Genomic DNA, 72,089 nt, shown 5'->3' with positions numbered 1-72,089 from the left:
ATACTATGCCAGAGTTGTGTCTTTACAACCCTATCGGTACTGCCATTCGATCACCATGTTAATTTGGATAACACCCTACTGCACTTTTCTTGTTCCCTAGTTATTTTCCTGGGTGAGGATAATAGCATAAAGCTGAAGGACAATGAAGTAGCTATTTAGGTGAAAGAAAACAGGCTAGAGGGAAGAGTGTCAGGTAGACTAGGCCTGATGTAGTGCATTCTCACAAGTTTGCTATATTGGCAAATTAGTTCATCCTCTGAAAGCCATAGAAGTGCCTGCTCCAATAGTGTAGGAATGGTAGAACAGCAGTCCAGACAGATGTAAATAGTGGGGATTCAATTAAAAGGGGGAAAGGGTACAGTAATCTGTCCAAAGAATGGGCTCATCGAACAGTGTGTTGTTTTCTTGGTGCTCAAGTTCTACCCATCACTGTTCACGTTGACAGATACTGTAACTAGAAGGGACTAATGGGGACCCAGCCATCATGGTGCATATTGGCATTAATGACAAACTGAGTGATAGGTAGAAGGTCCTTAAAGATGATTTCAGGGTTTTAGATCAAAAGGTTAAGGTTAGGTCCTCAAATGCAGCATTCTCTGAAACATAACCTGCACCATGTGCCACACAAGAGATACGTTGGAAGATTAAGTAGGTAAGTAAATGGCCCAATAAGGTGGTCCAGGAAGGAGGATTTTAGGTTCCTGAAAAATTTGTCTGAATTCTTTGTTAGCTACTAGTTTCATGGTAGGGATTGATTGCATCTCAGTGGAAAGTGGGCAGCTCTGCTAGCAGAAAGAATACTAAGGAAGATGGAGGCATGTTTAAATTAGAGATTAAGGTGAGGGCTATTACTGAACAGGAGGAAGAAAATTTATATAGTGGCCTACGCCAAAAAAATGAACATGGGGGTCTAATGGATTTGAACAGATAAAACAGAACATGTATGTGCACTAATACTAGATACCTCACCAACATAATTAACTCTATCAGTTTTTAACACACAAGGAGAAAACCATTGAAGATTGTCTTAATTCAATGTTAGAGGAACATTATAGAATAAGCATCACATATTTAAAATACCTATCCTTTTTGTTTTAAATGATTTTATAAAACTATTTAGCACTAGGGTTGAGCGAAACGGGTCGATCATTTTCAAAAGTCGCCGACTTTTGGCTAAGTCGGCGTCTCATGAAACCCGATCCGACCCCTGTGCTTGTCGGCCATGCGGTACGCGACTTTCGCGCCAAAGTCGCGTTTCAATGACGCGAAAAGCGCCATTTCTCAGCCAATGAAGGTGAACGCAGAGTGTGGGCAGCGTGATGACATAGATCCTGGTCCCCACCATCTTAGAGAAGGGCATTGCAGTGATTGGCTTGCTGTCTGCGGCGTCACAGGGGCTATAAAGGGGCGTTCCCGCCGACCGCCATCTTACTGCTGCTGATCTGAGCTTAGGGACAGGTTGCTGCCGCTTCGTCAGAAGCAGGGAGAGCGTTAGGCAGGGTCCACTAACCACCAAACCGCTTGTGCTGCAGCGATTTCCACTGTCCAACACCACCTTCGGTGTGCAGGGACTGTGGAAGCTATTTTTTTTTTTTTTCCCCTCAGCGCTGTAGCTCATTGGGCTGCCCTAGAAGGCTCCGTGATAGCTGTATTGCTGTGTGTACGCCACTGTGGAAACCAACTGCTTTTTTCAAAGCACATATCCTCTTGTTCCTTCCTTTCTGCACAGCTATCTTTTTTGTTTGTCCACACTTTTTATTTAATTTGTGCATCAGTCCACTCCTATTGCTGCCTGCCATACCTGGCTTAGATTACTGCAGGGAGATAGTAATTGTAGGACAGTCCCTGTTTTTTTTTTGTTTTTTTTTTGTGGGAGATTAAGATTTGCATTTCTGCTACAGTGCCATCCCTGTGTGTGCCATCTCTCACTGAGTGGGCCATAGAAAGCCTATTTATTTTTTCCGTGATTTGTGTTCTAAATTCTACCTCAACACAAAAACACTACATCAATCAGTGGGAGAAAAATATTGGCCTCAGTCAGGGCCTGTGTGCCACTGCTGTGTGTGCTATCTCTCATTCAGTGGGCTATAGAAAGCCTATTTTTTTTTTTTTTAAAATATTATTGGGTTTCTAAAGTCTCCCTTAAAAAACAAAAAATACATAAAAAAACAGTGGGAGAGTAATATTGCCCTTTCAGCTTGTGTGCCAGTCTTGACTCCTGGGTGTGCCACCTCTCTCCCTCTCATTCAGTGGGCCATAGAAAGCCTATTTATTTTTTTTAAAAAATATTATTGGGTTTCTAAAGTCTCCCTTAAAAAACAAAAAATACATAAAAAAACAGTGGGAGAGTAATATTGCCCTTTCAGCTTGTGTGCCAGGCTTGACTCCTGGGTGTGCCACCTCTCTCCCTCTCATTCAGTGGGCCATAGAAAGCCTATTTATTTTTTTTTTAAATATTATTGGGTTTCTAAAGTCTCCCTTAAAAAACAAAAACTACATAAAAAAACAGTGGGAGAGTAATATTGCCCTTTCAGCTTGTGTGCCAGTCTTGACTCCTGGGTGTGCCACCTCTCTCTCTCATTCAGTGGGCTATAGAAAGCCTATTTTTATTTTTATTTTTTTTAATATTATTTGGTTTCTAAAGTCTCCCTGAAATAAAAAAAAAAACTTAAAAAAACAGTGGGAGAGTAATATTGCCCTTTCAGCTTGTGCGCCAGTCTTGACTCCTGGGTGTGCCACCTCTCTCTCTCTAATTGTGGGCCATAGAAAGCCTTTTTTTTTTTTTTTTTTTTTAATATTATTTGGTTTCTAAAGTCTCCCTGAGAAAAAAAAATAAATAAATTAGGTGGGAGATTAATATTGACATTAGTGCTTGAGTGACAGTCCTGCGTGTGTGTCATCTCTGTGATTTTGTGCCACAGAAAACAGAGTGTGTAACATTGTGCCTGATTTTCCTTGTGGTCTCACCAACCTGTTAAGGGATATTGAAATCATACTGAAGTTATAGCTCACCGTGTAAGTTGTTTGACAGCAACAAATAAAGTTACTTTGGTTAAGATTTTAAAACAATGAGGAAGTCTGGTGCAAGAGGTCGTCGTGGGCGTTCATTGTCAGCTGGTAATGATGGTAGTGGTAGTGGAGCATCAGGTGGTCGTGGGGATAAAAATATTCCACCTAAGTCTGGAGCTGTGGAGCCAGTTTCGTCGTCAGGCTACACAAGGCCTCGAACGCTCTCTTTTCTGGGAGTAGGAAAACCGCTTTTAAAGGTGGAGCAGCAACAGCAAGTTTTGGCTTACATTGCAGACTCAGCCTCTAGCTCTTTTGCCTCCTCTTCCGAAACTGGTAAATGTAAAAGCAGCGCGTCGCTTGTGGATGTTCACGGTCAGGGACAAGTCGCTTCCTTGTCCTCCTCAGCAAAAACTACAACAAGAGAGAAGGATGCAGCAGGCGACACAACGGGTCACTCCATGGAGCTCTTTACACATACCGTCCCTGGCTTAGAAAGTGAAACATTTAACAGGCCATGCCCATTACAAGTATATTCTGACATGGAGTGCACTGATGCACAGCCACAGCCAGAGTACTATGCTGCTCCTTTGACTCAGACCACCACATTGCCCTCTCAGGGTACAGATCCACAATCAGACCCTGATGAGACTATGTTGCCCCGCCACGAACGCTATACCACCGACCGACACAGTGACACAGACGAAGTTGCACACGAGCTCGAAGAGGAGGTAATAGATGACCCAGTTATTGACCCCGATTGGCAGCCATTGGGGGAACAGGGTGCAGGCGGCAGTAGTTCAGAAGCGGAGGTGGAGGAGGGGCCGCAGCAGGCATCAACATCGCAACAGGTTCCATCTGCCGGGCCCGTATCTGGCCCAAAACGCGTGTCAAAGCCAAAACCTGTTGGAGCACAGCGTTGCCATCCGGTTAAAGCTCAGTCTGCAATCCCTGAAAAGGGATCCGAGTCTAGGAAGAGTGCAGTCTGGCATTTTTTTAAACAACATCCAACTGATCAGCGCAAAGTCATCTGTCAAAAATGTTCAACTAGCTTAAGCAGAGGTCAGAATCTGAAAAGTCTAAATACTAGTTGCATGCATAGACACTTAACCACCATGCATTTTCAAGCCTGGACTAACTACCAAACGTCCCTCAAGGTTGTAGCACCCTCGGCCAATAAAGCTAGTCAGCAACGCAACATCCCTTCCGTCACTGTAAGGCCACCATTTTCCGCACCACCGGCAGTATCTGTGCAGGTTTCTTTGCCAGCCAAAAGCAGTCAGGGTCAGGGAATCACCAGTTTTGTAGGAGGAAATATTGCATCTAGGGCACCGGCGGAAACAATACCGTCTCCAACCGTCTCTCAGTCTGCCATGTACACCGGCACACCCGAAAGTTCCACGATCTCCAGCTCTCCAGTCCAGCTCACCCTACATGAGACTCTGGTTAGAAAAAGGAAGTACTTATCCTCGCATCCGCGTACACAGTGTTTTAACGCCCACATAGCTAGACTAATCTCGTTAGAGATGATGCCCTACCGGTTAGTTGAAAGCGAAGCTTTCAAAGCCCTGATGGAGTACGCTGAACCACGATACGAGCTACCCAGTCGACACTTTTTTTCCAGAAAAGCCATCCCAGCCCTGCACCAGCATGTTAAACAGCGCATCGTCCATGCACTCAGGCAATCTGTGAGTACAAAGGTGCACCTGACTACAGATGCATGGACCAGTAGGCATGGCCAGGGACGTTATGTGTCCATCACGGCACACTGGGTGAATGTGGTGGATGCAGGGTCCACAGGCGACATCAATTTAGGGACAGTTGTGCCTAGCCCACGGTCTAGGAAACAGTTGGCTGTAGGCGTTCGCACCCCCTCCTCCTCCTCCTCCTCGTCCTCCTGCAGAAGCTACAGCTCTTCCACAGAACGCAGTCTGCCAACCACTCCATCGGCAGATGACACTGTTGCACACCAGTTGTCCCATTATGGGCCAGCTACTGCCAAGCGTCAGCAGGCTGTATTGGCTATGAAGTGCTTGGGCGACAACAGACACACCGCGGAAGTTCTGTCCGAGTTCTTGCAACAAGAAACGCAGTCGTGGCTGGGCACAGTAGATCTTGAGGCAGGCAAGGTAGTGAGTGATAACGGAAGGAATTTCATGGCTGCCATCTCCCTTTCCCAACTGAAACACATTCCTTGCCTGGCTCACACCTTAAACCTGGTGGTGCAGTGCTTATTGAAAACTTATCCTGGGTTCTCCGACCTGCTCCTCAAAGTGCGTGCACTTTGCTCACATATCCGACGTTCGCCTGTACACGCCAGCCGTATGCAGACCTATCAGCGGTCTTTGAACCTTCCCCAGCATCGCCTAATCATAGACGTTGCAACAAGGTGGAACTCAACACTGCACATGCTTCAGAGACTGTGCGAACAGAGGCGTGCTGTTATTTATTTGTGGGAGGATACACGGGCAGGCAGTAGGATGGCAGACATGGAGTTGTCAGGTGTGCAGTGGTCTAAGATACAAGACATGTGTCAAGTCCTTCAGTGTTTTGAGGAATGCACACGGCTGGTTAGTGCAGACAACGCCGTAATAAGCATGAGCATCCCCCTAATGCGTCTGCTGATGCAAAGTTTGACGCACATAAAGGAGCAGGCGTCTGCACCAGAGGAAGAGGAAAGCCTTGATGACAGTCAGCCATTGTCTGGTCAGGGCAGTGTACAGGACGAGGTAGCGGGCGAAGAGGAGGTGGAGGACGAGGAGGATGATGGGGATGAGTATATTTTTAATGCCGAACCTTAACCGGGGGCACAGGAAATTGGTTGCGTGTCACGGCCGGGTTCTGGTTTTTTGAGGGACACAAGTGACGTAGATTTGCCTGCAACTGCCCCTCAACCAATCACAACCGGAGATTTGACAACTGGAACTTTGGCCCACATGGCGGATTATGCCTTACGTATCCTAAAAAGGGACACACGCATTACGAAAATGATGAACGATGACGATTACTGGTTGGCCTGCCTCCTTGATCCACGCTATAAAGGCAAATTGCAAAATATTATGCCACATGAGAACTTGGAACTAATATTAGCAACCAAACAATCAACTCTTGTTGACCGTTTGCTTCAGGCATTCCCAGCACACAGCGCACGTGATCGTTCTCACACGAGCTCCAGGGGGCAGCAGACTAGGAGTGTTAGGGGTGCACACATCAGAAGTGGCGTTGGACAGAGGGGTTTTCTGACCAGGTTGTGGAGTGATTTTGCTATGACCGCAGACAGGACAGGTACTGCTGCATCAATTGAAAGTGACAGGAGACAACATTTGTCCAGTATGGTTACTAACTATTTTTCATCCCTTATCGATGTTCTCCCTCAACCGTCATTCCCATTTGATTACTGGGCCTCCAAATTAGACACCTGGCCAGAATTGGCAGAATATGCATTGCAGGAGCTTGCTTGCCCGGCAGCAAGTGTCCTATCAGAAAGAGTATTCAGTGCTGCAGGTTCAATATTAACCGAAAAAAGGACTCGTCTGGCTACCCAAAATGTTGACGATCTAACATTCATTAAAATGAACCACAACTGGATTTCGAAATCTTTTGCCCCACCTTGCCCGGCCGACACCTAGCTTTCCTATGAAAGGCTCTTGCCTGTGAATTACTTTTCTAATGTCTAATTTGCTGCAGCTGATTGTACAGCATACGACATGTTTACACCTCCCTAAATGGCCAAACTCCCCACACGGGGCCGTGGTATCGCGACTTGGCGCAAGCACCCGTGAGACTGCTGTTTGTCTGAAGAGGTGGGTGTGCTCGCTTTTGGTTGACGGCATTGCTACTGGGTCCCTCATAGTACAATGTAGTGTCTCTGGCGGTGGTGGTGCGCACCCAACGTCAGACACACCGTTGTAACATGAGGGGCCCTGGGGCGGTCCCGCCGGCCTCTAGAGAGTTCCCCCCGTACCCCAGCTCAAAATGTGCTCTACCACATGCAAAATTATGTCGCACAGCTCCACCAATCTTTAGTCTATTCGCTGACATCATTCAATGTCTGGCACTGACAATACAAATTTGTAGACATCTATGATGCAACTTAAAGTAGTCTGTGTCTGTGTCCTATATTGGCACCATTAAATAGTTACTGCCAAATTACTATGTCAGAAACTCAGCAGATGAGCCCACCCCTGTACCTAAGTATGCCACCTTTTTTTTTGTTTTGGTTGTTTTGCGAGACATTAACATCTATTTATATTTTGGGAGTACTGGGACAGACACTCCTTGCACTACTCCTCCACTCACCACCAAGCTGCCCGTGTATCCATGTAACCGCTGTAAAACTGCCATGAGCCTATTGTTTGTTATTTTAGGCCTTTGAAGCCTGTCTGCGGTCCCTCCTTCCACTAGTCCTCCACTGACCAGACCACTGCTGCCCGTGTACCCCTGGAACCAATTATAAAGTGCCTACAGCCAGCCCATTTTTTTATGTTAGGCCTTTGAAGCCTGTCTGCGGTCCCTCCTTCCACTAGTCCTCCACTGACCAGACCACTGCTGCCCGTGTACCCCTGGAACCAATTATAAAGTGCCTACAGCCAGCCCATTTTTTATGTTAGGCCTTTGAAGCCTGTCTGCGGTCCCTCCTTCCACTAGTCCTCCACTGGCCAGACCACTGCTGCCCGTGTACCCCTGGAACCAATTATAAAGTGCCTACAGCCAGCCCATTTTTTTATGTTAGGCCTTTGAAGCCTGTCTGCGGTCCCTCCTTCCACTAGTCCTCCACTGGCCAGACCACTGCTGCCCGTGTACCCCTGGAACCAATTATAAAGTGCCTACAGCCAGCCCATTTTTTTATGTTAGGCCTTTGAAGCCTGTCTGCGGTCCCTCCTTCCACTAGTCCTCCACTGACCAGACCACTGCTGCCCGTGTACCCCTGGAACCAATTATAAAGTGCCTACAGCCAGCCCATTTTTTTATGTTAGGCCTTTGAAGCCTGTCTGCGGTCCCTCCTTCCACTAGTCCTCCACTGGCCAGACCACTGCTGCCCGTGTACCCCTGGAACCAATTATAAAGTGCCTACAGCCAGCCCATTTTTTTATGTTAGGCCTTTGAAGCCTGTCTGCGGTCCCTCCTTCCACTAGTCCTCCACTGGCCAGACCACTGCTGCCCGTGTACCCCTGGAACCAATTATAAACTGCCTACAGCCAGACCATTTTTTTATGTTAGGCCTTTGAAGCCTGTCTGCGGTCCCTCCTTCCACTAGTCCTCCACTGACCAGACCACTGCTGCCCGTGTACCCCTGGAACCAATTATAAAGTGCCTACAGCCAGCCCATTTTTTTATGTTAGGCCTTTGAAGCCTGTCTGCGGTCCCTCCTTCCACTAGTCCTCCACTGGCCAGACCACTGCTGCCCGTGTACCCCTGGAACCAATTATAAAGTGCCTACAGCCAGCCCATTTTTTTATGTTAGGCCTTTGAAGCCTGTCTGCGGTCCCTCCTTCCACTAGTCCTCCACTGGCCAGACCACTGCTGCCCGTGTACCCCTGGAACCAATTATAAAGTGCCTACAGCCAGCCCATTTTCTTATGTTAGGCCTTTGAAGCCTGTCTGCGGTCCCTACTTTAAATACTCCTCCACTGACCACCAAGCTGCCTGCCCGTGTATCCATGTAACCGCTGTAAAACTGCCATGAGCCTATTGTTTGTTATGTTAGGCCTTTGATAGCCTGTCTGCGGTCCCTACTTTAAATACTCCTCCACTCACCACCAAGCTGCCTGCCCGTCTATCCATGTAACCGCTGTAAAACTGCAATGAGCCTATTGTTTGTTATTTTAGGCCTTTGATAGCCTGTCTGCGGCCCCTACTTGCAATACTCCTCCACTGACCACAATGCTGCCTGGAGTGCCTGCCTGTGTATCCACGTAACCGATGTAAAACTGCCATGACTGCCTACTGTTTGTTATTTTAGGCCTTTGATAGCCTGTCTGCAGCCCCTACTTGCAATACTCCTCCACTGACCACACCAATGCTGCCCGTGTACCCCTGGAACCTATTTAAAAGTTCATAGAGCCTAGTTATATATTTTATTTACTATTAATAAGGCCATGATGGACTACGCTGTACCACGCTACAAGCTAACCAGTCGACACTTCTTTTGCGAGAAAAGCCATCCCAACCCTCCACCAGCATGTAGAAGACCGCATTGTCCATGCACTCTGGCAATCTGTGAGTACAAAGGTGCACCTGACAACAGACGCATGGACCTGTAGGCATGGCCACGGAAGATTACGTGTCCATTACGGCGCAATGGGTTAATGTGGTGGATGCATGGTCCACAGGGGACAGCCTACTAAGTCTGTCTGCAGTCCCTAATTCAAATTGTCCTCCACTGTCTAAATCGGAGCTTCCACCTTCTGGCTTTCGGCCTATAGTATCAGAAATTAAACTGCATTTGGCCTTCAACTTTGGTTAGGGCCTACTAACGGCTTCTGCCCCTCCCTGGTGTTGTCCTCAACTAAATAAAGCTGAGCTTCAACCTTCTGCTCCAAATTACCATTTTAAAAAATGCAATAGGCTTTTCCGGCCTACTAAAGGTGTCTGTCTGTGTGCCCCTGCCTGGTGTTGTCCTCAACTAAATAAAGCTGAGCTTCAACCTTCCGGCTCTCATTAAGTGGTTTTAAAAAAAAAAAATGGTGGTTAGGGCCTACTAACGGCTTCTGCCCCTCCCTGGTGTTGTCCTCAACTAAATAAAGCTGAGCTTCAACCTTCCGGCTCTCATTAAGTGGTTTTAAAAAAAAAAATGGTGGTTAGGGCCTACTAACGGCTTCTGCCCCTCCCTGGTGTTGTCCTCAACTAAATAAAGCTGAGCTTCAACCTTCTGCTCCAAATTACCATTTTAAAAAATGCAATAGGCTTTTCCGGCCTACTAAAGGTGTCTGTCTGTGTGCCCCTGCCTGGTGTTGTCCTCAACTAAATAAAGCTGAGCTTCAACCTTCCGGCTCTCATTAAGTGGTTTTAAAAAAAAAAAATGGTGGTTAGGGCCTACTAACGGCTTCTGCCCCTCCCTGGTGTTGTCCTCAACTAAATAAAGCTGAGCTTCAACCTTCCGGCTCTCATTAAGTGGTTTTAAAAAAAAAAATGGTGGTTAGGGCCTACTAACGGCTTCTGCCCCTCCCTGGTGTTGTCCTCAACTAAATAAAGCTGAGCTTCAACCTTCTGCTCCAAATTACCATTTTAAAAAATGCAATAGGCTTTTCCGGCCTACTAAAGGTGTCTGTCTGTGTGCCCCTGCCTGGTGTTGTCCTCAACTAAATAAAGCTGAGCTTCAACCTTCTGCTCCAAATTACCATTTTAAAAAATGCAATAGGCTTTTCCGGCCTACTAAAGGTGTCTGTCTGTGTGCCCCTGCCTGGTGTTGTCCTCAACTAAATAAAGCTGAGCTTCAACCTTCCGGCTCTCATTAAGTGGTTTTAAAAAAAAAAAATGGTGGTTAGGGCCTACTAACGGCTTCTGCCCCTCCCTGGTGTTGTCCTCAACTAAATAAAGCTGAGCTTCAACCTTCCGGCTCTCATTAAGTGGTTTTAAAAAAAAAAAATGGTGGTTAGGGCCTACTAACGGCTTCTGCCCCTCCCTGGTGTTGTCCTCAACTAAATAAAGCTGAGCTTCAACCTTCTGCTCCAAATTACCATTTTAAAAAATGCAATAGGCTTTTCCGGCCTACTAAATGTGTCTGTCTGTGTGCCCCTGCCTGGTGTTGTCCTCAACTAAATAAAGCTGAGCTTCAACCTTCTGCTCCAAATTACCATTTTAAAAAATGCAATAGGCTTTTCCGGCCTACTAAAGGTGTCTGTCTGTGTGCCCCTGCCTGGTGTTGTCCTCAACTAAATAAAGCTGAGCTTCAACCTTCCGGCTCTCATTAAGTGGTTTTAAAAAAAAAAAATGGTGGTTAGGGCCTACTAACGGCTTCTGCCCCTCCCTGGTGTTGTCCTCAACTAAATAAAGCTGAGCTTCAACCTTCTGCTCCAAATTACCATTTTAAAAAATGCAATAGGCTTTTCCGGCCTACTAAAGGTGTCTGTCTGTGTGCCCCTGCCTGGTGTTGTCCTCAACTAAATAAAGCTGAGCTTCAACCTTCCGGCTCTCATTAAGTGGTTTTAAAAAAAGAAAATGGTGGTTAGGGCCTACTAACGGCTTCTGCCCCTCCCTGGTGTTGTCCTCAACTAAATAAAGCTGAGCTTCAACCTTCCGGCTCTCATTAAGTGGTTTTAAAAAAAAAAAATGGTGGTTAGGGCCTACTAACGGCTTCTGCCCCTCCCTGGTGTTGTCCTCAACTAAATAAAGCTGAGCTTCAACCTTCCGGCTCTCATTAAGTGGTTTTAAAAAAAAAAAATGGTGGTTAGGGCCTACTAACGGCTTCTGCCCCTCCCTGGTGTTGTCCTCAACTAAATAAAGCTGAGCTTCAACCTTCCGGCTCTCATTAAGTGGTTTTAAAAAAAAAAAAATGGTGGTTAGGGCCTACTAACGGCTTCTGCCCCTCCCTGGTGTTGTCCTCAACTAAATAAAGCTGAGCTTCAACCTTCTGCTCCAAATTACCATTTTAAAAAATGCAATAGGCTTTTCCGGCCTACTAAAGGTGTCTGTCTGTGTGCCCCTGCCTGGTGTTGTCCTCAACTAAATAAAGCTGAGCTTCAACCTTCCGGCTCTCATTAAGTGGTTTTAAAAAAAAAAAATGGTGGTTAGGGCCTACTAACGGCTTCTGCCCCTCCCTGGTGTTGTCCTCAACTAAATAAAGCTGAGCTTCAACCTTCTGCTCCAAATTACCATTTTAAAAAATGCAATAGGCTTTTCCGGCCTACTAAAGGTGTCTGTCTGTGTGCCCCTGCCTGGTGTTGTCCTCAACTAAATAAAGCTGAGCTTCAACCTTCTGCTCCAAATTACCATTTTAAAAAATGCAATAGGCTTTTCCGGCCTACTAAAGGTGTCTGCCCCTCCCTGGTGTTGTCCTCAACTGAACAAAGCTGAGCTTCCACATTCTGGCTTTCGCCCTATACTATCAGATATTAAACTGCATTTGGCCTACTAGTGTGGTTAGGCCCTTGAAACAGTGTCTGCTGCTCTTGGGTTTGCTACTCCACTGAACAAAGCAATGCCGCCTGTTTAGTCCTGTTACCAATTTTGAACTGCATGTAGCCTACTTTATTCTTTGGCCCTATATCTGTTTCCTCCTCATCCTGCCCATTGCCCAGCCACTGCTAAATGAGTCTGCTGGTACATTGACCTAGACCACTACATTCCCCTTGTACTCTACACAGCCAGAATCTGACCCTGCTGAAAGTAAGGTTCCCCTTCCCGCATGTTATACCACCTTACACAGGGACAAAGAGGAAGGTGCAGATGAAAGTGCAGGTTCCTTCATCAGGTGGGGGGGCATACTCGTTGGCGACGTCACTGGCACAGGGCCCCTCAGAGTACGCAAAAGTGTCGCTGCTGGTGGGAGGCGCCTCCGCCATGCAAACACACCGCCGTACTTTGAGGGGCCCTGTGCCAGTGGCAATGCGAACGAGTGGGCCCCCCCCTGCTTGCTCAGGATCACAGCACTTGCAACGTTTAAATACTTACCTTTCCCTGCAACACCGCCGTGACGTAGTCCGCATTTCCTGGGCCCACGAAAAACTTGAGCCAGCCCTACTCCCCCCACAACTTTCCCCCAATTCCCTATGCCCAACTATTATTATACAGTTAATTAAGATTGGCAAGCTTCAGAAACAAGAATGGATGTTTTTGGCATTAAAATGGGCACTGTAGGTGTTTTCCTGGCCTCCACTCACTGCCGACTATGCTTCCCCATTGACTTGCATTGGGTTTCGTGTTTCGGTCGATCCCCGACTTTTAGCGATAATCGGCCGACTGCACTCGACTCGACTCTGGACAAAATCGGGTTTCCCAAAACCCTACTCGATCTTAAAAAAATGAAAGTCGCTCAACCCTATTTAGCACTAAAAAAACAATAATTACCAACTGCAGAATCGGAGCAAAACCTCATCTATTACTCTTTTTTTTGTCATGAGAAGATGAATCAATAGTGATGTACACAAGGGTGAGGCTGTTAAAAAGTAATGTTTGAAGACTTTATCTGACACGTGGCATTGTTAGGACATAGAGTTCAATAGGTAGATACACCTTCGACGAGAGCAAGAAGACAAAACTTCAGTTGGGCAAGTATGCAATGTACATTTCTTGGAGCAAGAGAGTAAAATCGTATTTGGAATCTTGTGAATACAGTAAACTAGAAATAGGCCCGATGCTATTGCATCGGGAGTGCGGTGAAATGAACATCTGTGTATCCTTAGTGGTGCTAACAGGAGCAGTGGATGTGTGTCACACCATTATTGACTTTGGCGGGGGATTTGAATCCCGCACGGCACCGCTCATTGGCTCAGCCAGCGGGCGGCTCAGCCAGTGAGCAATGCCGCGTGGCTTTGGCAGGGGATTCAAATCTCGTGAGGCACTGCTCATTGGCTCAGCCGGCGGGATGAGGAATTTGAATCCCGTGCTGCTCATTGGCTCAGCCGGCGGGCGGCTCAGCCAATGAGCGGTTCCGAGTAGCTTTGGTGGGGGATTTGAATAACGAGCCACTCACTGGCTCAGTTGGCGGCAGCTCAGCCAATGAACGGTGCCGCGCAGCTTTGAGCGGCGTGGGATTCAAATCTCTCGCCAAAGCCTTGCGGCAACCCTCATTGGCTGAGTGCCCCTGGCGCTCAGCCAATGAGCGGCACGGGATTCAAATCCCCCGCCCCACCGGCTGAGCCAGTGAGCGGCACGGGATTCAAATTCCCCACCCCGCAGGCTGAGCCAATGAGTGGTGCCGTGAGGGATTTCAAACCTCTGCCAAAGCCACGTGGCCAGAGGTGGCTCAGCCAATGTGGGGTGCGGGATTCAAATCCTCGCCCCGCTGGCTGAGCCAATGAGCAGTGCCGCACGGTATTTGAATCTCACGCCAAAGCCACACAGCATTGCTTATTGACAGAGCCCCCTGCGGGCTGAACCAATGAGCAGTGCAGGATTCAAATCCCCTTCCAAAGCTGTGTGGCACCACTTAACCAATGAATCCTGCGCCGCTCATTGGCTCAGCCAGCGGGGGCCCAGGCAATGAGTGGTGTCGCACCGCTTTGGCGGAGGATTTGAATCCCACACAGCTCATTGGCTCAGCCAGCAGCAGCTCAGTCAGTGAGCCGTGCCATATGGCTTTGAGTGGCGCAAGATTCAAATCCCCTGCCGGCTGAGCCAATGAGCGATGCCATGTGGGATTTGAATCCCCCACCAAAGCCATATGGCCATGGGATGCTCAGCCAATGACCGGTGCTGCACGGCTTTGGTGGATCTGAATCCTGCACCAAAGCCTTGTGGCACCACTCTTTGGCTTAGCCACCTGCCGGCTGAGCCAATGAGCAGTGCCGCATGGGATTTGAATCCCCCGCCAAACCTCAGCTGGTGGGTGGCTCTGCCAATGAGCAGAGCTGTATAGCTTTGGCAGAAGATTTGAATCCCGCCCCACTCATTGGCTGAGGCCAGGGGTGCTCAGCTAATGATTGGTGCCGTGCAGCTTGGTGGGGGTTTCAAATCCCATGCGGCAATGCTCATTGTCTCAGCCGGCGGGGGATTTGAATCCTGCGCCGCTCATTGGTTGGTGCCCTGGTGCCTTTGGTTGGTTGATGCCGTGCGGCTTGGCTGGGGATATGAATCCTGGCCACCCTATCGGAATACCCATAACTTGGGTGTTCCAATATGGCGGCCGGCGTAGTTCCGATGCGAGCAGCAGGGTGATGAGTGGCTGGCGCTGCTCATCTACCCGTTGCATCACCGCTGACCTCCCTGTGGCAGGAGATGAGCCGCAGCTATCATCAGGAGATGAGCGACTAGCGCCACTCATCTCCCGACAGAATAGCGGTGCCGTTTTTGTCACTTGTGGAGGCGCAGTTTGTGGCCTTCTGGCCGCGGTGGATTGTGGGATAGCGACACAATCGCCAGAAGCTGTGACAGAGCCGATTGGCTATTATATAATACATACATATTCGTGCCAGTATCAGACTGGGCTGCCATGGGCCCACCAGTAACCTACTGCAGGGCCCCACTTTTCAGCTACATGATTGGCGCAATGCATTATTGAACAGTAGAGCTATTGAGGTGACAGATTTTGGAGGTAATGAGATGGAATAACTTTAGAAAGTTAAATACTCCGATTTGCTACCATAAACTTGGATGAAAGAGTTAGGATAACCAATGTCTCCAAGCAAGCTTTAACACTTTCCAGCTAAATTCCTCAATCTGTGTAGTGTATCAATACTATTACTTATTGAACTTCGTTATTGACCAACGCCATTTACACCTGCTGCAATATCAGAAGAACGCTCAGCCCAAGATTATGCTACTTGGCCACATCTCATGCCTGGTTGGCATTATTGATATTGAAATAACTTTTTTGCAATTATCAGAGTAAAGCATGGTAAAACTAGTCAAACATTTTTTATGTACTATCTATATTTCTAAATCACATTTATAAAACCTTCATTAAAAACAAAAATAAAAGATAAAAACAAAACTTCATTCCCGATTCTAAACCTTGCCATACTAGTATATCTTATAGAGTAATGCTTTCTTTCATTTCTCTCCTCTCTCTGGGATCTATTCCAGTTTTTCTGAACAAGTGCAAGTAAGGATAACACTGACAATAATATCTATGAACCTATCCCTGAAAAAATACCAAGAAAGCTCAGTCGCCTTTATCTCGTAACTTTGTATCCATCTACCTTTTAGTACCCTGTTATCCCTTGTGTATGTTAGCAAACAGAGGTTGCAAAGTTATGCATTTTATTTCTTTTCAAAATAGACAAAATGTTTTCTGAAACAAAATAACAGCAATACTGTAATGAAAGCTTAGCATGTACAGTATTTTAGGCAAGCAATAGTAAAAGGCCTTATGCAAACAACTGTATTATTATTCATGCAATAAAAAGGGTACTTCTTAAGGTATCTTCACACTAAACGATATCGCTAGCGATCCGTGACGTTGCAGCGTCCTGGCTAGCGATATCGTTTAGTTTGACACGCAGCAGCGATCAGGATCCTGCTGTGATATCGCTGGTCATTGAACAAAGTTCAGAACTTTATTTGGTCGTCAGACCGGCGTGTATCGTCGTGTTTGACACCAAAAGCAACGATACCAGTGATGTTTTATGCTGGTAACCAGGGTAAATATCGGGTTACTAAGCGCAGGGCCGCGCTTAGTAACCCGATGTTTACCCTGGTTACCAGTGTAAAATGTAAAAAAAACAAACAGTACATACTCACCTTCGCGTCCCCCGGCGTCCGCTTCCCACACTGACTGAGCGCCGTAAAGTGAAAGTGAAAGTACAGCACAGCGGTGACGTCACCGCTCTGCTGTTAGGGCCGGCGCTCAGTCAGTGCAGGAAGCGGACGCCGGGGGACGCGAATGTAAGTATGTACTGTTTGTTTTTTTTACATTTTACGCTGGTAACCAGGGTAAACATCGGGTTACTAAGCGCGGCCCTGCGCTTAGTAACCCGATGTTTACCCTGGTTACCCGGGGACCTCGGCATCGTTGGTCGCTGGAGAGCGGTCTGTGTGACAGCTCTCCAGAGATCAAACAGCGACGCTGCAGCGATCGGCATCGTTGTCGCTATCGCTGCAGCGTCGCTTAATGTGAAGGTACCTTTACAGGGCTACGTAGAAATCTGATAATATTGCTTCTAGAGGTGCAAATTTTCTTGATTATATTGCTAGGCTTTGAATGTTCGTGTAAAGGATTATTTACTGTACACATTAGTCATATAGATGTACACAAGCAAAAAGCATTTTGTTTTCTTTTTTATCCACATTTAAAGTTAAGAAGAATCATATTGCAAATCATTAAATGCTCAAATTATTAGCAAAACTATTTATATTATTTGAAATTACATTTTTTTTAAATAAAGAACAAAATAAATAGTTTTGGTATGAAAAAAACTCAATGCACTGAAATATACAGTACTGAACCTTAAGTGATTTCATTTGGTAAATATTCCATTACTCAACCATTTAAAGTGTTCCATTAATTCCTGTCTGTTCTTCCTAAGTGAGCACCCTGGCAGCCATGTAAAAGCATTCTATATGGAACACGAAACACTTAGTGAATCAGAGCAGAGTAAAAGATGTACGACAATGTAAGCATTTACACAGAATCAAAGGCTTTTTTTAATTTTAATTTGCAGGACAAAAATATACAAATATCCTAAAGTTCTTACTTACCAAAGTAGAAATTTATGAATGCTCAAAATAGGAGCTATCAGGTCAAAACTTGATTTCAAAGAAAAACTATTTTGTTAGCATTAGCTTTATTATATCAATTGAATTTGCACAGAAATGCTGTTATCTTTATATCTATTTTGTTATGTTTTGACATAAAGTACCTTAACCCCATCACCCCCAAGGGTGGTTTGCACGTTAATGACCGGGCCAATTTTTACAATTCTGACCACTGTCCCTTTATGAGGTTATAACTCTGGAACGCTTCAACGGATCTTGGCGATTCTGACACTGTTTTCTCGTGACCTATTGTACTTCATGATAGTGGTAAAATTTCTTTGATATTACTTGCGTTTATTTGCAAAAAAAATGGAAATTTGGCGAAAATTTTTGAAAATTTTGCAATTTTCCAAATTTGAATTTTTATGCCCTTAAATCACAGAGATATGTCACACAAAATACTTAATAAGTAACATTTCCCACATGTCTACTTTACATCAGCACAATTTTGGAACCAAATTTTTTTTTTGTTAGGGAGTTATAAGGGTTAAAAGTTGACCAGCAATTTCTCATTTTTACAACACCATTTTTTTTTAGGGACCACATCTCATTTGAAGTCATTTTGAGGGGTCTATATGATAGAAAATACCCAAGTGTGACACCATTCTAAAAACTGCACCCCTCAAGGTGCTCAAAACCATACTCAAGAAGTTTATTAACCCTTCTGGTGCTTCACAGGAATTTTTGGAATGTTTAAATAAAAATGAACATTTAACTTTTTTTCACAAAAAATTTACTTCAGCTCCAATTTGTTTTATTTTACCAAGGGTAACAGGAGAAAATGGACCGCAAAAGTTGTTGTACAATTTGTCCTGAGTATGCCGATACCTCATATGTGGGGGAAAACCACTGTTTGGGCGCATGACAGAGCTCGGAAGCGAAGGAGCGCCATTTGACTTTTCAAAGCAAAATTGACAGGAATTGAGATGGGATGCCATGTTGCGTTTGGGGAGCCCCTGATGTGCCTAAACATTGAAACCCCCCACAAGTGACACCATTTTGGAAAGTAGACCCCCTAAGGAACTTATCTAGAGGTGTGGTAAGCACTTTGACCCACCAAGTGCTTCACAGAAGTTTATAATGCAGAACCGTAAAAATAAAAAATCATATTTTTTCACAAAAATTATTTTTCGCCCCCAATTTTATATTTTCCCAAGGGTAAGAGAAGAAATTGGACCCCAGAAGTTGTTGTACAATTTGTCCTGAGTACGCTGATACCCCATATGTGGGGGTAAACCACTGTTTGGGCGCATGGGAGAGCTCGGAAGGGAAGTAGCACCGTTTGACTTTTTAATGCAAAATTGACAGGAATTGAGATGGGACGCCATGTTGCGTTTGGAGAGCCACTGATGTGCCTAAACATTGAAACCCCCCACAAGTGACACCATTTTGGAAAGTAGACCCCCTAAGGAACTCATCTAGATGTGTTTTGAGCGCTTTGACCCACCAAGGGCTTCACAGAAGTTAATAATGCAGAGCCGTAAAAATAAAAGAACATTTTTTTCCCACAAAAATTATTTTTTTAGCCCCCAGTTTTGTATTTTCCCGAGGGTAGCAGGAGAAATTGGACCCCAAAATTTGTTGTCCAATTTGTCCTGAGTGCGCTGACACCCCATATGTGGGGGGGGAACCACCGTTTGGACGCATGGAAGGGCTCGGAAGAGAAGGAGCGCCATTTGGAATGCAGACTTAGATGAAATGGTCTGCAGGCGTCACATTGCGTTTGCAGAGCCCCTAATGTACCTAAACAGTAGAAACCCCCCACAAGTGACACCATGTTGGAAAGTAGACCCCCTAAGGAACTTATCTAGATGTGTGGTGAGTGCTTTGACCCACCAAGGGCTTCACAGAAGTTTATAATGCAGAGCCGTAAAAATAAAACAAAAATTTTTTCCCACAAAAATTATTTTTCAGCCCCCAGTTTTGTATTTTCCCGAGGGTAACAGGAGAAATTGGACCCCAAAAGTTGTTGTCCAATTTGTCCTGAGTGCGCTGATACCCCATATGTGGGGGGAACCACCGTTTGGACGCATGGAAGGGCTCGGAATTGAAGGAGCGCCATTTGGAATGCAGACTTAGATGGAATGGTCTGCAGGCGTCACATTGCGTTTGCAGAGCCCCTAATGTACCTAAACAGTAGAAACTCCCCACAAGTGACACCATGTTGGAAAGTAGACCCCCTAAGGAACTTATCTAGATGTGTGGTGAGTGCTTTTACCCACCAAGGGCTTCACAGAAGTTTATAATGCAGAGCCGTAAAAATAAAACAAAAATTTTTTCCCACAAAAATTATTTTTCAGCCCCCAGTTTTGTATTTTCCCGAGGGTAACAGGAGAAATTGGACCCCAAAAGTTGTTGTCCAATTTGTCCTGAGTACGCTGATACCCCATATGTGGGGGGAACCACCGTTTGGATGCATGGAAGGGCTCGGAATTGAAGGAGCGCCATTTGGAATGCAGACTTAGATGGAATGGTCTGCAGGCGTCACATTGCGTTTGCAGAGCCCCTAATGTACCTAAACAATAGAAACCCCCACAAGTGACACCATGTTGGAAAGTAGACCCCCTAAGGAACTTATCTAGATGTGTGGTGAGTGCTTTGACCCACCAAGGGCTTCACAGAAGTTTATAATGCAGAGCCGTAAAAATAAAACAAAAATTTTTTCCCACAAAAATTATTTTTCAGCCCCCAGTTTTGTATTTTCCCGAGGGTAACAGGAGAAATTGGACCCCAAAAGTTGTTGTCCAATTTGTCCTGAGTACGCTGATACCCCATATGTGGGGGGAACCACCGTTTGGATGCATGGAAGGGCTCGGAATTGAAGGAGCGCCATTTGGAATGCAGACTTAGATGGAATGGTCTGCAGGCGTCACATTGCGTTTGCAGAGCCCCTAATGTACCTAAACAGTAGAAGCCCCGCACAAGTGACCCCATTTTGGAAACTAGACCCCCAAGGAACTTATCTAGATGTGTTGTAAGAACTTTGAACCCCCAAGTGTTTCACTACAGTTTATAACGCAGAGCCGAGAAAATAAAAAATCCTTTTTTTTCCCACAAAAATTATTTTTTAGCCCCCAGTTTTGTATTTTCCCAGGGGTAACAGGAGAAATTGGACCCCAAAGGTTGTTGTCCTATTTGTCCTGAGTACGCTGATACCCCATATGTTGGGGTAAACCCCTGTTTGGGCACACGGGAGAGCTCGGAAGGGAAGGAGCACTGTTTTACTTTTTCAACGCAGAATTGGCTGGAATTGAGATTGGACGCCATGTCGCGTTTGGAGAGCCCCTGATGTGCCGAAACAGTGGAAACCCCCCAATTATAACTGAAACCCTAATCCAAACACACCCCTAACCCTAATCCCAACAGTAACCCTAACCACACCTCTAACCCTGACACACCCCTAACCCTAATCAAAACCCTATTCCCAACCGTAAATGTAATCTAAACCCTAACCGTAACTTTAGCCCCAACCCTAACCCTAACTTTAGCCCCAACCCTAACTGTAGCCTTAACCCTAGCCCCAACCCTAGCCCTAACCCTAACCCTAATGGGAAAATGGAAATAAATAAATTTTTTTTATTTCTCCCTAACTAAGGGGGTGATGAAGGGGGGTTTGATTTACTTTTATAGCGGGTTTTTTAGCGGATTTTTATGATTGGCAGCCGTCACACACTAAAAGACGCTTTTTATTGCAAAAAATATTTTTTGCGTTACCACATTTTGAGAGCTATAATTTTTCCATATTTGAGTCCACAGAGTCATGTGAGGTCTTGTTTTTTGCGGGACGAGTTGACGTTTTTATTGGTAACTTTTTGGGCACGTCACATTTTTTGATCGCTTTTTATTCCGATTTTTGTGAGGCAGAATGACCAAAAACCAGCTATTCATGAAATTCTTTTGGGAGAGGCATTTATACTGTTCCGCGTTTGGTAAAATTGATAAAGCAGTTTTATTCTTCGGGTCAGTACGATTACAGCGATACCTTATTTATATTTTTTTTATGTTTTGGCGCTTTTATACGATAAAAACTATTTTATGGAAAAAATAATTATTTTTGCATCGCTTTATTCTCAGGACTATAACTTTTTTATTTTTTTGCTGATCATGCTGTATGGCGGCTCGTTATTTGCGGGACAAGATGATGCTTTCAGCGGTACCATGGTTATTTATATCTGTCTTTTTGATCGCGTGTTATTCCACTTTTTGTTCGGCGGTATGATAATAAAGCGTTGTTTTTTGCCTCGTTTTTTTTTTTTTTTCTTACGGTGTTTACTGAAGGGGTTAACTAGTGGGCCAGTTTTATAGGTCGGGTCGTTACGGACGCGGCGATACTAAATATGTGTACTTTTATTGTTTTGTTTTTTTTATTTAGATAAAGAAATGTATTTATGGGAATAATATTTTTTTTTTTTTTCATTATTTTGGAATATTTTTTTTATTTTTTTTTACACATTTGGAAATTTTTTTTTAACTTTTTTACTTTGCCCCAGGGGGGGACAATACAGATCGGTGATCTGCCAGTTTGCATAGCACTCTGACAGATCACCGATCTGAGAGAAGTGCAGGCTGCTTCACAGTGCCTGCTCTGAGCAGGCTTCTGTGAAGCCACCTCCCTCCCTGCAGGACCCGGATCCGCGGCCATCTTGGATCCGGGTCTGGAGCAGGCAGGGAGGGAGGTAAGACCCTCGCAGCAACGCGATCACATCGCGTTGCTGCGGGGGGCTCAGGGAAGCCCGCAGGGAGCCCCCTCCCTGCGCGATGCTTCCCTGCACCGCCGGCACATCACGATCATGTTTGATCGCGGTGTGCCGGGGGTTAATGTGCCGGGGGCGGTCCGTGACCGCTCCTGGCACATAGTGCCGGATGTCAGCTGCGATAGGCAGCTGACACCCGGCCGCGATCGGCCGCGCTCCCCCCGTGAGCGCGGCCGATCGCGTATGACGTACTATCCCGTCCTTGGGAATTAGGGCCCACCCCACATGGACGGAATAGTACGTCCAATGGCAGAAAGGGGTTAAAAATTAGCAGTGGATAAAAAAATACATTTTAAAAAATGGAACATAAGTAGTTACTAATTAAAGCTGCCACAAAGAAAAGTTATCATTAGAGATAATTGAATCCTTCTATATTATTTCAAAACACTCTTTTTCGGTGATCACTTTGTATCTCCGTTCATACTGCACCCACACTCATATACACAAATATACACAAATATACACAAATGATACGCCATTTGAAAGGTACACTTGCCCCCTTCAGCAAGAAAATTGTCAAACAAAGGACACATCCACGATGTGATTGCAAAATACACTTTAAACATTAATTTCTCTTAAATCTGCAGTAAGGAAAAATGACCTGCATGTGGCACCACACTACCCCAAAGCATACTACCCCAAAGCTGAAACAAATCCTAACATTTGCCTTGGAGGCTTTCCAGCTTGCCGAACTCCTTGCCCAGCTGATTTCAGGCAGGTACATATAAAATATTTGCTTCATATGTGGAAGTAGAATAAAAGTAAAACTTTACCTGTTTAAGACTTCGGCTTTAAAACTGAAAATATAAATGAATGCAGCCTAAAAGAAACCGGAGAGGTTCTGAACCATCAGATTTTCCATATTATTGGACAGTCATTGCAAAGTCTATCTTCCTTCTAAGGATGCAGCTTATTGGTGACCTGGAGTCACCTCTGGTTCCAAGTAAAAAACTGCAGCGTTGACATAACTCAGACTGTACATTGTTTCCCGATGGGAGAGATTGGTGGAAACAACCTTGCAAAAATTTTAAAAAAACTCCAACTGTAGGGGAAAAAAAGGTAAAATAATCTGCAGATATTACTTTTTTTAAAGGGATATTCTCAATTATTATACAATGGTGTAAATACGCTCAGTTATGGGGTCAATTCTCCTTCATCATTTTTACTGTTAAAGTGACACTGCTGTACAGGGAGCTGCTCCGTTCACATACATAGGGCTGTATTGCACTTCCCTACACTGCAGATACATGGCAGTGTTGCTGTGGAGGGGAAAAAATGCTGCTGCCCCTGTTCTTTTGCAAGGTACTGACAATCAGACCCCTTCTGATCAGTAAGTAAAATACCATTATGTTTAATGTTATGGGGATCTCCTTTAGGCTGGAGTCACACACAAGATATAAATAATTGGTCTGTTTTACATGGATGAGAATCGCAGAAGTGTTCCCTGAACAGTGATCTGTGTGTCATCCGTGTGCAGTGTGAGGATGCGATTTTCTCTCATGTAAGCATCCGTGTGACATCCATATGACATCCGTATGGCGAGATTTTCTCGCCGCTTGCAAAATGGACATATAATGGATCCATGGGCTCAAATATTTGTGAAAACATATATATATGTCAGTTACACACATACCTCTCTGTATTTATCATCTCATTAAATACATTTACATTTGACCAGCTTAATTTTCCTGAATTTGCCTGTGCCCCCGACAACCAATGTGCGAAAATTTCGCACGGGCCGACTAGTATTTTGAATTCCAATTTCGCCAGGTTTGGCAAATCTTTCCAAAAAAATTGATTTATGGCAAATACTTTTTCCACAAATCACAGTGTAGTCAATTTAGCTGACAAGACGTTTATATCAGTGTGATTTATCGAACTACCTGCAGTAAGTTTTTAGCCCAATACAAAAAAAAACAAAAGTCCTTGATAACTCATTTAACTTCAAGCACAGTTTTAGTAATGTTAAATTGACCTCTCCTTATAAGCAGATAGTAACCAAGTAGTAACCAAAAGTAGAGCTAATAACACAGTGCATTGACAGACTTCTCATATTTTTTTAAAATAAAAAATTACCGAAAATTATCCCTCTTTGTTTTTGTGATCAGGCCCATTTTGTGCAGAACACTGACTCAAACTGATGGTATCAATGTTAAAGGTAATATCATCCTATTGTGGCTTAGACAAGTGATATATCACATATTTCATAATGCACTCCGCTTCTTTTTGTATTTTTTTTTCGCAAAAAACTATAATGATAGGCTGAAAAGGGGGTTAACATATAGCAAACTTAACCAAAAGAAAACACCCCTAAAAATAACTTTTTTTAATGATAATTACACACCAATATATGTTTAAAAACACCAAATAGAGATATTGACTAGGGAATCAAGGTAGCGGTCTTATGAGGGGTGGGGGATGAAAAATAGAGTAAAAAAAGGTGTAAATAGTATACTTAAAACTCCCCATAGTAGGCCCTAGAATCTGATTGCCTACCTAACAGCGGAGGTTGGCACAATAATTTTGTGATGTGGCACCCACGCTCAATGATAGCTATCCCTTCAATCCCTAGCAAGTGAACTTGGGTCCAAGTGAATCCACAGTGCATCTGTATCAGGTTAAGCACATCAAGCCTCTAAACGTATGAATCTCTACTGATAATTCCACCTATGTAGTGAAGGAATAATAACTGTGACATGTTTCATTGCTCTCAATCCACAGGAAGTGGGTCAGAAGAAATCTTGAATAAACACCCCTTTGCAGTAGTAAAACCCAAGTGCATTTGATTTTATGCAAAGTTGGTAAATGAGTAGCTTAATGAAGATTTCTGAATAACATATTTTTATTCATAAACACAGAAAGTAATCTTCACCATCACAGGAATCCCCTACTATAGAGTAATATTGCAAATATATTACAAAATATCTAAAATGCATATTTTTTGTAGAAACGGCAATAAAAAATATTAAGCAGATTAGCACAGTTACAGATTCTGTCCAGAACTTCTTCTTAATCGTTCAAATGTATGTTGATATGTGACAAATGGAAGTAAAATGGCAGGGTCAGGCTACACAGTGGTTGTAGTCGATTATCATGGAGACACCTAGATACACATAGAAGTAGTAGATGTGAAATAGTAGGGTTTTTTACCAGGTTACATCACTATTATAGAAAACAAAAAATAGTTGAAAATGTTGTATAGATTTTTGAGTGGAGTTATTCTATTACAGTAATAATATTGTGGGTTTTTTATATTTAATTGATTTTGATTTAAAACAAATTGCTAAAAGTATTAATAATTACCCTGCCTCAGCAAAATACCTTGAAACAAAAGCAATTACATTCCCAAACACTGATAAAAATTACAACTTACAGCCAAGCCAAAGTCAGCTGATATGGAATTTAAAGACATAATTGAGCAAATAATAATTAAATAAATACAACACCGATATAAATACATGGACAGCTGGTATAATTTTGTGACCAGCCAAAAGTCAACTGCACTCATTCTACAGTTTTCACAAGGACTTATGTGTCACTGAATCATTCTTACAAAAGATTCATTCTGAACACAATTCTTTCCCACCAAACAGATGGTCAACGTAGGAGCTCGAGTCCCATCAACAGCATAAATTCCACAGCGTGTCGGTGCCCAAGAAAAACCCAAATATGCTATTTTTCTGACTTCACTACATCTTGTTTCCAGTATTACTTTGCACAGTTCATTACAGACACAAACAGTAAAAGACTATGTTTTCTAGACTATGGCTGACATTTGCAGTTATTTCTTCCAAGCCCACATGTGTTACACCAGCTGCTTAGAAGTGTAACTTTCCTGCTGATCTGTGTTTGTCACTAGTTATATTAAGCAAAAACAAAACATTCTCGGTTCTTGAGGTTTAAGCACATGCAGTGATAATTATGGGAGAAGATCTACTGAAAACAGAAGGAGTTTATAACAGATTGATAATTCCTCATCCATAAAACCGTAAGATTGTGCACTGCAGACAAACCTTGCATAATACTGTTGTCACTTACAAATTAAATTACAATATTCCAGTCTATTATTTATGGGGCTGAAATTAATTTGGAAGTGAAATTGTTTAAATAGAACAATTTTAATGAGGCTTTTGCATAAAAAAATATATCACCTTTTGACAGAATATGCAATAAATGTAAAATTGATGATTGTTTGACCCCAACTGATCACAGGAATTAGGGTCCTAAACTCTTCTAAAATGGTCATGAGCATGTGCAGCCACGATATTGCTGTACTTAGATGTTATAGTTATTGGAGCTTACATTTTAAGCTGAATGAAAGTGTACAGAGTCGGCTCAGAAGTTAAACCCACTCCCTATATACCTCCAACAACAGCTGCTGTTTAAGTCTTGAATAATGGTATTAATTACTGGCAATTGCATTTTGGGCACACATCAGTTCTACTTGATTGCAGGGTACTGATGGATTGCCATGGTAGCTGTGGGCCAAAAGGTTTTATGTGAAATGATGTCCAATTTACTTTTTTATCTCTGTTTTTTGTGTTGTTCCAATACACCCTGAGGAAATAAACATGTGTATAACAGAAAACATCTAACTGCAAAAACACTTTATTTTCTGCAACAATTTCAAGATTTGAGGGTTTCCAAAACTTTTGGTCCCGACTGTACATATATGTATATATATATATATATATATATATATATATATATATATATATATATATATATATATATATATATATATATATATACACTCACCGGCCACTTTATTAGGTACACCTGTCCAACTTCTTGTTAACACTTAATTTCTAATCAGCCAATCACATGGCGGCAACTCAGTGCATTTAGGCATGTAGACATGGTCAAGACAATCTCCTGCAGTTCAAACCGGGCATCAGTATGGGGAAGAAAGGTGATTTGAGTGCCTTTGAACGTGGCATGGTTGTTGGTGCCAGAAGGGCTGGTCTGAGTATTTCAGAAACTGCTGATCTACTGGGATTTTCACGCACAACCATCTCTAGGGTTTACAGAGAATGGTCCGAAAAAGAAAAAAAATCCAGTGAGCGGCAGTTCTGTGGGCGGAAATGCCTTGTTGATGCCAGAGGTCAGAGGAGAATGGGCAGACTGGTTCGAGCTGATAGAAAGGCAACAGTGACTCAAATCGCCACCCGTTACAACCAAGGTAGGCCTAAGAGCATCTCTGAACGCACAGTGCGTCGAACTTTGAGGCAGATGGGCTACAGCAGCAGAAGACCACACCGGGTACCACTCCTTTCAGCTAAGAACAGGAAACTGAGGCTACAATTTGTACAAGCTCATCGAAATTGGACAGTAGAAGATTGGAAAAACGTTGCTTGGTCTGATGAGTCTCGATTTCTGCTGCGACATTCGGATGGTAGGGTCAGAATTTGGCGTAAACAACATGAAAGCATGGATCCATCCTGCCTTGTATGGAGCATCTTTGGGATGTGCAGCCGACAAATCTGCGGCAACTGTGTGATGCCATCATGTCAATATGGACCAAAATCTCTGAGGAATGCTTCCAGCACCTTGTTGAATCTATGCCACGAAGAATTGAGGCAGTTCTGAAGGCAAAAGGGGTCCAACCCGTTACTAGCATGGTGTACCTAATAAAGTGGCCGGTGAGTGTACACTGCTCAAAAATATAGAGGGGACACTAAAATCCCGCCTCCTAGATATCACTAAATGAAATATTCCAGTTGTAAAACTTTATTCATTACATGGTGGAATGTGTTGAGAACAATAAAACCTAAAAATGATCAACGTAAATCACAACTAATATCCCAAGGGGGTCTGGAGTTGGAATGATGCTCAAAATCAAAGTGGAAAATGAAGTTACAGGCTGATCCAACTTTAGTGGAAATTTCTCAAGACAAGGAAATGATGCTCAGTAGTGTGTGTGGCATCCACATGCCTGTATGATCTCCCTACAATGCCTGGGCATGCTCCTGATAAGGTGGCAGATGGTCTCCTGAGGGATATCCTCCCAGACCTGGACTAAAGCATCCGCCAAATCCTGAACAGTCTGTGGTGCAACGTGACGTTGGTGGATGGTGCGAGACATAATGTCCCGATGTGTTCAATTGGATACAGGTCTGGGGAATGGGCGGGCCAGCCCATAGCTTCAATGCCTTCATCTTGCCGGATTAGCTGACACACTCCAACCACATGAGGTCTGGCATTGTCCTGCATTAGGAGGAACCCAGGGCCAACCGCACCAGCATAGGGTCTCACAAAGGGTCTGAGGATCCCATCTTGGTACCTAATGGCAGTCAGGCTACCTCTGGTGAGCACATGGAGGGCTGTGCGGCCCTCCAAAGAAATGCCACCCCCCACCATTACTGACCCACTACCAAAGCGGTAATGCTGAAGGATGTTCCAGGCAGCAGATCAGTCTCCAGACTCTGTCAAGTCTGTCACATGCTCAGTGTGAAGCAGTGTGGAGCACAGGGTACCAGTGGCGAATTTGCCAATCCTGGTGTTATGTGGTAAATGCCAAGCATCCTGTACGGTGTTGGGATGTGAGCACAACCCTTATCTGTGGACATCGGGCACTCAGACCATCCTCATGGAGTTGACACATGCAGACACGTGCACATTTGTGGACTGCTGGAGGTCATTTTGCAGGGATCTGGCAGTGCTCCTCCTGTTCCTCCTTGCACAAAGGCTGAGGTAGTGGCCCTGCTCCTGGGTTGTTGCCCTCCTACGGCCCCTTCCCCATCTCCTGGTGTACTGGTGTCTGAAGGCAATTGTCTATGCTGCGAAGATGCAAGATGTGCAGCATCTGAAACAATGGACACTGGAAGCCTGTTCTATTGACTTTTTTCTCTATACACCATTTAGCGATCAGGTTAATCCTTTTTTTTATTGATAGATCGGGTGATTCTGAAAGCAGCGATGCCAAAAATATGTATTTTTTATTGTTTTTTGTTTTATTTTGAATGGGGCAAAAAGGGGGTGATTTGAACTTTTATAATTTTTATTTTTTAAATATTTTTGAAAACATTCTTTTTACTTTTAGCATGCTTCAATAGTCTCCATGGGGGAATAAAAGCTGCCATAACCTGATTAGTTCTGCTTCATACAGGTGATGCTCAGATCACTTGTATATAGCAGAACTACTCAGAGTTACTTAGAATTAGGAGCGCTGACCATCGTGCGGCACTTATAGCAATCCGGCAGTGACAATCATAGATGTCTGCTGGAACTCTCTGGTTGTCATGCTAACCCATCAGCGACTCGTGGTCATGTGACATGGGGTCAATGGGCTGAATTTCCGTCGCGATTGCCGGAAATGCGTGTTAAGTGTTGCTGTCAAAGTTTGAGCCCACATCAAAGGGAAGGTGTCTGACATTGGCATACTGTTACACCCTATGTCAGAAAGGGGTTAAAGAAACAAAAACATAAGTAAATTAGAAATTAGATTGGGTACTGCTGATTATTGAAAAATTCAATCTATCAAATGTAAAATTGATTGAACCATAAAGAGAAAACAACTGAAACATCTACAGTGCCAATTTTGCAACATATCACTAAAAAATGAAATGAAAAGAGAGAAAAGGTGAGAGAAGTTTGCTAGCCTCAATATAAGACACAACAATCAAAAGATTCATATGCTCACCTACCTGGGTTGTGACCTGCACAAATTTGTACTTGCAAGAATGAAGAGTTGCTGCTCCAACCATTTTCCCACACACTGATGGAAGGAAACGTATTCAAACCAAACAGGAAAAAGAGCTGTGATTCCTTAGTGCTGGCACTGAGTGAAGACAAGGGTGTATGTTTTCTGGATATATATTCATTCATACCAAGCCTCATCAAGATTTCAAGTGTTTGTAATTATCAGTTTGGTACACATTTCCATACAGTAATAAGCCCTGTTCCACAGCTGTTGTAAGCCATAATATGGCAAGAGTTATTCAAGTAAGGAAAACAAAAGGACAGTTTATTGTTATTTTAAGATTGGCAGGTTAGTCAATGAAAAAAGTTGTTAAAACCTTGAATGTATTCTGAAGTGTTATGAAAGCTATTAATCATTATGATGAAATTGACTCTAATGAGGATTGCTGCGGGAAAGAAAAAAACAGAACTATCTCTTCTGCAGAGGATAAGTTCATCAGAGATACCTCAGCGTTAGGCTCATTAAATGAACATTGACAGCACAGCAGATAACAGCCCTCATCAATTATGCACAAACATGAAATAGCAGACACATTTCAAAATCAACTGTCCAGTCTAGATTGTGAGAAGCTGGCCTTTTTGGCCCAGTTGCTGCAAAAGAAGCCACTACTGAGAACTATAAACAAGAAGAAACTTTGTTGGGTCAAGCAATACAAGGACTGGACATTTGATCAGAGGAAAATTGCACTGTGGTGTGACGAGTCAAAATTTTAGATTTCTGGTACCTACCATCATGTTTCTGTGAGATGCAGAAAAGGTGAGTGAATGGTTTCTACATGTCTCGTGCCCACCATGAAGAATGGAGGGGAAAGTGAGATGATGTGGGGTGCTTTGCAAATGACACTGTTGATGATTTATTCCAAATTCAAGGTACACTTACCCAGCTTGGCTAACACTGCATTGTTCAATGACATGCTGTGGCAGATGACATGGCTTCTGCAATCAACACTCCGCAACCCAATTTAGATTTTTTGGGGGTTTGTTGGATTTCCGAGTGAAAGCAAAGCAGACAAAAAGTGCCCTGCACCTCTGCAAACTCTTTCAAGACTTTTGAAAAGCCATTCCAGGTGATTAATTGTTGAAGGTGCTTGAGAGAATCTCAATGAATTGTAAAACTTCAATCTGAATAAAATGAGGGGGTACTTTGAGGAAAATATGGCTTAACAAAAATTCTGCGATTCTTCACATCTGATTTCCACATATGTCTGTTTGTGGTTTTGTTGCCTTATATTCAGTTCCAATAAGAATAAAGAGAACCACTGTGTTCTAACTCTTCACTGGTACTGTATTTCATGTATTAAAAAAATCCTCCTTATTGACAATGCTGCAAAAAAATTGTTAAAATGATTCTCCCTTATAAACTTGGGAACAAACCTCTTCAAAGACTTGATCAAAGTTGGTGTAGATCCTGTATACATAATTCAATAACAGGTTCTTTTTCCAGTGACAGTGCCACAAATGTAGCTTTATTAAAGATGACTTTTAAAAAAAAAAAATAAATGTGGTAATGTATAAAATGAAACAACCTCTCCTTGGTGAGTGTGATTCATGTTTTCTCTAAAATATTTTGTAATATATTTTGTAATATATTTTCTCTAAAATATTTTGTGACTCAAAGGGTTAGTCGAAAATTTAAAACAAGATCACAAGTACTTCATTTTTCATAAAATTTTAACTACTGTATATTCTTCTATCACCTAAATTGTATACTATGTTACCTAGACTTGTTCAGTTTGAATTGTTTTCACTTTCATCACAACAAAGAAAGTGATCAAAGTAAAAAATTAGTTCTAATCTATTTTTCACTATTTTAGCTATGTATAATTCTTTTAAGCTATTTATACAGCAAGATGGCCGCCAGGCAGGTTATTGAGGGGATTTATGTATCATCGAGGATGGTAGGTTCGGTGATGTAAGGAAAGCAGGCTCCTTCACATATAGTGCTGACAAAGTTAATAGGTCATATTAGGGCCATGTTTTACGAGCAGTCAAAGAGATGAATAAGCTGACTGCTTACATATCTAACCCTGGGGGCATGTTATGGAAGACCAGTTTTCCCATTCAGTGTCTGTGACTGGAGCTGTGGAGACCTCCAGTGTGTTTGTTAATGCACACTAACCAGAGCGAGCTAACCTGTAATGCTGTTCGTACTATTGACTTTGTTTTTTTCACTCTGTGCCAAAAAAGGCTGTCTTTTTGTTTGCTTGTGCTGAACAGTTAAAGAAGTCTTAAATAAACAAGCCTGGATGTTTAATGAAACCGCTTCCTGTGCCTACCACAACTGCAACTCTACAATTTGTGGAGAACGCAGACATGAATTCCAAGGGGTAGTGTGGCTGCCGCAGAGATACCACATGTCCTGGGTGAAAGCGACTGCAGGAGCAAGAGCAGACAATATAGAGTTGATAAAGTAACTGGTGCAGGCTAATCTACAGCAGCAATAGATATGGCATTAGCAGCAGCAGCAGCTCAGTCAGCAGATGAAACTCCTAGCCAAAGTGATCCGTGGCAGAGCAACCACCCCAAACCCAAGTCAAGGTGATGTGTAAAGAAATGCAAGAGCGCAATAGGGTTAAAAGTTACATGTCCACATGAGGTGCGGGAGCACCTGACAGCCACCCATACCAAGAAACTTGCTATATACTTGTCCCTACTGGGATCTCCATGAGGCATTTGGACATCTTTTCCTCATACAGAGGAACTTTGCAATCAATGCCTGAGTGGGTCAAAATGTTAGAGATGCTTCTTTGTATATGCCTTTACTTTGTCTTCCACTTGCACTTGTGTTGAACAATCATTAACCCCTTTCTGACATCTGACATACTATCCCGTCGAGGTGGGGTGGGCCCGTATGACCACCGACGGGATAGTACGTCATACGCGATCGGCTGCGCTCACGGGGGGAGCGCGGCCGATCGCGGCCGGGTGTCAGCTGCATATCGCAGCTGACATCCGGCACTATGTGCCAGGAGCGGTCACGGACCGCCCCCGGCACATTAACCCCCGGCACACCGCGATCAAACATGATTGCGGTGTACCGGCGGTATAGGGAAGCATCGTGCAGGGAGGGGGCTCCCTGCGGGCTTCCCTGAGACCCCCGGAGCAACGCGATGTGATCGCGTTGCTCCGAGGGTCTCCTACCTCCCTTCTCGCCGCAGGTCCCGGATCCAAGATGGCCGCGGCATCCGGGTCCTGCAGGGAGGGAGGTGGCATACCGAGTGCCTGCTCAGAGCAGACACTTGGTAAGCCTGCAGCCCTGCACAGCAGATCGCAGATCTGGCAGAGTGCTGTGCACACTGCCAGATCAATGATCTGTGATGTCCCCCCCTGGGACAAAGTAAAAAAGTAAAAAAAAAATTCCCCACATGTGTGTAAAAAAAAAATAAAAAAAATATCCTAAATAAAGAAAAAAAAAAAAATTATTCCCATAAATACATTTCTTTAGCTAAATAAAATAAAAAAAACAATAAAAGTACACATATTTAGTATCGCCGCGTCCGTAACGACCCAACCTATAAAACTGCCCCACTAGTTAACCCCTTCAGTAAACACCGTAAGAAAAAAAAAAAAAAAACGAGGCAAAAAACAACGCTTTATTATCATACCGCCGAACAAAAAGTGGAATAACACGCGATCAAAAAGACTGATATAAATAACCATGGTACCACTGAAAATGTCATCTTGTCCCGCAAAAAACGAGCTGCCATACAGCATCATCAGCAAAAAAATAAAAAAGTTATAGTCCTGAGAATAAAGCGATACCAAAATAATTATTTTTTCTATAAAATAGTTTTTATCGTATAAAAGCGCCAAAACATAAAAAAAAGATATAAATGAGATATCGCTGTAATTGTACTGACCCGACGAATAAAACTGCTTTATCAATTTTACCAAACACGGAACGGTATAAACGCCTCCCCCAAAAGAAATTCATGAATAGCTGGTTTTTGATCACTCTGCCTCACAAAAATAGGAATAAAAAGCGATCAAAAAATGTCACGTGTCCAAAAATGTTACCAATAAAAACGTCAACGTGTCCCGCAAAAAACAAGATCTCACATGACTATGTGGACTCAAATATGGAAAAATTACAGCTCTCAAAATGTGGTAACGCAAAAAATATTTTTTGCAATGAAAAGCGTCTTTCAGTGTGTGACAGCTGCCAATCATAAAAATCCGCTAAATAACCCGCTATAAAAGTAAATCAAACCCCCCTTCATCACCCACTTAGTTAGGGAAAAATAAAAAAATTAAAAAATGTATTTATTTCCATTTTCCCATTAGGGTTAGGGTTAGGGCTAGAGTTAGGACTAGAGTTAGGGCTAGGGTTAGGGTTAGGGCAAGGGTTAGGGCTAGGGTTAGGGTTAGGGCTAGGGTTGGGGCTAGGGTTAGGGCTAGAGTTAGGACTAGAGTTAGGGCTAGAGTTAGGGTTAGGGCAAGGGTTAGGGCTAGGGTTAGGGCTAGGGTTGGGGCTAGGGTTAGGGCAAGGGTTAGGGCTAGGGTTGGGGTTAGGGCTAGGGTTGGGGCTAGGGTTAGGGCTAGGGTTAGTGATAGGGCTTGGGTTATTGCTAGGGTTAGGGCTAGGGTTAGGGCTAGGGTTGGGGCTAGGGTTGGGGCTACAGTTAGGGTTGGGGCTAAAGATAGGGTTAGGGTTTGGATTACATTTACGGTTGGGAATAGGGTTGGGTGTGTCTGGGTTAGAGGAGTGGTTAGGGTTACTGTTGGGATTAGGGTAAGGGGTGTGTTTGGATTAGGGTTTCTGTTATAATTGGGGGGTTTCCACTGTTTAGGCACATCAGGGGCTCTCCAAACGGGACATGGCATCCGATCTGAATTTCAGCCAATTCTGCGTTGAAAAAGGAAAACAGTGCTCCTTCCCTTCAGAGCTCTCCCGTGTGCCCAAACAGGGGTTTACCCCAACATATGGGATATCAGCGTACTCAGGACAAATTGGACATCATCTTTTGAGGTACAATTTCTCCTGCTACCCTTGGGAAAATACAAAACTGGGGGCCAAAAAATAAGTTTTGTGGGAAAAAAAAGATTTTTTATTTTCACGGCTCTGCGTTGTAAAACGTAGTGAAACACTTGGGGGTTCAAAGTTCTCACAACACATCTAGATAAGTTCCTTGGGGGTCTAGTTTCCGATATGGGGTCACTTGTGGGGGGTTTGTACTGTTTGGGTACATCAGGGGCTCTGCAAATGCAACGTGACGCCTGCAGACCAATCCATTTAAGTCTGCATTCCAAATGGCGCTCCTTCCCTTCCGAGCTCTGTCATGCGCCCAAACAGTGGTTCCCCCCCACATATGGGGTATCAGCGTACTCAAGACAAATTGGACAACAACGTTTGGGGTCCAATTTATCCTGATACCCTTGTGAAAATACAAAACTGGGGGCTAAAAATCATTTTTGTGAAAAAAAAAAGAATTTTTATTTTCACGGCTCTGCGTTATAAACTGTAGTGAAACACTTGGGGGTTCAAAGCTATCAAAACACATCTAGATAAGTTCCTTTGGGGGTCTACTTTCCAAAATGGTGTCACTTGTGGGGTTTTTTAATGTTTAGGCACATCAGGGGCTCTCCAAACGCAACATGGCATCCCATCTTAATTCCAGTCAATTTTGCATTGAAAAGTAAAATAGCACTCCTTCCCTTCCGAGCTCTGCTATGCGCCCAAACAGTGGTTTACCCCCACATATGGGGTATCGTCGTACTCAGGACAAATTGCACAACAACTTTTGTGGTCTAATTTTTTCTCTTACCCTTGGGGAAATAAAAAAATGGGGGCAAAAAGATCATTTTTGTGAAAAAATATGATTTTTTATTTTTACGGCTCTGCATTATAAACTTCTGTGAAGCACTTGTTGGGTCAAAGTGCTCACCACACATCTAGATAAGATCCTTAGGGGGTCTACTTTCCAAAATGGTGTCACTTGTGGGGGGTTTCAATGTTTAGGCACATCAGGGGCTCTCCAAATGCAACATGGCGTCCCATCTCAATTCCAGTCAATTTTGCATTGAAAAGTCAAATGGCGCTCCTTTTCTTCCGAGCTCTGCCATGCGCCCAAACAGTGGTTTACCCCCACATATGGGGTATCAGCGTACTCAGGACAAATTGTACAACAAATTTTGAGGTCTATTTTCTCCTGTTACCCTTGGTAAAATAAAACAAATTGGAGCTGAAATAAATTTTGTGTGAAAAAAAGTTAAATGTTCATTTTTATTTAAACATTCCAAAAATTCCTGTGAAACACCTGAAGGGTTAATAAACTTCTTGAAAGTGGTTTTGAGTACCTTGAGGGTACAGTTTTTAGAATGGTGTCACACTTGGGTATTTTCTATCATATAGACCCCTCAAAATTATTTCAAATGAGATGTGGTCCCTAAAAAAAAATGGTGTTGTAAAAATGAGAAATTGCTGGTCAACTTTTAACCCTTATAACTCCGTCACAAAAAAAAATTTTGGTTCCAAAATTGTGCTGATGTAAAGTAGACATGTGGGAAATGTTACTTATTAAGTATTTTGTGTGACATATGTCTGTGATTTAAGGGCATAAAAATTCAAAGTTGGAAAATTGTGAAATTTTCAAAATTTTCGCCAAATATTCGTTTTTTTCACAATTAAACGCAAGTTTGATCTAAGAAATTTTACCACTACCATGAAGTACAATATGTCATGAGAAAACAGTGTCAGAATCGCCAAGATCCGTTGAAGCATTCCAGAGTTATAACCTCATAAAGGGACAGTGGTCAGAATTGTAAAAATTGGCCCGGTCATTAACGTGCAAACCACCCTTGGGGGTGAAGGGGTTAAAGCAGAGGCGTAACTAGGGTTTTGGCTCAGGGGGGCGAAGCTTCTGAGTGGTCCGCTAACCAGGTAACCTTGATTACAACTCGGTGACGCCCCCAAATAGTGGAGGAGAACCTCAGCAGATGACCGCGCTATTACTGAAGATAATCTCTATATAACGACCAACATGGATATTACCGCCATATGGTCAGTGGTAAATACCCGCCCTACAGAACATATAAGAGATCACACCACAGTTACAGATGGTTTCTTACCGCTGACGTTCTTTTTGATGGAATCGTCACTTTTTCCGTCTATTCCATCTGGCCCAGACCAACATGACAACTTCTTCCGGCAAGGACTCAGCTGCAGGGAATACAACAAAGATACATTTCACTTCTCACATTCCAGCCCTATCACCATCTATTCCCAACCTGCACAAACTCCTCATCCTGCTGATACCCCAATACTGAGCCGCTGCTGCCGTATGTGTCCCTATTACTGCACCTGATACCCCAATACTGAGCTGCTGCTGCCGTATGTAACCCTATTACTGCACCTGATACCTCAATACTGAGCCGCTGCTGCCGTATGTGACCCTATTACTGCACCTGATACCTCAATACTGAGCCACTGCTGCCGTATGTGACCCTATTACTGCACCTGATACCCCAATACTGAGCTGCTGCTGCCGTATGTGTCCCTATTACTGCCCCTGATACCTCAATACTGAGCCACTGCTGCCGTATGTGACCCTATTACTGCACCTGATACCCCAATACTGAGCCGCTGCTGCCGTATGTGTCCCTATTACTGCCCCTGATACCTCAATACTGAGCCGCTGCTGCCGTATGTGACCCTATTACTGCACCTGATACCTCAATACTGAGCCGCTGCTGCCGTATGTGACCCTATTACTGCACCTGATACCTCAATACTGAGCCACTGCTGCCGTATGTGACCCTATTACTGCACCTGATACCCCAATACTGAGCCGCTGCTGCCGTATGTGTCCCTATTACTGCCCCTGATACCCCAATACTGAGCCGCTGCTGCCGTATGTGACCCTATTACTGCACCTGATACCTCAATACTGAGCCACTGCTGCCGTATGTGACCCTATTACTGCCCCTGATACCCCAATACTGAGCCGCTGCTGCCGTATGTGACCCTATTACTGCACCTGATACCCCAATACTGAGCCGCTGCTGCCGTATGTGACCCTATTACTGCACCTGATACCTCAATACTGAGCCACTGCTGCCGTATGTGACCCTATTACTGCACCTGATACCCCAATATTGAGCCGCTGCTGCCGTATGTGTCCCTATTACTGCCCCTGATACCCCAATACTGAGCCTCTGCTGCTGTATGTGACCCTATTACTGCACCTACTCTGTGGTTCTCTGTACCCTCTAAATTCTAAAGCACCCCTCTATAATATAGTAATGCCGGGTGCAAGCGCCGCAGAAAACAGAGCCCACATTTTGCCCCCTAGAAAATAATAATGCCCTCTGTGTGCACCTTTGATAGTCACAGTAACCTGAGTTCACCTATTACAATAACTGCCCACTTTACATTTAATAATGTCCTGAGTCTCCCCCCTGTACAGCTCCCCTATACACAGTATAATGCCCCCTAACTGTATAGGACCACCCACACAGTATACTGACCCGTTAGTAGCCTTCAAACTGTTTGATGGCTCCAACACTGTAATCCCCACACTGTATGATGGCCCCATAGATAACCTCCATATAGTATAATGTGCCAGATAGTCCTCAATATAGCACAAGGCAGCACCCCCATAGGCAGACCCTGTAGTATAAGGCAGCACCCCCCATAGGCAGATCCGGTAGAATAAGGCAGCACCCCCCAAAGGCAGATCCTGTAGAATAAGGCAGCACTCCCCCCATAGGCAGATCCTGTAGAATAAGGCAGCACTCCCCCCATAGGCAGATCCTGTAGAATAAGGCAGCACTCCCCCCATAGGCAGATCCTGTAGAATAAGGCAGCACTCCCCCCTATAGGCAGATCCTGTGTATAAGGCAGCACTCCCCCCTATAGGCAGATCCTGTATATAAGGCAGCACTCCCCCCCTATAGGCAGATCCTGTATATAAGGCAGCACTCCCCCCTATAGGCAGATCCTGTATATAAGGCAGCACTCCCCCCCTATAGGCAGATCCTGTGTATAAGGCAGCACTCCCCCCCTATAGGCAGATCCTGTGTATAAGGCAGCACTCCCACCCCCCTTATAGGCAGATCCTGTATATAAGGCAGCACTCCCCCCCTATAGGCAGATCCTGTGTATAAGGCAGCATTCCCCCCCTATAGGCAGATCCTGTATATAAGGCAGCACTCCCCCCCTATAGGCAGATCCTGTATATAAGGCAGCACTCCCCCCCTATAGGCAGATCCTGTATATAAGGCAGCACTCCCCCCCTATAGGCAGATCCTGTGTATAAGGCAGCATTCCCCCCCTATAGGCAGATCCTGTATATAAGGCAGCACTCCCCCCCTATAGGCAGATCCTGTATATAAGGCAGCACTCCCCCCCTATAGGCAGATCCTGTATATAAGGCAGCACTCCCCCCTTATAGGCAGATCCTGTAGAATAAGGCACCCCCCCAGGCAGATCAAGCAGCCCCCATATAATACACAGTAAAGAAATACTCACCTCTCTTCCTCCTTGTTCCAGCGGCGCTCCCTGCTCCCGCTCATCTGACAGCAGGCACTGGGCGGTGACATCATCGCGCCCGCTGTCAGACGGTGTGGGCCGGGTGATGATGGGAGGAGCGCAGCGCTCCTCTCCTTCCCTCATCACTGCGGTGAGCTGTATCGCTAGATGCCGATACAGCTCACCATGCAATGACAGGCGGGGGGCCCACTGCTGGCACCGCCTGCCCCCCCGCCTGCTCAGGGGCCCCATAGCGGCAGAGCAGGGGATCGATTCTCCCTGCTCTGCCGCAGAATGTAACTTATAATAATTCCATAGAGCGTAGAAACACTTCCAATCCGGTTAACTTTAAGTCAATGTGATGACTCACATGTGAGCAAGACGGTAGGGAGAGACTTATAAAAGATGTGGCGGGGTAATGATTTTGATATGTTCCTGATGGATTTTGAAAGGGTGGAGAAATGAGAGAAAATGCCTCCACAGCAGTGAGCGGAGGTTCGGACTCCATATTTAACAGGGGAACTGCAGAATGACTATTATGACCTGGCCTTGCAGGACACAAAAGAGTATGCCAAGTTGAAACCTGTGATCTTGGTACACTTAGGAGGGACTTTGACTGTCAAGGGACATATGGGGCTCAGTATGGATAGCTGGGTGGCAGGAAGGATAGCTGGGGCCCAGGCTGCAGATATTGGGGCCAGGCCGGGGTATATTGTAAAATAAATGGGGCCAGCCTGGGGAGATTATTAAATAAAGAGGGTCATGAGGAACTTGACTACTGTTTGGGGGCAGAATGAGGAACATGCTGTATTAGTTTATGGTGACAAGTGGGGAACATAATATTTTTAGGGTCCAATTAGGGATATTATTGCTACTGTAATATAATTTACTTTTGAGGAAACTTTTCTATAAAGGGAACAAAAGGGGGGTCCTATTACTGTGCAGTGTGGCACTATATCGATTTTTTTCTCCATCTGACATAGTGAAGAAGTTGGAGAAAAAAAGTGGGGAATGTGCTCTGGAAGCGATCAGCTATTGATGACTGTGTGTTATTTTTCGCAGAGCCGAGTCCTGGCTGGAAGAAGTGATGGCGGTCTGTGCTGTATGAAGAAGAAAAGTGAAGACGAAAGACCTCAACTGCAGACATCACTGGTGAGTTAGTGTATTATATGTACACACACACTATACACTATATACTGTGTACAGAGCTCCTATGTATAATGTCACCGGTGATCACTGTATTACCTGCACTATATGCAGAGCTTAGAAGTTAGAGAAGTAATTGACAAGGTTGGCAATGTCAACTTTTCAGTCCACCAACCAGGGAGAAGGAAGCCCTACCAGGTGTTCCACGTCAACCTGATTAAGCCGTGGCAAGATAAGAAGCCTGTGTTCGGCTAAATCTGAAGTTGAAGTGAGAGAGGTCAAGGTGGCAGAGTCACTGTCTTTTGCCAAAAAGCAGCTGCACCAAGAGCTGCTACATCAAACATAGACTTGTTCTCAGAATTACCGGGTTGTACTTAGATAACAGAGCCTCATTTTAGCCTCATCTCGAAAGAGGTGAAGTGGATGCTGAGTCTGGGAGTCATTGAAGACTCCAAGTGTGGCTGGACCAGTCCCATAATCTTAGTGCCGAAGCCAGATGGAGAATGGTAGTTTTGCAATGACTATAGGAAGATGAATGATTTCTCTGAGTTTGATACATACGCAATGCCCAACACCAATGAATTGATTGAAAAGCTATGGCCTGCCCAGTACATTACCATCCTTGATCTCACAAAAGGGTATTGACAAATTCCTATGTACCAAGACACCAATGAAAAGACTGCCTTCTCAATGCCAGAAGGATCCTTCCAGTAACACAAGGATGCCAAGATTGGGTAAGCCATCTGGGCAAAATCCAGGTGATACTTGTTGCTGTACAGAGGTATGGTTTTTCATATATCGGAAGAAATGTGCCAGAGCATTCCTGGGAAAAGTGGGCTATTGTTGTTGAGTAATAATTAACTTTACTGTGATAGCCACTCCTTTGATTGATCTTCTTAAAGGGACAAAGTCAGCTAAGTTGTCTCTAGAACCTGAGATGGCCTTCCAGGAACTTAGTCCATGAGCCAAGAACCAAATTTGACGATATCGGTACCAAGCGGAGTGACTAATTCTCTTTGGTATTTTTAGGTAGATGCATGTCTGTAGTTTATTTTTTGATATGATAGCCCTTACATATACGTAGCTTATTAACCCCTTCAGCCCTAGGCCTATTTGTACCCAAGTGCCTAAGCCAATCTGACCTGTGCCACTTCATGGGCTAATAACTTTGGAACGCTTTCACCTATCCAAGCCATTCTGAGATTGTTTTCTCGTGACATATTGTACTTCACGTCAGTGCTAAATGGGAGTCAATATATTTTACCTTTCTATATAAAAAAATGCTAAATATTCGGAAATTTTGGAAAAATCGGCAATTTTTTAACTTTGAAATTCTCTGCTTTTTACAAAAATACTGATACCCCCCATAATAGTTATTAATTTACACTCCCCACATGTTTACTTCATATTGGCATCATTTTGAAAATGAAACCTTATTGTTTTACGACGTAATAGGGCTTATAGTTTTATGCGCAATTTTTCACATTTACAGCAAAACCCACTTTTCAAAGGACCAAGTCACTTCTGAAGTCACTTTAAGGGGCTTACATAACAGAAACCACCCATAAATTACCCCATTTTGCAAACTACACCCCTCAAGCTGTTCAAAACTCATTTTTAAAAACTGTTAACCCTTTAGGTGTTCCACAGGAATTTTAGCAGAATGAAGGCGAAATTTCAAAATTTCATTTTTTTTCCAGATATTACATTGTAATCCAATTTTACCTGCAACCTAGCAAGGGTTAACGGCAAACCCAAACTTGGTTACCCTAATTCTGCAGTTTATAGAAACACCCCACATGTACTCGTAAACTAAAGTATGGGCACACAGCACAGCTCAACACGGAAGGAGCGCTATGTGGTTTTTGGGTGGCGGATTCACTGGAAGAAATCTAGGGGGCCATGTCACATTTGAAGGCTGCCTGAGGTACCCCCACAGTGGAAACCCCAAAAAGTGACCCTATTTTGGAAACTACACCCCCAAGGAATCTTTTAGGGGGTATAGTGACCACTTTGACCCAACCAGTGTTTCACAGTAGTTGGAAACACTTGGTTGAGAAAATGGAAAAAGTGCATTTTTTACATGAAGGTGTCATTTTAGGCTCATTTTTTTATTTTTAAGAGGTGTACCAGCAAAAAATGCACCCCACTATTTGTTCACCAATCTCTCCCGAACACAACAACACCCGATATGTTGTCGTACACTGCAGTATTGGGGAACGGCAGGCCTCGGAAGGGAAGGAGCGCCAAATGACTTTTGGAGTGCAAATTTTACTGGAAGAAATCTAGGGGGCTATGTCACATTTGAAGACACCCTGAGGTGCCCCAACACACGCACACACACTGACACATACACGTTCTGTGCTGAACAGGACTCTCCGGTCTTCTCTGCAGAGCTCCTATCTCCCTCTGTAGAGGCCAATGTCCAATGTTGCATGCTCTGTGACAAAGAAAGTCCTGCCAGATGTAACCAAGTCGAAGAAAAGAAGCATAACTCTGACAGAATTAATGCTACCGATATACAATGTTGGGCAGCGGGGAGAGCCACCCAGGATTGAGACTTCGAATGTTAACACTACCAAGGAGGTCCAGGATTCAAAAACCAAAAACCATATCTGGCTTCTGGCTAGAATGTCAGACCATGAGGATCAGACCACCAGCAGTTGGACTGGGTTCAACATAAAAATCCGCAGCGACATTGTAGTGGCCCAGGACACTGTAAGCTACCTGCCCACTATCAATGCTCCTGCAACAGCCATGTCCACTGTGAATGAAGTCTTGGAGCAAACACATGCCATCATGCAGACCCTGAAGCTTAACAGAATTGTGTGTGTGTTTGATCAAGCACTCTATGCCAAAGCTGCCGAGGTTATCTGGAAACAGGAGAAGTTCAAGAACATTATAATTAGAATGGGTGTCTTCCACACAATCTGTAATCTCCTCTCTATCATAGGGAACAGATTTCAGGATGCAGGCCTTAGAGATCTGTGTGTTGAATCCGGTGTAATCGCTGAAGGATCAGTGTCTGGAGTGATGGACGGCCGGAGGTACAACAGAGCAGTGAGACTACACAAGCTGGTCTATGAAGCACTTATGAGGCTTGCATGGAAAAACTTCCTTCCATGGCTAGAAGAAAACCATGCAAGGGACCTTCACCATCTGGATGAAACACTGAAGAACATCACAAACTTTCGCATCAGTGTGTCGCAGGGATCCTTCGAAAAGCTCTTGGATAATGAATCTTGCACACTTACCCTGAAGCTCTTTCAAGTTTATCTTGAGACCCTCAGAAATGAACAACTCTCAGCATTCTGGATGTCATACTTGGACATGGTCGAGACCATGCTGGCCCTGGTTCGAGCTTCAAGAGAAGGCAACTGGATGCTTCACCTAGGAGCAATCCGACAGATGATACCATGGTGTTTTGCCTATGACAAGGTCAACTATGCCCGATACCTAACCTATTACTATGCCACAATGTCTCGGCTGCCCATAGAACACCCAGAGGTCCATGAATACTTCATGCAAGGTGGCTTTTCGGTCCAGATCGGTAGCAAGAATCCTTTTGGACGAATTCCTGTGGACCAGACCATTGAAGAGACAATCAACAAAGACACCCAGACACCAGGGGGCACAAAAGGCTTCAGCCTCAAAGTTGGAGCTGTTTCCAGGTTCTACCTGACATCAGAGTACCGCAGTATGTACTTGAGGCAGCTGAGGGCCCTGGTAGGCCAACAATATACTGACTTCAGCCATTCAGACCTACAGGTGTCTAGGATTAGAAGAGATGAAGCCGATGTCCAATCTTTCGTTCAACTGCTGGAGACAGGTTGGGTGAACCCCTTCAACAAAGAGCATAATGGTGAACTTATCAGTTTGTCAACAGCGACTGTAGCACCACCAGATGTAGCCAAAGACCTTCAAGGGGCATACAGTATAGGAGAGGATGCATATCAAACATTCAAGGATGAGCGTTTGGGTACCGATAAGCCAACTACATTGTTTCATGACAAGATGACGAAGAACAAACTTAAAACGTTCTCTAACATCCAAATGAAGACACGCAGACAAGGTCTTGGCAAGGAGGTAATTTTGAAGGCTGACAGAAACCTATTTGGCCAGATGATACTTGTAGCTGAGAACAGAAAGCTACAAATGAGTGATGTCTTGACTCATCCCCTGGGTCCATTGCCATGGGCACTTGCCAATGGTGATGGGTCTATCCGCAAGACCAACAAGGCTGCCCTCGCAAGGGAGTTGGAGAGGAATGCTCGTCCTGCAGAAGTGATCCCCGAGCCCTCTGCAACCATCATTGATGGGATGAGCCTGGTTCAGAAACTGAAGGGAAACAATGCAACATTTGGCCAGCTAGCAGGCACAGCAATGAGTCGCGCTATCCATGAGGGTGCTAAGAGCAAGCGCATTGATATTGTCTTTGACGTCTACAAGGAGACATCCATCAAAGATACAGAAAGAGTCAACAGATATGAAGGCACAGGGATCCATTTCAAGAACATTCAACATGGGCACAACATCCAGCAGTGGAAAAAGCTTCTAAGTAGTTCCTCCAACAAGGCAAGTCTCATAAAGTTTCTGGTAGAAGAATGGAAGGCGAAACACCACAGGGAGAAGCTTGAGGAGAAGGAGCTGTATGTCACATGTGAGCAGCTCTGCTTTAAGATCACCAAAGAACAGTGGGAAGAGGCTGCTGACCTTAAGTCAAATCAAGAAGAAGCAGACACACGCCTCCTTCTCCATGCTCTTCATGCAGCAGAATCTGGTTACAAGTCGGTCATCATCACTTCGGAGGATACTGATGTCATGGTCCTGTGTCTGGGCATGTGCCACAAAATCCCATCCCACCTGTTCCAGAAATGCGGTACACAGAACCGGACAAGATTCCTGGATATCACCACTCTGAGCCGAACATTGGGAGGCAGCGTATGTGATTCATTGATTGGTATGCATGCATTTACAGGCTGTGACACCGTCAGTGCATTCGCTGGCCGTGGGAAGATGACGACACTCAAGCAGTTGAAGATGAACAAGACATACCAGGATGCCTTTCAGGAAGTTGGTCGTTCATGGGAAGTGTCTACCGAACTTTTTGAGAAGTTACAGGAAATCACCTGCCACATGTACCTGCCAACTACCCAAACAACTGAGGTAAACAGGCTCCGTTATCAGCTGTTCTGTGCCAGACGTGGAGTGGTAGAGTCAAGTCAACTCCCTCCTTGCCAGGACTGCCTTTTCATGCATGCACTGCGTGCAAACTACCAGGCTGCGATCTGGAGGAGAAGTCTGCAGAGCCAGCCATGGGTTGCAAACCCAACAGACTGCGGTTGGATGATAGATAACGACGGAAAGCTTGTTGTCAAGTGGATGCAAGGGGCACCAGCACCAGAAGCTATTATACAGCTACTGTCCTGCAAGTGTGTGCGGTCATGTGAACTTCCTCAGTGTACTTGCCTCAGCAATGGCCTGAAGTGCACAGACATGTGCAGATTACAGACATGCCAGAACAAGGGTACTGAAGACGAGCCAGTAGAACAACAGTCAGATTCAGAGTCCGATGTTGAAGATATTATGGAGTAACATATATATATATATATATATATATATATATGCACATGACATGTTCAGTGTGTATTTACATAACTTGGATTAAATTTTGTTACAAATACTACATCTAGTCACTCCGGGTGGTACCGATATCGTCATATTTGGTTCTTGGCTCATGCTAAAATTCCTGTGGAACACCTAAAGGGTTAACAGTTTTTAAAAATGAGTTTTGAACAGCTTGAGGGGTGTAGTTTGCAAAATGGGGTAATTTATGGGTGGTTTCTGTTATGTAAGCCCCTTAAAGTGACTTCAGAAGTGACTTGGTCCTTTGAAAAGTGGGTTTTGCTGTAAATGTGAAAAATTGCGCATAAAACTATAAGCCCTATTACGTCGTAAAACAATAAGGTTTCATTTTCAAAATGATGCCAATATGAAGTAAACATGTGGGGAGTGTAAATTAATAACTATTATGGGGGGTATCAGTATTTTTGTAAAAAGCAGAGAATTTCAAAGTTAAAAAATTGCCGATTTTTCCAAAATTTCCGAATATTTAGCATTTTTTTATATAGAAAGGTAAAATATATTGACTCCCATTTAGCACTGACGTGAAGTACAATATGTCACGAGAAAACAATCTCAGAATGGCTTGGATAGGTGAAAGCGTTCCAAAGTTATTAGCCCATGAAGTGGCACAGGTCAGATTGGCTTAGGCACTTGGGTACAAATAGGCCTAGGGCTGAAGGGGTTAATAAGCTACGTATATGTAAGGGCTATCATATCAAAAAATAAACTACAGACATGCATCTACCTAAAAATACCAAAGAAAATTAGTCACTCCGGGTGGTACCGATATCTGGCCCGGCTCATGGACTAACTGAAGCTATCCATGTGCAAACAACCAGTGTTGGTGGGACCGGATTTCTCTTAGGAGTTTGTGGTCCAAATGGATGCATCAGATGTTTTATCACAACAGGTGAACAAGGAACTGCACCCCATAATGTTTCTGAGTTGGAAGCAGTCATCCTGCGAGAACAATTACTGGGCACTTTAAGGTACTACCTCTTAGGCAGGAAATTCAGCCTAGTGTCAGACCATGCTTTGCTGAGGTAGATGAGGGAGAAGGGGAATAATGCCCAAGTGAACAGGTGGTTCCTAGCACTTCAGGATTCTAACTTCCATGTAGAGCATAGACCCGGGGAAACTGCATGGCAATGCTGTAGCACTGTCGAGAATTCACTGTTTGATGGCGGAAGGTGCCAAACCCCCAGCCTTGGGCAGAAGAGGGCTATGTAATATGGCTGCTGGACAGGTCCTTGAGGGAAGAAGTGTAGATATGTATCATCGAGGTTGGTAGCTTTGGTGATGTAAGTCCAGGAAAGTAGTCTCCAGCACGTATAGTGCTGGTAAAGTTAATAATTTGTATCAGAGCCAGATTTTAGGAGCATTCAAAGAGATAGGTGACACTGACTGCTTACATATAGCACCCCGGGGGCATGTTATGGCAGAAAAAATAGAGACCAGTTTTCTCATTCAGTGTCTGTGACTGGAGCTGTGGAGATCTTCAGTATGTTTGCTAATGGACACTGACCAATCTGTATGGATTATTTACTTTGTTTTTCCACTCAGTGCTGCTGTCTTTTTGTTTGAGTATGCTGAACGGTTTATGAAGTCTTAAATAAATCAGCCTGGACATTTTAATGAAACCGCTTCCTGTGCCTACTTCAACTACAACCAAGTGAGTAGAAACCCTACAATACCTGCTTTAGATATTAAGCAATACTAAACTGTATATACATCAGATTTCAGTAAAAAGTTAATACTTTCACATTCTGCAGTTTTTCTCCCTTTATACTGTATTTCTGGAATTGATCACTTTTTTCTTATACTTGATGGGAATTTAAAACTAAGAGAGAGTTATCAGCTGGATGCTAATTAGTGTGAAAATGCATTTGGTCGCATTATATTTCATAGCTAATCTAACACAAGTCATCAAGGCAACATCCAAGGGATGTTCACCGTCACACAGAGATTAGTAAATAGACTAGATATTTATTTAAAGACTACCTCATATCAATGAGATCATGGAGAGGAAAGTATTACAAATACTAATAATAAATGTTAGTATTATGCGACATCAATGTATACCTAATAAGAATTTTGTTTTTATTTATACTTTGTTCATATTGGTATTTAAGGTACTGGTATTTAATTTTCAAGACAATGACAATTGTAACTAGTTAGTTTAGCATTGCAAATTATTTCTTTGTTTGAGAGATTAAGAATAGAAGGTGGCATCTAACCAACTTTCAAAAGAAAGCCAACTTCTGGTGTTCACAACATATTCCTAAGTATGAGTCCATCAATTCCAGAATATCATTTACCTACTGTGACAAGGACACTGCTGGAGGAAATGCAAAATGTTTTCTCATTAGAGCAACCACACTGTTTGTTTGAACATTGACCAGTCTATTTCCACAATGTTGGTCTTCTGGACCTGGAATAAAATCCTGGAGTGGGGAGAAACTGTTGGGTCGCCACTCAACTAGTCCTTGATAGATTTTTATTGCCAGGTGTATCAGATTTGTGGAAAGTCACCCTCAAGCTATTCCCTTTTGTCTCTTTGCATGCTGTCTCACACAGGCTGAGACAAAGAGACTGCTGCAACCATTTTTCTATTTTAATTTGTGACCAAGGTGAATTTGAACATTTCAATTAATGCTTCTGAGAGGACTACTGATTTCTGTTAAAAAAAAAGGATTACTGAAAAGGTTTGCATCAAGTGGCCATAATATACAGTGGCTACGGACCCTGTTATGATGACCTGATGGTTAGGAGCACTAGGAATGACCTGATGAGCAAACTAGTAATACAGGACAAGCTCTGGGAAGTGGGAACTCTGCTGACCGCAACCCCTAATCCTATCACAACAACTAGAAATAGCCGTGGAGAGTACCTGACTCTGCCTAGACGCCTCTTCACAGCCTAAGAGCTAACTACCCCTAAAGATAGAAAATAAAGCCTACCTTGCCTCAGAGAAATTCCCCAAAGAAAACAGGCAGCCCCCCACAAATATTAACTGTGAGTTAAGATGGAAGTTACAAACACAGGAATGAAACAGGTTCAGCAAAGGAGGCCAGACTTAACTAAACAGACTGAGGATAGAAAAGGCAACTTTGCGGTCAGCACAAAAAACTATAAAAACCACGCAGAGTGTGCAAAAGAGACCCCCGCACCGACTCACGGTGCGGAGGTGCCACTCTGCATCCCAGAGCTTCCAGCTAGCTTGGCAAAATTATGATAGCAAGCTGGACAAGAAAACAGAGATAAACAATTTAACTAGCAGGGACTTAGCTTTTGCTGGAGTAGACAGGTCATCTGCAAGATCCAAGAGAGAACTGAACCAGTACTAGAACATTGACAGCTGGCATCAAGTAACGATCTGAGTGGAGTTAAATAGAGCAGCCAGCCTAGAACTAAATGAGGTCAGCTGGAGAAGAAACCTCAGAACCAGCAGCTCCACTCACAGCCACCAGAGGGAGTCCATGGACAGAACTCGCCAAAGTACCATTCATGACCACAGGAGGGAGTTCGAGAACAGAATTCACAACAGTACCCCCCCCTTGAGGAGGGGTCACCGAACCCTCACCAGAGCCCCCAGGCCGATCAGGATGAGCCAAATGAAATGCACGAACCAGATCGGAAGCATGAACATCAGAGGCAACAACCCAGGAATTATCCTCCTGACCATAACCTTTCCACTTGACCAGGTACTGAAATTTCCGTCTCGAAATACGAGAATCCAAAATCTTCTCCACCACATACTCCAACTCCCCCTCAACCAACACCGGGGCAGGAGGGTCAACGGAGGGAACCATAGGAGCCACATATCTCCGCAATAACGACCTATGGAACACATTATGGATGGCGAAAGAAGCTGAAAGGTCCAAACGAAATGACACAGGATTAAGAATTTCAGAAATCTTATAAGGACCAATGAACCGAGGCTTAAACTTAGGAGATGAAACCTTCATAGGAACATAACGAGACGACAACCAAACCAAATCTAACACGAAGTCGGGGACCAACACAGCGACGGCGGTTAGCGAAACGTTGAGCCTTCTCCTGGGACAATGTCAAATTGTCCACCACGTGAGTCCAAATTTGCTGCAACCTGTCCACCACAGAATCCACACCAGGACAGTCCGAAGGCTCAACCTGCCCTGAAGAAAAACGAGGATGGAAACCAGAATTACAGAAAAAGGGCGAAACCAAAGTGGCCGAGCTGGCCTGATTATTAAGGGCGAACTCAGCCAAAGGCAAGAAGGACACCCAAATCATCCTGATCAGCAGAAACAAAGCATCTCAGATATGCTTCCAAAGTCTGATTGGTTCGTTCGGTTTGGCCATTTGTCTGAGGATGGAAAGCTGAAGAAAAAGACAAATCAATGCCCATCTTAGCACAAAAGGACCTCCAAAACCTTGAAACAAACTGGGAACCTCTGTCCGACAGGATGTTCTCCGGAATGCCATGCAAACAAACCACATGCTGGAAAAATAATGGAACCAAATCAGAGGAGGAAGGCAATTTAGGCAAATGTACCAAATGGACCATCTTAGAGAAGCGATCACAAACAACCCAGATGACCGACATCCTTTGAGAGACAGGGAGATCTGAAATAAAATCCATGGAAATATGCGTCCAGGGCCTTTTCGGGACCGGCAAGGGCAAAAGCAACCCACTGGCACGAGAACAGCAGGGCTTAGCCCGAGCACAAATCCCACAGGACTGCACAAAAGAACGCACATCCCGTGACAAGGAAGGCCACCAAAAGGATCTACCCACCAAATCTCTGGTACCAAAGATTCCAGGATAACCAGCCAACACCGAACAATGAACCTCAGAGATAACTCTGCTAGTCCATCTATCAGGGACAAACAGTTTCTCCGCTGGACAACGGTCAGGTCTATCAGCCTGAAACTCCTGCAGCACCCGCCGCAAATCAGGGGAGATGGCAGACAAAATTACCCCCTCTTTGAGAATACCAGCCGGCTCAGGAACTCCCGGAGAATCAGGCACAAAACTCCTTGAAAGGGCATCAGCCTTCACATTCTTAGAACCCGGAAGGTACGAAACCACAAAATCGAAGCGGGAGAAAAACAGCGACCATCGAACCTGTCTAGGATTCAACCGCTTGGCAAACTCGAGATAAGTCAGATTCTTGTGATCCGTCAAGACCACCACGCGATGCTTGGCTCCTTCAAGCCAATGTCGCCACTCCTCGAACGCCCACTTCATAGCCAACAACTCTCGATTGCCCACATCATAATTGCGCTCAGCAGGAGAAAACTTTCTAGAAAAGAAAGCACATGGTTTCATCACCGAGCCATCAGAACTTCTTTGAGATAAAACAGCCCCTGCTCCAATCTCAGAAGCATCCACCTCGACCTGAAACGGGAGCGAAACATCTGGCTGACACAACACAGGGGCAGAAGAAAAACGACGCTTCAACTCCTGAAAAGCCTAAACGGCCGCAGAGGACCAATTGACCACATCAGCACCTTTCTTGGTCAAATCAGTCAATGGTTTAACAACACTAGAAAAATTAGCGATGAAGCGATGGTAAAAATTAGCAAAGCCCAGGAATTTCTGAAGGCTCTTCACAGAAGTAGGCTGAGTCCAATCATAAATGGCCTGAACTTTAACAGGGTCCGTCTCGATAGTAGAAGGGGAAAAAATGAAGCCCAAAAATGAAACCTTCTGAACTCCAAAGAGACATTTAGACCCCTTCACAAACAAGGAATTAGCACGAAGGATCTGGAACACCATTCTGACCTGCTTCACATGAGACTCCCAATCATCCGAAAAGACCAAAATATCATCCAAATATACAATCATAAATCTATCCAGGTACTTTCGGAAGATGTCATGCATAAAGGACTGAAACACAGATGGAGCATTAGAAAGCCCGAATGGCATCACCAGGTACTCAAAATGGCCCTCGGGCGTATTAAATGCTGTTTTCCATTCATCGCCCTGTTTAATACGCACAAGGTTATACGCCCCTCGAAGATCTATCTTAGTGAACCAACTAGCCCCCTTAATCTGAGCAAACAAATCAGACAGCAGAGGCAAAGGGTACTGAAATTTGACGGTGATTTTATTGAGAAGGCGGTAATCTATACAAGGTCTCAGAGAACCATCCTTCTTGGCCACAAAAAAGAACCCTGCTCCCAATGGTGACGACGACGAGCGAATATGCCCTTTCTCCAAGGACTCCTTTATATAACTCCGCATAGCGGCGTGTTCTGGCACAGACAAATTGAACAGTCGGCCCTTCGGAAACTTACTACCAGGAATCAAATTAACTGCACAATCGCAATCCCTATGAGGAGGTAGGGCACTGGATTTGGGCTCATCAAATACATCCCGGTAATCCGACAAGAACTCAGGGACTTCAGAAGGATGGGAAGACGAAATTGACAACAATGGGACATCACCATGTACCCCTTGACAACCCCAACTAGATACAGACATTGATTTCCAATCCAATACTGGATTATGGACCTGTAGCCATGGCAAACCCAAAACGACCACATCATGCAAATTATGCAACACCAAAAAGCGAATATCCTCCTGATGTGCAGGAGCCATGCACATGGTCAATTGAGTCCCGTACTGAGGCTTATTCTTGGCCAAAGGCGTAGCATCAATTCCTCTCAATGGAATAGGATACTGTAAAGGCTCCAAGAAAAAAACACAGCGCCTGGCAAACTCCAAGTCCATCAAATTCAGGGCAGCGCCTGAATCCACAAATGCCATAACAGAATAGGATGACAGAGAGCAAATCAGAGTAACGGACAAAAGAAATTTTGGCTGTACAGTACCAATGGTGGCAGACCTAGCGAACCGCTTAGTGCGCTTAGGACAATCAGAGATAGCATGAGTGGAGTCACCACAGTAAAAACACAGCCCATTCTGACGTCTGTATTCTTGCCGTTCAGCTCTGGTCAAGGTCCTATCACATTGCATAGGCTCAGGCCTCTGCTCAGAAGATACCACCAAATGGTGCACAGTTTTGCGCTCACGTAAGCGTCAATCGATCTGAATGGCCAAGGACATAGACTTATTCAGACCAGCAGGCGTGGGGAATCCCACCATAACATCCTTAAGGGCTTCAGAAAGACCCTTTCTGAAAATTGCCGCCAGGGCACACTCATTCCACTGAGTAAGCACAGACCACTTTCTAAACTTCTGACAATATACCTCCGCCTCATCCTGACCCTGACACAAAGCCAGCAAGATTTTCTCTGCCTGATCCACTGAATCTGGTTCATCATAAAGCAATCCAAGCGCTAGAAAAAAACGCATCTACATTACGCAATGCAGGATGTCCTGGCGCAAGGGAAAATGCCCAGTCTTGAGGGTCGCCATGCAGCAAAGAAATAATGATTTTTACTTGCTGAATGGGGTCACCAGAGGAGCGGGGTTTCAAAGCAAGAAACAGTCTACAATTATTTTTGAAATTCAGGAACTTAGATCTATCCCCAGAAAACAAATCAGGAATTGGAATTCTGGGTTCTAACATCGGATTCTGAACTACATAATCTTGAATGCCTTGTACCCTTGCAGTGAGTTGATCCACACAAGAGGACAGACCTTGAATATCCATATCTACACCTGTGTCCTGAACCACCCGGAGATTTAGGGAAAAGGAAAAACAAAACACGCTGCAGAGGAAAAAAAAAATGGTCTCAGAACTTCTCTTATCCCTCTATTGAGATGCATTAACACTTTACTGTCCAGCTGTACTGTTATGATGACCTGGTGGTTAGGAGCACTAGGAATGACCTGATGAGCAAACTAGTAATACAGGACCAGCTCTGGGAAGTGGGAACTCTGCTGACCGCAACCCCTAATCCTATCACAACAACTAGAAATAGCCGTGGAGCGTACCTGACTCTGCCTAGACGCATCTTCACAGCCTAAGAGCTAACTACCCCTAAAGATAGAAAATAAAGCCTACCTTGCCTCAGAGAAATTCCCCAAAGAAAACAGGCAGCCCCCCACAAATATTAACTGTGAGTTAAGATGGAAGTTACAAACACAGGAATGAAACAGGTTCAGCAAAGGAGGCCAGACTTAACTAAACAGACTGAGGATAGAAAAGGCAACTTTGCGGTCAGCACAAAAAACTATAAAAACCACGCAGAGTGTGCAAAAGAGACCCCCGCATCGACTCACGGTGCGGAGGTGCCACTCTGCATCCCAGAGCTTCCAGCTAGCTTGGCAAAATTATGATAGCAAGCTGGACAAGAAAACAGAGATAAACAATTTAACTAGCAGGGACTTAGCTTTTGCTGGAGTAGACAGGTCATCTGCAAGATCCAAGAGAGAACTGAACCAGTACTAGAACATTGACAGCTGGCATCAAGTAACGATCTGAGTGGAGTTAAATAGAGCAGCCAGCCTAGAACTAAATGAGGTCAGCTGGAGAAGGAACCTCAGAACCAGCAGCTCCACTCACAGCCACCAGAGGGAGTCCATGGACATAACTCGCCGAAGTACCATTCATGACCACAGGAGGGAGTTCGAGAACAGAATTCACAACAGGACCCCTTTACATTTTGCAGTCTTTGTTTCATTGCAGCCATCTGGTAAATTAAAAAAGGTTATTTTTTCACATTAATGTGCACTCTGCACCCCATATTGACTGAAAAAAAATGAAATGTAGACATATTTGCAAATTTAATTAAAAAGAAAAACTAAAATATCACATTTTCATAAGTATTCAGTCCCTTTGCTCAGACACTCATATTTAAATCACATGCTGTCCATTTCCTTGTGATCCGCCTTGAGATGGTTCTACTCCTTCATTGCAGGCCAGCTGTGTTTAATTAAACTGATAGGACTTGATCTGAAAAGACACACACCTGTCTATATAAGACCTCATAGCTCACAGTGCATGTCAGACCAAATGAGAATCATGAGGTCAAAGGAACTGGCCAATGTGCTCAGAGACAGAATTGTGGCCAAGCACAAATCTGGCCAAGGTTACAACAGAATTTCTGTGGTACTCAAGTTTCCTAAGAGCACACTGGCCTCCATAATCCCTAAATGGAAGAAGTTTGGGACCACCAGAAATCTTCCTAGACCTGGCCCTCCAGCCAAACTGTGCAATCGTGGGAGAAGAGCCTTGGTGAGAGATGTAAAGAATAACCCAAAGATCACTGTGGCTGAGCTCCGGAGATGCAGAAGGGAGATGGGAGAAAAATCCACAAAGTCAGCAATCACTGCAGCCCCCCATCAGTCGGGCCTTTATGGCAGAGTGGCCCAATGGAAGCTTTTGCTCAGTGCAAGACATGTGAAAGCCCACATAGAGTTTGCTAAAAAACACATGAAGAACTCCTAAACTATGAGAAATTAGATTCTCTGGTCTGATGAAGCGAAGATAGACCTTTTTGATGATAATTCAAAGCGGTATGTGTCGAGAAAACCAGGCACTGCTCATCACCTGCCCAATACAATCCCAACAGTGAAACATGGTGGTGGCAGCATCATTCTCTGGGGGTGTTTTTTAGCTGCAGGGACAGCACAACTGGTTGTCATTGAAGGAAACATGAATGCAGCCAAATACAGAGATATCCTGGATGAAAACTTCTTACAGAGTGCTCTGGACCTCAGACTTGAGCAAAGATTGACCTTCCAACAAGATGATGACTCTAAGCACACAGCAAAAATAACAAAGGAGTGGCTTCAGAACATCTCTGTGACCATTCTTGACTGGCCAAGCCAGAGCCCTGACCTAAACCCAATTGAGCATCTCTGGTCTGGAGAGACCTGAAAATGGCTGTCTACCAACGTTCACCAATGTTCACCATCCAACCTGATGGAACTGGAAAGGATCTGCAAGGAAGAATGGCAGAGGATCCCCAAATCCAGGTGTGAAGAACTTGTTGCATAATTCCCAAGACTCGCTGTAGTAGCTCAAAAGGGTGCTTCTACTCAATACTGAGCAAAGAGTCTGAATACTTAGGACCATGTGATATTTCAGTTTTTCTTTTATGATAAATTTGCAAAAAATAGAATTAGTTCTTACCGGTAATTCGGTTTCTAGGAACCTTCCACGACAGCCACTTCGGAGGTTGTCTTCCCCGCCCTAATAGGGGACAGGAACACAAAGAGGTTAAATACCCCTCCCCTTCCTGCACCGCCAGTGTTTTCCTGGACACAGTAGCATGTATAATTGCCAGAAAAGTGCAGGAATCATCCCATAAAATTTTAGGTAGGGAGGGAAATTAGTGCTGTCGTGGAAGGTTCCTAGAAACCGAATTACCGGTAAGTAGGGTTGAGCGACTTTCATTTTTTTAAGATCGAGTCTGGTTTTGTGAAACCCGATTTAGTCCAGAGTCGAGTCGAGTGAAGTCGGCCGATTATCGCTAAAAGTCGGGGATCGACCGAAACACGAAACCCAATGCAAGTCAATGGGGAAGCATAGCCGGCAGTGAGTGGAGGCCAGGAAAACACCTACAGTGCACATTTTACTGCCAAAAACATCCATTCTTGTTTTCTGAAGCTTGTCAATCTTAATTAACTTTATAATAATAGTTGGGCACTGGAAATTGGTGGTCATTTGGCAAAAGTTGTGGGGGTAGGGCTGGTTCAAGGTTTTAGTGGGCCCAGGAAACATGGACTACGTCATGGCGGTGGAGCAGGGAGAGGTAAGTATTTCAACGTTGCAAGTGCTGTGATCCTGAGCAAGCAGGGGGGGCCCACTCGTTCACATTGGCACTGGCACAGGGCCCCTCAAAGTACGGCGGTGTGTTTGCATGGCGGGGGCGCCTCCCACCAGCAGCGACACTTTTGCGTACTCTGAGTGGCCCTGTGCCAGTGACGTCACCAACGAGTATGCCCCCCCACCTGATGAAGGAACCTGCACTTTCATCTGCACCTTCCTCTTTGTCCCTGTGTAAGGTGGTATAATATGCGGGAAGGGGAACCTTACTTTCAGCAGGGTCAGATTCTGGCTGTGTAGAGTACAAGGGGAATGTAGTGGTCTAGGTCAATGTACCAGCAGACTCATCTAGCAGTGGCTGGGCAATGGGCAGGATGATGAGGAAACAGATATAGGGCCAAAGAATAAAGTAGGCTAAATGCAGATCAAAATTGGTAACAGGACTAAACAGGCGGCATTGCTTTGTTCAGTGGAGTAGCAAACCCAAGAGCAGCAGACACTGTTTCAAGGGCCTAACCACACTAGTAGGCCAAATGCAGTTTAATATCTGATAGTATAGGCCGAAAGCCAGAATGTGGAAGCTCAGCTTTGTTCAGTTGAGGACAACACCAGGGAGGGGCAGACACCGTTAGTAGGCCCTAACCACCATTTTGTTTTTTAAAAAACACTTAATGAGAGCCAGAAGGTTGAAGCTCAGCTTTATTCAGTTGAGGGCAACACCAGGGAGGGGCAGACACCGTTAGTAGGCCCTAACCACCATTTTGTTTTTTAAAAAACACTTAATGAGAGCCAGAAGGTTGAAGCTCAGCTTTATTCAGTTGAGGGCAACACCAGGCAGGGGCAGACACCGTTAGTAGGCCGGAACCACCATTTTGTTTTTTAAAAAACACTTAATGAGAGCCAGAAGGTTGAAGCTCAGCTTTATTCAGTTGAGGGCAACACCAGGCAGGGGCAGACACCGTTAGTAGGCCGGAACCAGCAATGTGTTTAAAAACAGCAGTTAATCAGAGCCGGAAGGTAGAAGCTCAGCTTTATTCAGTTTAGGGCAACACCAGGGAGGGGCAGAAGCCGTTAGTAGGCCCTAACCACCATTTTGTTTTTTAAAAAACACTTAATGAGAGCCAGAAGGTTGAAGCTCAGCTTTATTCAGTTGAGGGCAACACCAGGCAGGGGCAGACACCGTTAGTAGGCCGGAACCACCATTTTGTTTTTTAAAAAACACTTAATGAGAGCCAGAAGGTTGAAGCTCAGCTTTATTCAGTTGAGGGCAACACCAGGCAGGGGCAGACACCGTTAGTAGGCCGGAACCAGCAATGTGTTTAAAAACAGCAGTTAATCAGAGCCGGAAGGTAGAAGCTCAGCTTTATTCAGTTGAGGGCAACACCAGGGAGGGGCAGAAGCCGTTAGTAGGCCCTAACCACCATTTTGTTTTTTAAAAAACACTTAATGAGAGCCAGAAGGTTGAAGCTCAGCTTTATTCAGTTGAGGGCAACACCAGGCAGGGGCAGACACCGTTAGTAGGCCGGAACCAGCAATGTGTTTAAAAACAGCAGTTAATCAGAGCCGGAAGGTAGAAGCTCAGCTTTATTCAGTTGAGGGCAACACCAGGGAGGGGCAGAAGCCGTTAGTAGGCCCTAACCACCATTTTGTTTTTTAAAAAACACTTAATGAGAGCCAGAAGGTTGAAGCTCAGCTTTATTCAGTTGAGGGCAACACCAGGCAGGGGCAGACACCGTTAGTAGGCCGGAACCACCATTTTGTTTTTTAAAAAACACTTAATGAGAGCCAGAAGGTTGAAGCTCAGCTTTATTCAGTTGAGGGCAACACCAGGCAGGGGCAGACACCGTTAGTAGGCCGGAACCAGCAATGTGTTTAAAAACAGCAGTTAATCAGAGCCGGAAGGTAGAAGCTCAGCTTTATTCAGTTGAGGGCAACACCAGGGAGGGGCAGAAGCCGTTAGTAGGCCCTAACCACCATTTTATTTTTTAAAAAACACTTAATGAGAGCCAGAAGGTTGAAGCTCAGCTTTATTCAGTTGAGGGCAACACCAGGCAGGGGCAGACACCGTTAGTAGGCCGGAACCACCATTTTGTTTTTTAAAAAACACTTAATGAGAGCCAGAAGGTTGAAGCTCAGCTTTATTCAGTTGAGGGCAACACCAGGCAGGGGCAGACACCGTTAGTAGGCCGGAACCAGCAATGTGTTTAAAAACAGCAGTTAATCAGAGCCGGAAGGTAGAAGCTCAGCTTTATTCAGTTGAGGGCAACACCAGGGAGGGGCAGAAGCCGTTAGTAGGCCCTAACCACCATTTTGTTTTTTAAAAAACACTTAATGAGAGCCAGAAGGTTGAAGCTCAGCTTTATTCAGTTGAGGGCAACACCAGGCAGGGGCAGACACCGTTAGTAGGCCGGAACCACCATTTTGTTTTTTAAAAAACACTTAATGAGAGCCAGAAGGTTGAAGCTCAGCTTTATTCAGTTGAGGGCAACACCAGGCAGGGGCAGACACCGTTAGTAGGCCGGAACCAGCAATGTGTTTAAAAACAGCAGTTAATCAGAGCCGGAAGGTAGAAGCTCAGCTTTATTCAGTTGAGGGCAACACCAGGGAGGGGCAGAAGCCGTTAGTAGGCCCTAACCACCATTTTGTTTTTTAAAAAACACTTAATGAGAGCCAGAAGGTTGAAGCTCAGCTTTATTCAGTTGAGGGCAACACCAGGCAGGGGCAGACACCGTTAGTAGGCCGGAACCAGCAATGTGTTTAAAAACAGCAGTTAATCAGAGCCGGAAGGTAGAAGCTCAGCTTTATTCAGTTGAGGGCAACACCAGGGAGGGGCAGAAGCCGTTAGTAGGCCCTAACCACCATTTTGTTTTTTAAAAAACACTTAATGAGAGCCAGAAGGTTGAAGCTCAGCTTTATTCAGTTGAGGGCAACACCAGGCAGGGGCAGACACCGTTAGTAGGCCGGAACCACCATTTTGTTTTTTAAAAAACACTTAATGAGAGCCAGAAGGTTGAAGCTCAGCTTATTCAGTTGAGGGCAACACCAGGCAGGGGCAGACACCGTTAGTAGGCCGGAACCAGCAATGTGTTTAAAAACAGCAGTTAATCAGAGCCGGAAGGTAGAAGCTCAGCTTTATTCAGTTGAGGGCAACACCAGGGAGGGGCAGAAGCCGTTAGTAGGCCCTAACCACCATTTTGTTTTTTAAAAAACACTTAATGAGAGCCAGAAGCTTGAAGCTCAGCTTTATTCAGTTGAGGGCAACACCAGGCAGGGGCAGACACCGTTAGTAGGCCGGAACCAGCAATGTGTTTAAAAACAGCAGTTAATCAGAGCCGGAAGGTAGAAGCTCAGCTTTATTCAGTTGAGGGCAACACCAGGGAGGGGCAGAAGCCGTTAGTAGGCCCTAACCACCATTTTGTTTTTTAAAAAACACTTAATGAGAGCCAGAAGGTAGAAGCTCAGCTTTATTCAGTTGAGGACAACTTGAATTAGGGACTGCATACAGACTTAGCAGGCTGTCCCCTGTGTGGACCATGCATCCAATACATTAACCCATTGAGCCACAAAGGACACGTAACCTTCCGTGGCCATGCCTACAGGTCCATGTGTCTGTTGTCAGGTGTACCTTTGTCAGTGTAGGCCTATTGGAAGGAGGGACCGCAGACAGGCTTCGAAGGCCTAACACAATAAAATGGGCTGGCTGTAGGCACTTTAAAATTGGTTCCAGGGGTACACGGGCAGCAGTGGTCTGGTCAGTGGAGGCCTAGTGGAAGGAGGGACCGCAGACAGGCTTCGAAGGCCTAACAATAAAATGGGCTGGCTGTAGGCACTTTAAAATTGGTTCCAGGGGTACACGGGCAGCAGTGGTCTGGTCAGTGGAGGCCTAGTGTAAGGAGGGACCGCAAACAGGCTTCGAAGGCCTAAAATAACAAACAATAGGCTCATGGCAGTTTTACAGCGGTTACATGGATACACGGGCAGGCAGCTTGGTGGTGAGTGGAGGAGTATTTAAAGTAGGGACCGCAGACAGGCTATCAAAGGCCTAAAATAACAAACAATAGGCTCATGGCAGTTTTACAGCGGTTACATGGATACACGGGCAGGCAGCTGGTGATGAGTGGAGGAGTATTTAAAGTAGGGACCGCAGACAGGCTATCAAAGGCCTAAAATAACAAACAATAGGCTCATGGCAGTTTTACAGCGGTTACATGGATACACGGGCAGGCAGCTGGTGATGAGTGGAGGAGTATTTAAAGTAGGGACCGCAGACAGGCTATCAAAGGCCTAAAATAACAAACAATAGGCTCATGGCAGTTTTACAGCGGTTACATGGATACACAGGCAGCTTGGTGGTGAGTGGAGGAGTATTTAAAGTAGGGACCGCAGACAGGCTATCAAAGGCCTAAAATAACAAACAATAGGCTCATGGCAGTTTTACAGCGGTTACATGGATACATGGGCAGGCAGCTGGTGATGAGTGGAGGAGTATTTAAAGTAGGGACCGCAGACAGGCTATCAAAGGCCTAAAATAACAAACAATAGGCTCATGGCAGTTTTACAGCGGTTACATGGATACACGGGCAGGCAGCTGGTGATGAGTGGAGGAGTATTTAAAGTAGGGACCGCAGACAGGCTATCAAAGGCCTAAAATAACAAACAATAGGCTCATGGCAGTTTTACAGTGGTTACATGGATACACAGGCAGCTTGGTGGTAAGTGGAGGAGTATTTAAAGTAGGGACCGCAGACAGGCTATCAAAGGCCTAAAATAACAAACAATAGGCTCATGGCAGTTTTACAGCGGTTACATGGATACACGGGCAGGCAGCTGGTGATGAGTGGAGGAGTATTTAAAGTAGGGACCGCAGACAGGCTATCAAAGGCCTAAAATAACAAACAATAGGCTCATGGCAGCTTTACAGCGGTTACATGGATACACAGGCAGCTTGGTGGTGAGTGGAGGAGTAGTGCAAGGAGTGTCTGTCCCAGTACTCCCAAAATATAAATAGATGTTAATGTCTCGCAAAACAACCAAAACAAAAAAAAAGGTGGCATACTTAGGTACAGGGTTGGGCTCATCTACTGAGTTTCTGACATAGTAATTTGGCAGTAACTATTTAATGGTGCCAATATAGGACACAGACACAGACTACTTTAAGTTGCATCATAGATGTCTACAAATTTGTATTGTCAGTGCCAGACATTGAATGATGTCAGCGAATAGACTAAAGATTGGTGGAGCTGTGCGACATAATTTTGCACGTGGTAGAGCACATTTTGAGCTGGGGTAGGGGGGAACTCTCTTGAGGCCGGCGGGACCGCCCCAGGGCCCCTCATGTTACAACGGTGTGTCTGACGTTGGGTGCGCACCACCACCGCCAGAGACACTACATTGTACTATGAGGGACCCAGTAGCAATGCCGTCAACCAAAAGCGAGCACACCCACCTCTTCAGACAAACAGCAGTCTCACGGGTGCTTGCGCCAAGTCGCGATACCACGGCCCCGTGTGGGGAGTTTGGCCATTTAGGGAGGTGTAAACATGTCGTATGCTGTACAATCAGCTGCAGCAAATTAGACATTAGAAAAGTAATTCACAGGCAAGAGCTTTTCATAGGAAAGCTAGGTGTCGGCCGGGCAAGGTGGGGCAAAAGATTTCGAAATCCAGTTGTGGTTCATTTTAATGAATGTTAGATCGTCAACATTTTGGGTAGCCAGACGAGTCCTTTTTTCGGTTAATATTGAACCTGCAGCACTGAATACTCTTTCTGATAGGACACTTGCTGCCGGGCAAGCAAGCTCCTGCAATGCATATTCTGCCAATTCTGGCCAGGTGTCTAATTTGGAGGCCCAGTAATCAAATGGGAATGACGGTTGAGGGAGAACATCGATAAGGGATGAAAAATAGTTAGTAACCATACTGGACAAATGTTGTCTCCTGTCACTTTCAATTGATGCAGCAGTACCTGTCCTGTCTGCGGTCATAGCAAAATCACTCCACAACCTGGTCAGAAAACCCCTCTGTCCAACGCCACTTCTGATGTGTGCACCCCTAACACTCCTAGTCTGCTGCCCCCTGGAGCTCGTGTGAGAACGATCACGTGCGCTGTGTGCTGGGAATGCCTGAAGCAAACGGTCAACAAGAGTTGATTGTTTGGTTGCTAATATTAGTTCCAAGTTCTCATGTGGCATAATATTTTGCAATTTGCCTTTATAGCGTGGATCAAGGAGGCAGGCCAACCAGTAATCGTCATCGTTCATCATTTTCGTAATGCGTGTGTCCCTTTTTAGGATACGTAAGGCATAATCCGCCATGTGGGCCAAAGTTCCAGTTGTCAAATCTCCGGTTGTGATTGGTTGAGGGGCAGTTGCAGGCAAATCTACGTCACTTGTGTCCCTCAAAAAACCAGAACCCGGCCGTGACACGCAACCAATTTCCTGTGCCCCCGGGAAAGGTTCGGCATTAAAAATATACTCATCCCCATCATCCTCCTCGTCCTCCACCTCCTCTTCGCCCGCTACCTCGTCCTGTACACTGCCCTGACCAGACAATGGCTGACTGTCATCAAGGCTTTCCTCTTCCTCTGGTGCAGACGCCTGCTCCTTTATGTGCGTCAAACTTTGCATCAGCAGACGCATTAGGGGGATGCTCATGCTTATTACGGCGTTGTCTGCACTAACCAGCCGTGTGCATTCCTCAAAACACTGAAGGACTTGACACATGTCTTGTATCTTAGACCACTGCACACCTGACAACTCCATGTCTGCCATCCTACTGCCTGCCCGTGTATCCTCCCACAAATAAATAACAGCACGCCTCTGTTCGCACAGTCTCTGAAGCATGTGCAGTGTTGAGTTCCACCTTGTTGCAACGTCTATGATTAGGCGATGCTGGGGAAGGTTCAAAGACCGCTGATAGGTCTGCATACGGCTGGCGTGTACAGGCGAACGTCGGATATGTGAGCAAAGTGCACGCACTTTGAGGAGCAGGTCGGAGAACCCAGGATAAGTTTTCAATAAGCACTGCACCACCAGGTTTAAGGTGTGAGCCAGGCAAGGAATGTGTTTCAGTTGGGAAAGGGAGATGGCAGCCATGAAATTCCTTCCGTTATCACTCACTACCTTGCCTGCCTCAAGATCTACTGTGCCCAGCCACGACTGCGTTTCTTGTTGCAAGAACTCGGACAGAACTTCCGCGGTGTGTCTGTTGTCGCCCAAACACTTCATAGCCAATACAGCCTGCTGACGCTTGGCAGTAGCTGGCCCATAATGGGACAACTGGTGTGCAACAGTGTCATCTGCCGATGGAGTGGTTGGCAGACTGCATTCTGTGGAAGAGCTGTAGCTTCTGCAGGAGGACGAGGAGGAGGAGGAGGAGGGGGTGCGAACGCCTACAGCCAACTGTTTCCTAGACCGTGGGCTAGGCACAACTGTCCCTAAATTGATGTCGCCTGTGGACCCTGCATCCACCACATTCACCCAGCGTGCCGTGATGGACACATAACGTCCCTGGCCATGCCTACTGGTCCATGCATCTGTAGACAGGTGCACCTTTGTACTCACAGATTGCCTGAGTGCATGGACGATGCGCTGTTTAACATGCTGGTGCAGGGCTGGGATGGCTTTTCTGGAAAAAAAGTGTCGACTGGGTAGCTCGTATCGTGGTTCAGCGTACTCCATCAGGGCTTTGAAAGCTTCGCTTTCAACTAACCGGTAGGGCATCATCTCTAACGAGATTAGTCTAGCTATGTGGGCGTTAAAACCCTGTGTACGCGGATGCGAGGATAAGTACTTCCTTTTTCTAACCAGAGTCTCATGTAGGGTGAGCTGGACTGGAGAGCTGGAGATCGTGGAACTTTCGGGTGTGCCGGTGTACATGGCAGACTGAGAGACGGTTGGAGACGGTATTGTTTCCGCCGGTGCCCTAGATGCAATATTTCCTCCTACAAAACTGGTGGTTCCCTGACCCTGACTGCTTTTGGCTGGCAAAGAAACCTGCACAGATACTGCCGGTGGTGCGGAAAATGGTGGCCTTACAGTGACGGAAGGGATGTTGCGTTGCTGACTAGCTTCATTGGCCGAGGGTGCTACAACCTTAAGGGACGTTTGGTAGTTAGTCCAGGCTTGAAAATGCATGGTGGTTAAGTGTCTATGCATGCAACTAGTATTTAGACTTTTCAGATTCTGACCTCTGCTTAAGCTAGTTGAACATTTTTGACAGATGACTTTGCGCTGATCAGTTGGATGTTGTTTAAAAAAATGCCAGACTGCACTCTTCCTAGACTCGGATCCCTTTTCAGGGATTGCAGACTGAGCTTTAACCGGATGGCCACGCTGTCCTCCAACAGGTTTTGGCTTTGACACGCGTTTTGGGCCAGATACGGGCCCGGCAGATGGAACCTGTTGCGATGTTGATGCCTGCTGCGGCCCCTCCTCCACCTCCGCTTCTGAACTACTGCCGCCTGCACCCTGTTCCCCCAATGGCTGCCAATCGGGGTCAATAACTGGGTCATCTATTACCTCCTCTTCGAGCTCGTGTGCAACTTCGTCTGTGTCACTGTGTCGGTCGGTGGTATAGCGTTCGTGGCGGGGCAACATAGTCTCATCAGGGTCTGATTGTGGATCTGTACCCTGAGAGGGCAATGTGGTGGTCTGAGTCAAAGGAGCAGCATAGTACTCTGGCTGTGGCTGTGCATCAGTGCACTCCATGTCAGAATCTACTTGTAATGGGCATGGCCTGTTAAATGTTTCACTTTCTAAGCCAGGGACGGTATGTGTAAAGAGCTCCATGGAGTGACCCGTTGTGTCGCCTGCTGCATCCTTCTCTCTTGTTGTAGTTTTTGCTGAGGAGGACAAGGAAGCGACTTGTCCCTGACCGTGAACATCCACAAGCGACGCGCTGCTTTTACATTTACCAGTTTCGGAAGAGGAGGCAAAAGAGCTAGAGGCTGAGTCTGCAATGTAAGCCAAAACTTGCTGTTGCTGCTCCGCCTTTAAAAGCGGTTTTCCTACTCCCAGAAAAGAGAGCGTTCGAGGCCTTGTGTAGCCTGACGACGAAACTGGCTCCACAGCTCCAGACTTAGGTGGAATATTTTTATCCCCACGACCACCTGATGCTCCACTACCACTACCATCATTACCAGCTGACAATGAACGCCCACGACGACCTCTTGCACCAGACTTCCTCATTGTTTTAAAATCTTAACCAAAGTAACTTTATTTGTTGCTGTCAAACAACTTACACGGTGAGCTATAACTTCAGTATGATTTCAATATCCCTTAACAGGTTGGTGAGACCACAAGGAAAATCAGGCACAATGTTACACACTCTGTTTTCTGTGGCACAAAATCACAGAGATGACACACACGCAGGACTGTCACTCAAGCACTAATGTCAATATTAATCTCCCACCTAATTTTTTTTTTTTTTTTCCTCAGGGAGACTTTAGAAACCAAATAATATTAAAAAAAACAAAAAAATAAATAGCCTTTCTATGGCCCACTGAATTAGAGAGAGAGGTGGCACACCCAGGAGTCAAGACTGGCACACAAGCTGAAAGGGCAATATTACTCTCCCACTGTTTTTTTAGGTATTTTTTGTTTTTTAAGGGAGACTTTTGAAACCAAATAATATTAAAAAAAAAACAAAAAAAAAAAAAGGCTTTCTATGGCCCACAATTAGAGAGAGAGAGGTGGCACACCCAGGAGTCAAGACTGGCGCACAAGCTGAAAGGGCAATATTACTCTCCCACTGTTTTTTTAAGTTTTTTTTTTTTTATTTTCAGGGAGACTTTAGGAACCAAATAATATTAAAAAAAACAAAAAAATAAATAGCCTTTCTATGGCCCACTGAATGAGAGAGAGAGGTGGCACACCCAGGAGTCAAGACTGGCACACAAGCTGAAAGGGCAATATTACTCTCCCACTGTTTTTTTATGTATTTTTTGTTTTTTAAGGGAGACTTTAGAAACCAAATAATATTAAAAAAACCAAAAAAATAAATAGCCTTTCTATGGCCCACTGAATGAGAGAGAGAGGTGGCACACCCAGGAGTCAAGACTGGCACACAAGCTGAAAGGGCAATATTACTCTCCCACTGTTTTTTTATGTTTTTTTTTTTTCAGGGAGACTTTAGAAACCAAATAATATTAAAAAAACCAAAAAAATAAATAGCCTTTCTATGGCCCACTGAATGAGAGAGAGAGGTGGCACACCCAGGAGTCAAGACTGGCACACAAGCTGAAAGGGCAATATTACTCTCCCACTGTTTTTTTATGTTTTTTTTTTTTTCAGGGAGACTTTAGAAACCAAATAATATTAAAAAAACCCAAAAAATAAATAGCCTTTCTATGGCCCACTGAATGAGAGAGAGAGGTGGCACACCCAGGAGTCAAGACTGGCACACAAGCTGAAAGGGCAATATTACTCTCCCACTGTTTTTTTAGGTATTTTTTGTTTTTTAAGGGAGACTTTAGAAACCAAATAATATTAAAAAAAAAACAAACAAAAAAAAGGCTTTCTATGGCCCACAATTAGAGAGAGAGAGAGGTGGCACACCCAGGAGTCAAGACTGGCGCACAAGCTGAAAGGGCAATATTACTCTCCCACTGTTTTTTTATGTTTTTTTATTTTTATTTTCAGGGAGACTTTAGAAACCAAATAATATTAAAAAAAACAAAAAAATAAATAGCCTTTCTATGGCCCACTGAATGAGAGAGAGAGGTGGCACACCCAGGAGTCAAGACTGGCACACAAGCTGAAAGGGCAATATTACTCTCCCACTGTTTTTTTAGGTATTTTTTGTTTTTTAAGGGAGACTTTAGAAACCAAATAATTTAAAAAAAAAAAAAAAAAAAAAAAAAGGCTTTCTATGGCCCACAATTAGAGAGAGAGAGGTGGCACACCCAGGAGTCAAGACTGGCGCACAAGCTGAAAGGGCAATATTACTCTCCCACTGTTTTTTTAAGTTTTTTTTATTTTATTTTCAGGGAGACTTTAGAAACCAAATAATATTAAAAAAACCAAAAAAATAAATAGCCTTTCTATGGCCCACTGAATGAGAGAGAGAGGTGGCACACCCAGGAGTCAAGACTGGCACACAAGCTGAAAGGGCAATATTACTCTCCCACTGTTTTTTTAGGTATTTTTTTTTTCAGGGAGACTTTAGAAACCAAATAATAAGAAAAAAAATAAATAAATAAATAGGCTTTCTATAGCCCACTGAATGAGAGATAGCACACACAGCAGTGGCACACAAGCCCTGACTGAGGCCAATATTTTTCTCCCACTGATTGATGTAGTGTTTTTGTGTTGAGGTAGATTTTAGAACACAAATCAAGGAAAAAAAAAAATGCTTTCTATGGCCCACTGAATGAGAGAGAGGTGGCACACCCAGGAGTCAAGACTGGCACACAAGCTGAAAGGGCAATATTACTCTCCCACTGTTTTTTTAGGTATTTTTTTTTTTCAGGGAGACTTTAGAAACCAAATAATTAGAAAAAAAATAAATAAATAGGCTTTCTATAGCCCACTGAATGAGAGATAGCACACACAGCAGTGGCACACAAGCCCTGACTGAGGCCAATATTTTTCTCCCACTGATTGATGTAGTGTTTTTGTGTTGAGGTAGATTTTAGAACACAAATCAAGGAAAAAAAAAATAAATGCTTTCTATGGCCCACTGAATGAGAGAGAGGTGGCACACCCAGGAGTCAAGACTGGCACACAAGCTGAAAGGGCAATATTACTCTCCCACTGTTTTTTTATGTATTTTTTGTTTTTTAAGGGAGACTTTAGAAACCCAATAATATTTAAAAAAAAAATAAATAGGCTTTCTATGGCCCACTGAATGAGAGGGAGAGAGGTGGCACACCCAGGAGTCAAGACTGGCACACATGCTGAAAGGGCAATATTACTCTCCCACTGTTTTTTTATGTATTTTTTGTTTTTTAAGGGAGACTTTAGAAACCAAATAATATTAAAAAAAACAAAAAAATAAATAGCCTTTCTATGGCCCACTGAATGAGAGAGAGAGGTGGCACACCCAGGAGTCAAGACTGGCACACAAGCTGAAAGGGCAATATTACTCTCCCACTGTTTTTTTATGTTTTTTTTTTTTTTCAGGGAGACTTTAGAAACCAAATAATATTAAAAAAACCAAAAAAATAAATAGCCTTTCTATGGCCCACTGAATGAGAGAGAGAGGTGGCACACCCAGGAGTCAAGACTGGCACACAAGCTGAAAGGGCAATATTACTCTCCCACTGTTTTTTTATGTATTTTTTGTTTTTTAAGGGAGACTTTAGAAACCAAATAATATTAAAAAAAACAAAAAAATAAATAGCCTTTCTATGGACCACTGAATGAGAGAGAGAGGTGGCACACCCAGGAGTCAAGACTGGCACACAAGCTGAAAGGGCAATATTACTCTCCCACTGTTTTTTTATGTATTTTTTGTTTTTTAAGGGAGACTTTAGAAACCCAATAATATTAAAAAAAAAAAAAAAAAAGGCTTTCTATGGCCCACAATTAGAGAGAGAGGTGGCACACCCAGGAGTCAAGACTGGCACACAAGCTGAAAGGGCAATATTACTCTCCCACTGTTTTTTTATGTTTTTTGTTTTTTTCAGGGAGACTTTAGAAACCAAATAATAAGAAAAAAAATAAATAAATAAATAGGCTTTCTATAGCCCACTGAATAAGAGATAGCACACACAGCAGTGGCACACAAGCCCTGACTGAGGCCAATATTTTTCTACCACTGATTGATGTAGTGTTTTTGTGTTGAGGTAGAATTTAGAACACAAATCACGGAAAAAATAAATAGGCTTTCTATGGCCCACTCAGTGAGAGATGGCACACACAGGGATGGCACTGTAGCAGAAATGCCAATCTTAATCTCCCACAAAAAAAAAAAAAAAAAAAAACAGGGACTGTCCTACAATTACTATCTCCCTGCAGTAATGTAAGCCAGGTATGGCAGGCAGCAATAGGAGTGGACTGATGCACAAATTAAATAAAAAGTGTGGACAAACAAAAAAGATAGCTGTGCAGAAAGGAACAAGAGGATATGTGCTTTGAAAAAAGCAGTTGGTTTCCACAGTGGCGTACACACAGCAATACAGCTATCACGGAGCCTTCTAGGGCAGCCCAATGAGCTACAGCGCTGAGGAAAAAAAAAAAAATAGCTTCCACTGTTCCTGCACACCGAAGGTGGTGTTGGACAGTGGAAATCGCTACAGCACAAGCGGTTTGGTGGTTAGTGGACCCTGCCTAATGCTCTCCCTGCTTCTGACGAAGCGGCAGCAACCTCTCCCTAAGCTCAGATCAGCAGCAGTAAGATGGCGGTCGGCGGGAACGCCCCTTTATAGCCCCTGTGACGCCGCAGACAGCAAGCCAACCACTGCAATGCCCTTCTCTAAGATGGTGGGGACCAGGATCTATGTCATCACGCTGCCCACACTCTGCGTTCACCTTCATTGGCTGAGAAATGGCGCTTTTCGCGTCATTGAAACGCGACTTTGGCGCGAAAGTTGCGTACCGCATGGCCGACAAGCACAGGGGTCGGATCGGGTTTCATGAGACGCCGACTTAGCCAAAAGTCGGCGACTTTTGAAAATGATCGACCCGTTTCGCTCAACCCTACCGGTAAGAACTAATTATATTTTCTCTAGTCACCTTCCACGACAGCCACTTCGGAGTAGTACCAACAGCTAATTTCTCTAGGTAAGGATCACGGCCTGCAGGACACGTCTGCCAAATGTTAAATCCCTATTGAAATTTAGCCGGTAATGTCTGGTGAACGTATGGATGGACGACCAGGTGGCGGCTTTGCATATCTGCTCTGATGAAGCATTCCCCCTCTCTGCCCATGATGTTGCCATCGCTCAGGTAGAATGCGCTTTCAGAGAGGCAGGAGGATCCAGTCCCTGTGATGAATATGCCAGACAAATAGACTGCTTGATCCAGATTGCTATAGTGTTTTTTGCCACCTTCTTTCCTTTGTTTCGTCCTGCGAACTGGATGAATACATTTTGATCAATTCGCCAGGCTTCAGTCTGTTGTAAGTAAGATAGGACCACCCTGCAAACATCCAAGGTGTGGAAGGTCTGTTCTTTAGGGTTGGAGGGGTTCGGGCAGAATGAAGGTAGTACAATGTCCTGATCTCTGTGGAAACTCGAGACCACCTTAGGTGAAAAGGACCTGTCTAATTTTAGTATAATGCTATCCGTAGTGAAAATTAGATAAGGTTCCTGTATTGACAGGGCCTGTAATTCTCCAATACGTCTAGCCGTAGTGATTGTGACTAGAAAGACTGTTTTAAGAGTTAAGTTCTTTATGGTTATAGCATCCAGGGGTTCAAACGGATCCTGGGTTAGACCGTAAAGTACTGTATTGAGGTCCCAGGAAGGCACCTTACTACGGAGTGTAGGACGAATTCTGGATGCTGCTGTCATAAATCGCTTAATCCAGCAGTGGTTGGCTAAATTTAAATCAAAAGAGCTACTAAGGGCCGATACTTGCACTTTTAGTGTGCTAGGGGTAAGGCCCATTTCCAAGCCCTTCTGTAAAAAATCTAAGATTCTTGCTACATTAGGATTGAAGGGGTTTGGAATTTCCGGGGAGCACAGGACATAAATTTTTTCCAGACCATATTATAGATGGAATTGGTTACCGCCTTTCTGCTTTTTTGGAGGGTCTGGATTACCTCATCCGAGAGTCCTCTAGCTTTTAAAATTGTGGCTTCAGAAGCCATGCTGCCAAGTTCAATCTGCTTAGGTCTGGATGTAGTAGGGGACCCTGGTGTAGGAGATCGAGTTTTTGAGGTAGAAGGTAGGGACCTTCCAGGGCCATATCTAATAGGGCACCGTACCAACTCCTCCCGGGCCACAATGGAGCAATCAAGATTGTGGTAACTCTGTCTGTTCTGATCTTTTGTAGAGTTTTTGCCAGCATGGGAATGGGAGGAAAGGTGTATGCAAGGTTGAACCTCCACTGTTGTGAGAAGGCATCTATCCCCTGCGACTTGTCTCTGTGATGAAGGGAGAAAAATGTTTCTACCTTCGCATTCTGCCTGTTGGCGAATAGATCCACCTCTGGAGTACCCCATTTTGAGGTTAGGGACTGAAACACTGTTTGGTCTAGGGACCACTCTCCTGGATGAACGTCTTTCCTGCTGAGGAAATCTGCCTGAGTGTTGTCCAACCCTCTCAGATGTACTGCTGTGATCGACAGAAGATTTTGCTCTGCCCAGAAAAATATTCTTGCAGCTACCTCTTTTAGAGAGGAATACTTCATTCCCCCCTGATGTCGTAGATAAGCTACCGTTGTCATATTGTCCGAGTAAATACGAACGTGGTGATCTT

Source organism: Ranitomeya variabilis, chromosome 2, assembly GCF_051348905.1.
Source record: "Ranitomeya variabilis isolate aRanVar5 chromosome 2, aRanVar5.hap1, whole genome shotgun sequence".
In the NCBI taxonomy this organism is placed as follows: domain Eukaryota; kingdom Metazoa; phylum Chordata; class Amphibia; order Anura; family Dendrobatidae; genus Ranitomeya; species Ranitomeya variabilis.
This window is presented reverse-complemented; position numbering follows the sequence as displayed.